This window comes from Dendropsophus ebraccatus, chromosome 6, assembly GCF_027789765.1.
Source record: "Dendropsophus ebraccatus isolate aDenEbr1 chromosome 6, aDenEbr1.pat, whole genome shotgun sequence".
NCBI lineage: Eukaryota > Metazoa > Chordata > Amphibia > Anura > Hylidae > Dendropsophus > Dendropsophus ebraccatus.
This window is the reverse complement of record NC_091459.1, coordinates 108764502-108836590: the sequence shown is the minus strand read 5'-3', so window position 1 is coordinate 108836590 and position 72089 is coordinate 108764502. Positions and strand designations below refer to the sequence as shown.

The window sequence follows — 72089 nt, the reverse complement described above, 5'->3', positions numbered from 1 at the left end:
TCTGGGTCTCTAGGTGGAAAAATGCATGTGATATGGCCTTATACATGAGGAGGAAAAAAACGAAAGCGCAAAAATGAAAATTGGCCCGGTCTTCTAAGGGTTAATTAATTTCTAATAAAAGCTTTAAAAGTTTTCCGCAAGATATCAGTAGATATATGAGACACCCAGCGACCAAGATTTTGGGGCTGTTTTGCTGGGGTAAGGAGTCATTTTTATTGTTTAAGTAAGTTATTTACAAGTATTTTCGGAATCACATGGAGGTAGGTTTGAAAGAACAGTGTCCATTGAACAATCACAATCCAATTGGCCACTCTTTTCAGTAACCTACATTATGTATAGAAAATGCGAGAACCCAATTATTCATTGCATTCTGGGGTAACATGTTGTAGTGTCCATTTTACCGGCCTAGGAAAGCCTATGTTTTCTATGGTCAGTGTAATTTTCCTCTGGGGCCTGATTCTCTTTGCACGGTAGAATTACAGAATTTTTAGAACATATGCACCCTCTGGATATTTTCTGTCAAAAAAAAGGTCTTTTCTCATGTCCAGCCCAGTGCAGTCACTTCAAAAAAAATATAAAGTAATATTTGAATAACCATTTGGTTTATTATTCTAGATTTATTGTCTTTCATTCCTTACCCAGCAATACAGTGTGTATTTTATTGATCGAGCCTGGAAGAACATTCCATTCTTCACCCGTGTCTGGCCCCGTTATACAGGGGATAAGCTGTGGACACCAGATAATAGTAATGGCAGTAGATACAGAGCAGATACATGGGACAAGACAGTGAACATACAGACCAGTCAGGCACACATTGGGGCAAGGACCTCTTCAGGCACTCTGATGTTGCACTATATGTTTTACTTTAAAGGGAAACTATCAGCAGGTTTGTTTGCACATCTCCCTGCAGACACATACCTGATCTTTCCTTTTTTTTTTTTAAATAATGTTAATTAAACATAAATATGTAAATGAGCTTGTTAGGAGCACTCGGGCGTACTTTGGCCTCTCAGTGCACTGTTCAGCCCACCTGCCGCATCCTTCAGTCATGCCTACCAATGCATATTCAATTATGCAAAAGAAGGGCGATCTTTAGGTAGGTGTAACCAAAGGGGGTGGTGGGCAGGCTGAATGGTGCACTGGGAGGGCTGAGTAACGCCCAGTGCTCCTAAGGAGCTCATTTACATATTTCTGTTATCCAAAACGGCAGCACTGAGAAAGAAAAGACTGGCGCTGGAAAGATCAGTTACGTGGCTGCAGGGAGATACCAGCAGGTTCATGAAAATATACCTGCTAATATCTCCCTTTAAAGTTATGTTCCCACTATGGGAATTCATCAGGAAAAGGCGTCTGTCAATTGATAATTAAACTGTCACTGTCGTTTAAATTAATTTTTTTTCAGAAATCAATAGTACAGGCAATTTTAAGAAACTTTGTAATTGGGTTTATTAGCCTAAAAATGCATTTTTATCACGAAAAAACAGTTTGAAGCTCTTCCCCTTGTCTTCATCATTGTGTATGGAGAGGGAAGGGGTGGAGGGAGATGAGGCACCAAAACAGGACAACAAAGAGTTAATTTACAGTTACATCACTGGCTATCTCCTCTGACAGTCAGCACTGACCTTTCTTACCTCTGAATACGGCTTTCATGGAGCTCCCGGTTGTGTAATCCTTTGTTCCCTGCTGCCGACTCACCTCCCTCCTCCCCCTCTCCTCTCTATAGAACAGACTGGGTTGTGTCTGATGCAACAAGTCACAATTTCCTGATCTTTTGCAGTGAATAGAAAAGAGGAGGGAGGGGGGACCTGGGAAAAGGCTTTTTGAATGCAGATAATGGCATATTTGCCTAATAAACCCAATTACAAAGTTTCTTAAAATCGTCTGGACTATTGATTTCTGAAAAAAACAAAACAAAACACAACAGTGACTCTTTAAGGCCGCAAATAATGATCCATTTTTCTATCTATTTTATTTTATAAAGTAATCCTGAAATCTTGCAGTTTTCATTCTCACCACTAGGGCTACAACTAAGCTGAGATTTCCTGTTGTATATGTGGTGTAAAGAGGAGGCTGCTGTAAAGTGATCTGTAGAGGATTACAGTGACATGTGACACCAGTAGATGACCTCTTCAAAGGTCACAGAGTACACTCAGTAATGTTCCACATTCATCTCAAGAGGACAGTGTCTGTCTATTGTGGTGAAGTCCATGAGTCTCGCAGTAAAGCATGTCACTAAATGCTGTTAAAAACAGCTCAGCAAGATGGCAGCCCCCATAACAATGTACAAAAAGTAAAATAAAAAAAATTACTGTCAGAAAATAGAAATTGATTAGAATTAAACAAACAACATCTAGTATCTGACTGTAATCAGTAAGAGAAAAAATCTAGGTGACATATTAGGGGGGATTTAAGAAGCGTATGCCACAGACGTATGCCAGGGAGAAGGTGCAGATTTGCCCCTTCTCCCTGGCGTACGCCTCCCGTATGCCCCGCTTTCCCATAACTCCCCATCATTTAGATCACTTCTGCCAGTTATCCAGGTCAGGTGTAAATATAATAACTTTAGATACACTTAAAAACTTAAAGAGGTGGTATCATGAAGAAAATTAGGTCTATAGTGATGCATTATGCTAAATGAAACATGCTGAAGCACAATTTGTGACAACACATTAGAAAATTAGGCTGGGTTCACACTATGTTTTTTCCATCAGTTTTTGCAAAAAAAAATGGATGGAAAAACTTGTAATGTATCTTGTAATGTTCTTGTTTGTTACCCCTGTCGCCTGTATAGCGCTCTGGAATTAAGGGTGCTTTATAAATAAATAATAATAATAATAATAATAATAATAATAATAATAATAAAAACTGATGCGTGTGTGCATCTGTTTTGATCTGTTTTGCCATTGATTTCTATCATGAAAAACATGCATCAGTTTTTTTTAACCTACACAAAAACATGGTCAACCACATTTTTTGTGTACACTTTTGATTCGTCTTTTATAATGGAAATCCATAGAAAACACATCAAGACGGATGTACACAAATGCATCCATTTTTCTATCCTTTTTTTTATAATTTTTTTGGATGGATGAATAAAATGAATGAAAAAAAGTAGTGGGAACCCAGCCTTAAATAAACTACCTTTTTTTCATCATTCCTGTCTTCGCTTTTGTATTTTTGGCCATACTTACAGTCTTTTTTGGCTACAGGAAAGCTGTATCCCATAAAATGTTTTTTTTTTCAGTTGGGACAAATACATCTCAAAATATGTAGCCAATTACATGCCAAAAAGTAAAAATAGGCCCTGTCACTTAAAAGGACGCGATACTCGAGAAAATCTCATCATCTGTTTCCTGTAAGTTTCAGCGCTTTTTCTCAGCCAGTAAACATGCAGGACACTCTTTGGTACTTCCTGCGATCATGTGGGACCCATACATGTCAATAGCAGCGATTGGTTGGCCAGATCAGATGACCCTGCCATATAAAAATCTCGGCCGCCGAGGCTCCGCTCACATGCATGCTAGAAGAGATTAGTGACAGAGCTGCTGCTGGTCAGGGAGAGCTTTAGTGAGGGAATTAGCGTTCCAGTAGGCAGGGAATAAGAGCGAAACAACCAAATAGCCCCCCCAAAAATATACTCAGCTCAACATTGCTCCCCAGCAAAGTCTTCTTCCTTCAGGAGTTCCAGTACCCAGCAGCTGCGGTGGCTCCTGGATCCTCAGCGGCACGTCCAGGAAGTGACGTCAGTCGCCGAAAGGGATGTCAGGAAAGCAGACGTGCCTGTGCGCGGCACGTCTGCTAGGAATTTAAAAGTCAGTGGTCTATAAGTGTTCTTGGGGAGAGGGGGGGGTGCACAGCGTGGCTCATCAGCTTCCCTGAACATGGCATGTCTGCAGAGTAGCAGTAAAAGCCACGGCCCATAAGTGTGTGTTTGGGGGGGTCTTTCCCTTTCTGCAGGGTAGGCGACTGCCACTGGGGCCCACCATGAGTCATAGGACCCCAGGCAGCCACCTACCCTGCCCAATGGGAAAGACGGCCCTGATTTCTTAGGCAAGGCATATCTAAGTTCACTACTGCTTGTTCAGTGTAAAGAGGGTGTCACAGAGTGTGTAGGTGCAGCCACCAACAGATTGGATCCCACAGCCACCCAAAAACTAGTGGGACCACTAGTATATTTTCATATTTCTGTATTTCTTTTGCAAGGCATATCTAAGCTCCATATGGCTTCCGCACTCACTTTTAATGGTTCTCTGTGTCCTAGGTGCAGCCACCAACAGATTGTATCCCACAGCCCCCTAAAAACTAGTGGGCCCTCTACTATATTTTCTGATTTCTGTATTTCTTACGCAAGACACATCTAAGTTCACTACTGCTTGCACAGTGTAAAGGGTGTGTCACAGAGTGTATAGGTGCAGCCACCAACAGATTGGATCCCACAGCCACCCAAAAACTAGTGGGACCACTAGTATATTTTCAGATTTCTGTATTTCTTTTGCAAGGCATATCTAAGCTCCATATGGCTTCCGCACTCACTTTTAATGGTTCTCTGTGTCCTCACTGCCATGCTGTGTCTGGCCTAATTTTTGGGAGGCTCACTTGCTACCTCATTCACTTTTAATGGTTCTCTGTGTGCTCACTGCCATGCTGTGTCTGGCCTAATTTTTGCGAGGCTCACTTGCTACCTCACTCACTTTTAATGGTTCTCTGTGTCCTCACTGCCATTCTCTGATGTCACTACGTCTGCAGAGGAGCGGTACTGGTTGCCGGGGGCCCGCCGATTGCGTCCCCTGCAACCAGCCAGCTGTGTTATCTTTTTTTTTGTATAGCCGCGGCCAGGGCCTCACCACCCTGGTCGATCGGCATCATGTGCCAGTTAGCTGTCAGCACCTAGGTTCGTGTCCACTATAAATCCCAGCCCCTGGCCTCACTCCAATTTTTTGGGAGGCTCACTTGCTTCCTCACTCACTTTTAATGGTTATCTGTGTGCTCACTGCCATGCTGTGTCTGGCTTAATTTTTGGGAAGGCTCACTGGCTACCGCTTCTACCTTGGTCACTCTGTCCTTACCGCCATGCTGTGTCAGGCTAAATTTTGGGGTGGTTCATATGCTACCTCTGTTTTTAATGGTTCTCTGTGTCCTCATCGCCATGCTGTGTCAGCCTAAATTTTGGGGTGTTTCATATGCTACCTTTGTTTTTAATGGTTCCCTGTGTTCTCACTGCCATGCTGTGTCAGGCTGAGTTTTTCGGTGGTTCATATGCTACCTCTGTTTTAACCAGGCTGTTGAATTTGGCATAATGGTGCGATTAGGCAGCCTCAGAGGCATCCATACATGCTGTCCCTGCTGTCTCCTGTCCATTTCCGTGGTGTTTTAATCATTGTCTGAGGTTGACAGGTTTTCAAACGACCTTCCCTCTACCGAACTTGCGTCCCCTGCAAAAATGCTCACGTTTCCCATTGACTTCAATGGGGTTCGTTACTCGAAACGAGCACTCAAGTATCGGGAGGTTTTCATCTCAAGTAACCAGCACCCGAGCATTTTAGTACTCGCTCATCACTAGTGGTGTCACAAAGCAAATAAGGTATAATCACATACCTAGATAGATAGATAGATAGATAGATAGATAGATAGATAGATAGATAGACACAAACAGCGAGTCCTGCAGCACTCCTCTTGGCAATACGGGTAGGTGCAAAAAGCAGTCCGCACTTAAAGGATAACAAGTGCAACAATATACACGGCAAGAAACCGCAGCACTCCTTGGATAACTTCAAAAATGTGTACTGTTTATTTCACCCAATCTCTGCAAATCTCTGCAGAGATTGGGTGAAATAAACACTACACGTTTTTGAAGTTATCCCAGGAGTGCTGCGGTTTCTTGTTGTGTCAGATAGATAGATAATAGATAGATAAATGAAAGCGACTGCGGCACTTCAGACTTTGTGAAAAAATTCTTAGATGGTGTTTATTCCGTACAAAAACACACGGTGAACAAACAGTGACGTTTCGACGTCTCAATGACATCTTTCTCAAGCCACTGGCTTGAGAAAGACGTCATTGAGACGTCGAAACGTCGCTGTTTGTTCACCATGTGTTTTTGTATGGAATAAACACCATCTAAGAATTTTTTCACGAAGTCTGAAGTGCTGCAGTCGCTTTCATTTATCTACATAGACACCTGAGAATCGAGGTGGGACTGCTGGCACACGGCAAGCCCTGACTCCCTGAGTGCTGCGTGTTTTTCGATTTTTTTAGATAGATAGATAGATAGATAGATATGTTTAAAAGAGAAAAATGTGCTCTTTCAGTAAAGAAGCTTATATCTCTGTACCATTTTTTTTTTTTTATATATATATATATATATACATTTATTCAATTATTATTATTATTTATTTTATATATAAATTTATTCAATTTTCCAAACAGAAGTATATTAATAACAATAAAGTCACATACAGTATGTACATTTCCGGTCGCACAGTAATACAAAAGCACATTATTCACCTTCTGAGTTGGACAGAATGAAAATAAGAGCGAGAATCCCTTATAACAAGTCACGTATCTGGCAGTCGCAAGGGGCCTAGCGACCCTGCGATATCCGCTTTACAGTACCATTCCGTATATCTAAACGGTTTAACCAAATCAACAATGGCGGAGTGGTCATAGTGTGTAATAATGAATGTTTTCCATTTCTGGAAGAACTTTTTAACAGCCTTCTCTTTGTGCCTTTCTGTGTCGATTCTGTCAATAGTCAAAAAAGTCTTCATCTGCTCTATCACCATAGGTATATCAGGGGGAGAGGGAGATAACCAGTTAAAAAGGAGACAGCGTAAGGCCACCACTAGCACTACATGAACCAGTTGGGGGGTAGAGCACCGATCATCACCGTCGTCAGGGGGCGGGGTTGATGGAACAGGAGCACCTGCGGGGTGAGGGGGAGTCTGATCTTCCAGTGCGTATATACATATTCAGTTACCTGTTGCCAATAATGCTTTGTGGACGGGCAATTCCATACGCCTCTGTACCATTTTTCTCCCCTTTCTGATTTCTTCCTGGTTTCCTCTCTGAACTGTGACCCTGCCGTTGCCATCCAACATGATCAGACAGATCATGTGACTGGGATTAAACTGAGCATGAGTGACCCAAGTGGATGTCTGGCGGGCCATTACCAAGGGCTACAAGTTATGAAACTAAACAGCACATGGGGGATTAGAGAGTCTATATCTCTCAAATTTTATGAAATGCCTGTAAATATAAAATGTTTCATTTAACATCACTATAGACCTAATTTTCTTCATGATTCTACCCCTTTAAGTTTGCAAGTGTATCCAAAGTTATTATGTAAGTCAGGCATGTCTCCCTGACTTAAGAAAGGGGTCCCCTGTACCCTGAAAGTGTTGCCCCTTGAGACAAATAAATGTGTTTTTAGTAGTACCTGCTTTGGACTTAGTCCTATATCTACTATCAGCCAGCGCCTGTCAAGGTTTTATCTACATCCGCCGCTGCCAACTGCGGGGACTCGACACCCCAACACCCAGTGTTATTTATGAGTCTTGTTGTTCCATGCACAACTGAAAGAAGGAAATGCGTTAATGTTATTGTTGTACCATGTGTTCTGTGCTAACCTATGGGAGGTGCTTTTTTTCTCTACCTATTCTTGCTGTCTACACACTCACCCCCTGAAGGAGGAGTTAGTTAGCTCCATATGGGAGGAAGTGAGAAGTTCAGTCTAGTCTAGACACTCAGGTGTGTAGATGCAGCTAGACATAACCAGTTCTTTATCTACTACCACTATTCAGTATGCAGTGCTAAGCACTTTAAAGGGAGAGGAGTCCGGGAACACCCTAACCCATGCTGAGAACACATCTAAAAAGTGCAGGGCAGTATCCTGACCACAAGAGGAACTAGCCTGGATAGGACAAAGCTACCGTAAAGAAGGTCTACGTATCCTATCTCGCAGTGCAGTTAACTGGGACACCCCTGGACACTTAGCTAAGCCCCAATAACCATGGCTGTGGCTTGTAGTAACCTTACAGGACAGGACAGGTTACTCAACACTGTAGGGCACAAGGTGGGGGAGACACAGTCTAAACACAACTACCAGTAAAGTATCTCACTATACAGTATAACTTTCCAAGTTCCGGCAGAGTACACAGCTACACTGGGTTGGGGCTCTGCCAACAAACTCCTCTACTCTATTCTCCAAGAAACGCTACAACTACCTCTCTTCTACTCTACTTCTCCAGCATCTCTGTAAGCACAACGAGTTTAAGCACTAAGGGGAGATTGATCAAATGGTGTAGAATTTAGACTGGTGCAAATTGCCCACAATAACCAATCACAGCTCCTCTTTCCTTTCAGCATAGCTGAAAGCTGAGCTGTAATTGGTTGCTGTGGGCAGTTTGCGTCAGTCTAAATTTTACACCCTTTGATAAATCTTCCCCTAAGAGTCTGTGTCAAAAATGTAATTTATTTTTTAAAAGTACTGGTGAAGAACTTGACAGTAAAGCTGGTCTAATTTTTTTTTTTTACATTACTGGGACTCTGTCATCCTTCATACGCGCCAGCACCTATACACACACACCGCACACATTGGGTTATTCTTCCCCTTTCTGTGGGTGGCGGTACTGATACTGTAAGTTATATACTGGCCAGTACAGAGGAAACTTCTTCAGTAAAGTTATTGTTCATGGTTTAAGTTTACAACTTTGTCAGGTACATATATTTGCACTGAACACTAGGGGCATATTTCCACAGAGACACCTCTACTATAGACTGTTTTGTGCAGACCCCCATGGACAAAAAGTGATATGGCCACTAACAAGGTGCCCAGGGTTCAGCTATGGCCCTTAAGCTAAGGAGTACTACAACTCCCAGCTAACCATACACAACATCTGCATCTCCTCCTGGCCTATGCCACATCAGTACAGTGTTTCCAAGATATAAGCTGGTCGCACAGGGCCAAAAGATTTATTTGTGTAAGTAAAACGTCTACAATGTAGAAACGCCCAGTGGCAGTATCCTGAGAAAAGAAATATACGTAACATACAGCCAAGAAACTCATAAAGTACAGAAAGAATAGCATACCATACCCTTAGAAACAGAGCAAGCAATGTTTGGTGAAGAGCACGTGGAACACCCTGACGTACGTTTCACACTGAGGGACTCATCCGAGAAACTTTTGTTTTACTGAAAACCAATTAACTCTTTTGGGACTGGCACAATTTGACCAGCTGTATACTTGGAAAAGCTAGATTAAAACCAAGTATGACCATTAGTATTTTATACAGTATATCTGAGATTTTTTTTTTTTACAAAGATAGAAAACACTTTTTAAAATCTATTGTCTATTTTGGATGCTTAAAGGGGTAGTTCAGCAAAAAAAAAAAATACTTTCAGCTCAACTGGTGCAAAAAAAAATCTCAAGTCTTCCAGTACTTATCAGCTGCTGTATGTCCTACAGGAATTGGTATATTCTTTCCAGTCTGACACAGTGCTCTCTGCTGCCACCTCTGTCCATGAAAGGAACTGTCCAGGGCAGTAGCAAATCCCCATAGAAAACCTCTCCTGCTCTCTGGACTGGAAAGACCACCACTTTCTGCAAGACACACGGCAGCTGATAAGTATTGGAAGACTTGAGATTTTTTTTTTTTAATAGAAGTAAATTACAAATCTCTGATACTTTCTGAAACCAGATGATTTGAAAGAATTTTTATTTTTTACTGAACTACCCCTTTATGCTTGTATTTGCTAGCAATAGTCTGTATGCCCCTTTAAATGTCCTTTGTGCCACCGAGTATCTAAGTACTTCTGAAATATTTTACAAGGGTATTCCCATCTGAACTTGTTATCTCCTATCCATAGACGGCTGAACATTAAAGCGACTCTGTTCCCACCATTTGCCCCCTCCTAACCACTTGTACCTTCTTTCGATAGCTGCTTTTAATCCAAGATCTGTCCTGGGGTCCATTCGGCAGGTGGTACAGTTGTTGTCCTAAAAAAACAACTTTTAAACTTGCAGCCCTGTGTCAAATTGGCGTGGCCTAGAGTACCTATGTCCTAGGCTTGCACCGCCTCTTCATCCCTCCTCCCTGCCCTCTTCACCATTAGGAATGCCCCTTGGCAGGTTTTTTTTCTATTCATCACTATTCAGAACACTGCACAGGTGCCTTAATGATCTAACACATGTGCATTGTTTAGACAGTGAAGAGGGCAGGGAGGAAGGACAGGGAGGCAGTTCAAGTCTAATGCACAGATACTCTAGGCCACGGCCATTTGGCACGGGGCTGCAAGTTTGAAAGTTGCTTTTTAGGACAATAATTGCATCACCTGCCGAGCGGACTGCAGGACAGATCTTTGGTTACGGGTATATTCACACGAATCTCGCTGCGAGCCCGGCAGGTCCTGGCAGTTCCCATACACTACATACTTGCTGCGGTCTAAACGACCGCAGCGAGTATGTAATTCTGCCGCCCTTAACCCCTTCTGCTCCCGCCCGGCTCCCCCGCTGTAAGCATACATTACCTGTCCTTGCTGCACGGGTCCGGCGTTCTGCTCTCCCGCCCGGCCAATCAGTGGCTGCGGCTGGGCAACACACTGATTGGCCGGACAGGAGAGCAGGATGCCGGGACCCCGTGCAGCAAGGACAGGTAAAGTATGCTTACAGCGGGGGAGCCGACGGGAGCAGAAGGGGTTAAGGGCGGCAGAATTACATACTCGCTGTGGTCGTTTAGACCGCAGAAAGTATGTAGTGTATGGGAACTGCCAGGACCTGCCGGGCTCGCAGCGAGAATCTCGCTGCGAGCCCGTTCGTGTGAATATACCCTAAAAGCGGCTATCCGAAGGTACAAGTGGTTTGTGGGGGGCAGATTATGGGTACAGAGTTGCTTTAAATCTACCTAGATAAATCCCCCTTTCTCCAGGTAGATTAGCCTTTTAGGAACCCAGGAAAGCTAGGTAATTTGCACACGACTAACACTATCTATGTAGAAAGTGTGTATAGAACCACAAAACTTTAAATCCATCATGTATTTTCCATTTGCCTAGACTGTCAGTAAAAAATCCCTCCTGCCTAAATGGGCAATATTTACATACAGGCACCTGGGAAAGCAGTTACACTTTCTGTAGTCCTGCAATTGGATGATTTCAAGTTTACAAGTGTAAACTAACAGTTGCACCAAGACTATATAGCATGTAAAGGTGTGATGTGTCCTAAACTGCCAAGGCACTGGTATAGAAGTGAATGGGCTCTATCCCCCAATCCTTTTCCTACATTTCCAGATTTGATGGTGAGTTTTTAGAGAGCTATTAGCTGGCCCACAGTCGATGAAGGAGGTATTTCTTTGGGGGATGATGGACCCCCAACTCCCAAGCAAAATGAATAAAACCAAAGAACACAAAATAAAGACACAAAATAAACACATTGTAATCAGTGGTCAAATGGTCACAATTTTATTTAAAATCACACGACACTGAAAATGGCAGACCTCTCTGACTCACAAAGAGTCACCCTCCAGCACTCAGGTGAGGAAAAACCCCTTGTGCAGGAAAACTCGAGGGAGGCATGGCTGGAGAGTTTCCCCTCCCCTGGGCTTAGTGGGTAATACCAATTTAACATGGTTTAAGAATCTGTACATTTAAAGGACAACTCCCGCGGGACCCCCCCCCCCCAAAAAAAAAACCACAGACACCATACTCACCATCCTTCTGGTGACGATCGCCACTCGATTCGCCCACCGTCCGCCTCGCCGGCGTCCGCCGTCCAGCGATGTCTCTGACTTCCGGGTCCTGGGCATGGAAAAGGCTGCCAGTGCGCTTGCGCACCGGCAGCCTTTTCATTGGCTGGAGCGCATCACATGGCTTCCAGCAACATCAGCCAATCAGGGCTGAGCAAGCTGGAAGCCAGGTAATGCGCTCCAGCCAATGAAAAGGCTGCCCATGCGCACCAGCAGCCTTTTCCGTCCCATTCACTCTCTATGAAGACGCCGAGGAGGAAGAAGACCCGGACCGCCCCCCCCGGCTCTGACGTCGTCACCAGGTGCCGCCCGGAAGAATAGGTAATCGTAATAGGTAATGTATACATTCTTTAACTTCCGGGGGGGGGGGGGGGGTCGGGGGTCCGAAAGTGGGGGAAGGGGGCCAGACCGGTTATTTAATCACATTACAAAGTTATATAACTTTGTAATGTGTGTTAAATAAGCTAAAAAAAAAATTTGTGGGAGTTGTCCTTTAATCTGATTTACAGACAAAAACAGCAAACAAAAAAAATATAGTATAGTAAATATACCACACTGGATGAGAGATATCTGCCACCTTATTAGTGAAGTAGTCAAACGCAAGGTTTTCTGGCACATCCATCATGGCACTGATCCAGGCAGTGTGCCTTACTTTTATGGAACCTTCTCTATGACATAAGTGAATGCCACACACTGGCCCTGTAACCAGTACATACCTCTCAACTTAAACTAGCACGGCCAGGGCTGCATGAACATCACTAGTGATGTTCGCACAGCCCTTTGCTTAAATCAGTCATCAGCCGTGTATCTCTTACATGGAGCTATGTGCCGCTGAGTGAGCGTTTACTGTACCCTAGTACTGAGTTATTTAAAAAAAAAAAAAAAAAGGAGAAAAATGTTTTAAATCCAATTGTTGCAGAATCCATGTTTTAAACAGGACCTGAGCGGACAAAAAAAATGCTGCAAGCTGTATTTTCTTGTTCACTTGACAAAAACAGATACCAGACAGGAACCCCATGGCCCACATTAAAGTCAACGAGATCTGTCGGGAACTCTGTGTTAATTGTTCAACAGACCATCTAACTGAGTTTATGTCCACTGAACAACCTATGTGAAAAAGGCCCCGAACTGACAAACTGAGCCTCCAATGCAGATGTGAACTCAGCCTTAGACCTGATATCACACATACCTGCAGCTACGGACAGGACTATGGATATGCACCTGCAACCATCCGCAGCCTGTACACATAATGGTTTTTAGTATGGATCCCAGCCCCAACTCGGACCTGTAACACATACACAGAATATGCAGATGTGTGAAAGGAAACTTATGCTTCATTCAAACACAAATTGTGCTACCAAAAACGCCTAAAAAACTACCTGTCATATCAGTGTGTATTACTATTGGCTTTTTTTTAAATCACCAAAGATTTTTTTTGTCACATTGCATTCTACTAAATGTTTCATAGAAAGTAATCAAAATGTCCCATCTACCCCAGGAAGGTACTGATAAAAACTACACATCACCAAAACAATTCACACAGCTCCATAGATCTTAACCCCTTAAAGAGAACCAATCATGGACGAAAGTTAAAAAAATTTTTTTCCCTAATTAGATGTAAATCATCATTTTATTAACATTTGTAAATATAATTCATTATTTTTATTGTCACGTTTTTTAATTATTCACTTTTTATTTTCCTGTCTCGAGCCGGCTCTTTTCAAAAGAGCCGGCGCGAGACAGGAAACTCCCGTCATGCAGAGCGGCAGGAAAGGTTCCCATGATCCTTTGCCCGCCGCTCCGTTAATACACAGTGATCTCGCGCTATACAGCGCAAGATCGCTGTGTATTTTCTAGTCCCTTTCCTCTAATCTATTTATGAAGATACAGACTGCCTCTGCAGTCTGTATCTTTATACTTTACCTATCCTCTTCTTCGGTGCAGCAAGGCCGGCGCCGCCATCTTGATTACGTCACTTGCGTTCCAGCGGTGGAACGCAAGGCCCGTAATCAAGATGGCGGCGCCCGGCCGTGCGGCACTGAAGCAGAGGATAGGTAAAGTATAAAGATACAGACTGCAAATACAGTCTGTATCTTCATGAAGTCTATCTATGAAGATACAGACTGCCTTTGCAGTCTGTATCTTTATACTTTACCCGATTCTCTGTTCCCTGGCTGTTCCGGCGGCGGCGCCATCTTGATGACGTCACGCTGGAACGCACCGCTGGAACGCAAGTGACGTCATCAAGATGGCGGCGCCCACCGGAACAGCCAGGGAACAGAGGATCAGGTAAAGTATAAAGATACAGACTGCAAATGCAGTCTGTATCTTCATGAATAGAGTTAGGGAGAGATGTACTGTCATAATAGGGATAGTTATATTTAGGTGATTGGTCCTCTTTAAGGTCAAAGACAATTTTTGTTTTTTCGCTTTTGCTTTTTCCATTTTATGTTTAAAAGTCCATAGCGCTTGCATTTTTTCACCTAGAGACTTATTTGAGCCCTTATTTTTTGCGAAACCAATTGTACTTTGCAATGACAGGCATTATTTTTCCATAAAATATGCTGCGAAACCGGAAAAAAATCATTTGCGCTGTTAAATTGAAAAAAAAAAAACGAATTTGTTTTGATTTCGGGGAGTTTTGCATTTATGCCGTTCGCCCTATGGTAAAACTGACTTGTTATGCATGTTCCTCAAGTTGTTACGATTACTATGATATATAACATGTATAACTTTTATATTATCTGATGGCTTTTAAAAAATTCAAACCATTGTTAACAAATATATGTTCCTTAAAATCGCTCCATTCCCAGGCTTATAGCGCTTTTATCCTTTGGTCTATGGGGCTGTGTCAGGTGTCATTTTTTGCGCCATGATGTGTTCTTTCTATCGGTACCTTGATTGCGCATATACGACTTTTTGATCACTTTTTATTAAATTTTTTCTGGATTTGATGCGACCAAAAATGCGCAATTTTGCACTTTGGAATTTTTTTGCGCTGACGCCGTTTACCGTGCGAGATCAGGAATGTGATTAATTATTAGTTCGGGCGATTACGTGCGCGCCGATACCCAATATGTTTATTTATTTGTTTATTTAATAATTTATATTTATAAAATGGGAAAAGGGGGGTGATTTGGACTTTTATTAGGGGAGGGGATTTTTTATTAATAAAAACACTTTTTTTTACTTTTTTTTTTACATAAACTAGAAGTCCCCCTGGGGGACTTGTATATAGACAGCACTGATCTCTCATAGAGATCAATGCTGTGTATATACACAGCAATGATCCATCATATCGGTGATAGATTGCTATGGCCTGCTGCAGGTTACAGCAATCTATTGCCAAACCGGGATCAGCGTCATTGCGACGCTGAGGCCCGGGCCGGCCAGAATAACGGATCTCCCCCCTGCGATCGCATCGCGGAGGGGAGATCTGTGCCACTAGACACCAGGGCATAAAGCACTTCAATGCAGCTGTCAGGTTTGACAGCTGCATTGAAGTGCTTAATTAGCCAGCGCGGCAACGGGACCCGCGCCGGCTAATAGAGGCACTGCGGGACCCTGCTCTGAACACCCCCCGCGGCGCTATGACGTACCAGGTACGTCATGGGTCGCTAAGGGGTTAAAGAGTCACTGTCGTTTTTATTTTATTTGCAGAAATCAATAGTCCAGGCAATTTTAAGAAACTTTGTAATTGGGTTTATTAGGCAAATATGCCATTATCTGCATTCAAAAAGCCTTTTCCCAGGTCCCCCCTCCCCCTCCTCTCTCTTATTCACTGCTCATTATCAGGAAATCTCGACTCTTTTACATCAGTGGAGCCCTGTCTGTTCTATGGAGAGGGGAGGAGGGATATTAGTTGCCAGCACAGAGCAGTGAACAAAGGGTTACACAGCAGGACCTGTGTGAAAGCTAGTATTCAGAGGTCAGAGAGGTCAGTGCTGACTGTTAAAGGAGATAGCTGGTGATGTAGATGTAAATTAACTGTTGTCCTGTTTTGGTGTCTCATCTCCCTCCACCCCTCTCCATAGAAAATCATGAAGACAGGGGAGAGCTTTAGGCTACGTTCACACAGAGCAAAAGGAGCGGATTACGCAAGGAAATATTTCCGCCTGAAATCAACTGACGCTGAATTCCGAGCAGAATATAAGCAGAATGTAAGCAGAATCCCTGCGTATTCTGCTAGGAGAGTGTTCAGCTTGTAATCAGCTCTTGACAAATTCAGCGCGGAATACTCGAGGAATCCGCGCTGAATCCGCATGCATTCAGCGCTGAAATTCAGCGAGTATTTGGTGAGTAAACTAGACTATACCAGAATATATACTAGAATCCTCCTCCCCCCCTTTTCCCCATTTCCGCGCTGATTCAGCGAGTAATTTCCGCTTGTATTCCGCGCTGAAACAGAAAATCAGAGCCCCATTGACTTGTATAGGCTTCCGCTAGCGGAAGAATGAACATGTTCATTCTTCTGGCGGAAAGCGGATTAGTTCAGTGCAGAAATTCCACTGTGTGAACTGCAGAGCAGAATTTCCATTCAACACAATGAAAATTAGCTCTGCACCTATTTTAACGGCTGAAATTTCAGCGCTGATTCAGCGCAGAAATTCAGCTGCTTTTGCTCAGTGGGAACGAGCCCTTAAACTGCTTTTTCATGATAAAAATACATTTTTTGGCTAATTAACTCAATTACAAAGTTTCTTAAAATTGCCTGATTGAATTGATTGAAATTGATTTCTGCAAAAAAAAAAAAAAATTAAACGATGGTGACACTTTAAGGGTAGTTTTAAAGGGGTGTGTGTGTGTGGGTGTGTGGTGGTAAATACATTACATAGCAAAATAAATAGTACCAAAATGAGGGATAAAATCTAAGCAGAATATGAAAAATTGTCAAGATGGTCATCTATCTCCTCAATCATTTCTGTCTGTCTATCTCCTATCTATCTATCTATCTATCTGTCTGTCTGTCTGTCTGTCTGTCTATCTGTCTATCTGTCTATCTATCTATCTATCTATCTATCTATCTATCTATCTATCTGTCTATCAAGCTATCTATCTCCTCAATCATTTCTGTCTGTCTGTCTATCTATCTATCTATCTATCTATCTATCTATCTATCTATCTATCTATAATCTATCTATCTCCTATCTATCTATCTATCTATCTATCTATCTATCTATCTATCTATCTATCTATCTATCTACCTATCTATCTATCTATCTATCTATCTATCTATCTATCTATCTATCTATCTATCTATCTATCTATCTATCTCCTCAATCATTTCTGTCTGTCTGTCTATCTAATCAATCATCATTTAAATAATCCACCAGTTATCAGGATGTCAGTACCCCGTGTGACCAGCAGAGGGCGCTTGTGAGGCGTTTGCAGGATCCATCATCTATTTTTCTCTCTCCCCCAGTAAACCAGAATTAGCCGGTATATGAGAGCCCAGTGATCCCGGAGCGGAGCGATAATACCCCGGGAGCCGGTAATGAGGCCGGAGGACGAGGATGACCTGAGGCTGGCGCTCCCTCCGCAGGGCGGCCGGGGCAGCACCGGGGATCATGGTGCCTGCAACTTGTATATGGAGAAGGAGATCGTGAGGGTCCAGAGGGGCATCTGTGCAGCCGGGACCAGGTACAGCCCCATGTACTGCTGCTGCTGGCACTGCCAGTGTGTGTGCCAGGGCATTGTGTCTGTGTGTATACTGGCTGCCATTATATACATAGGATCACAGCTGGAATGTGCATGTATCAGTAATATTTACACATGTGCAGATACAGATTTAGAAACAAGTGCTATATATATATATATATATATATATATATATATATATATATATATATATATATATATATATATATAGCAGCACACGCATAAAATACATATACACAATGCAGGAATGTATACAATATAACACACACATAACATACATATATACAATGCAGGAATGTATACAATATAACACACACAACATACATATATACAATGCAGCACATAGATATATACAATGCAGTACACACATAAATGTATACAATATAACACACACATAACATTCATATATACAATGCAACACACACAGTGTCTTAATGTATACAATAGAACACACATGCCAATATACACTTCATACTATAACCTACAGTATATGGACACATAGCATCTCTGTATATGAATGAATAGCATCTATAATGTAACGTAGTCTATGTATCTCTATTGTAACCTAAAGTATATGAGTGTACAGTGTGTATAGTGTAACAGCCAGTATCCCTAGGTGTGATATTGCAGAGGGGGGAGGGGGGCGCTCACACCTCCTGCCAGTGGGCAGCACAGTGAGGTTACTGTAGGATAAGAGGAGCAGCCAGGAGATGCTTCCTATTGTGTTGTATTGGATGGGTATATCCCTATGGCCCCAGACACTATACTAGCTGACCCCATTCTGCCCTTACACTATCTATATCTATCATCTCTGTTATGTAGAAGTTACAGAAACAACAACAAAGCATGATGGGTGCCTGCTCCCTCTTCCTCCTTCTAGTCAGTTCTTGGCTGTTTTGACCCATCCCTATAAATGTCTATGACTGGGATCTCCCTCTAAAGAAGTGGTTATAGAATAGAATCCAATAACTGCGTTAATGAAAAACCGCATTGCAGAAATTGGATTCTTACGTACAATCTGGTATATCGCGGTTTTTCCTTATTGAAGTCAATGAGGCAAAACAACTGCAAGGCATAGGGCATGGATCCGTTTCCAGAGCCATTGTGCAAATGGAGGTTTTTTGTTTTTTTTAATGAAATCCTAATGACTACAATAGGACACGTATACACAGCACAGTAGAACCAGCACATAGACACGTGCTCATTTATTCCAATATTGTCAGTATTGGGCCATTTTAAGCTCCCTGTCAGTTGTCTGTTGTATTTCTCCTATATTTTATGGATAGATAATAAATGCAGTGTTATTTTTAGGCTATGTTCACACAAGGTATCTTTTCTATTAATCACGGCCGTTGTTGCAAATTGCAACAACGGCCGTGATTAATAGAGAAGATACATTGAATTAAAGTCAGAGGGAATCCTGGCCGGAGTGTATACACATAATATACAGTCCAGCTGGGATTCCTAGCGGTCGCACAAAAAACTGAAATGTCAGTTTTCTGTGGCCTCTATTCGTTGAATAGCAGCCGCACAGAACTGTCAGTTCACATAATGGAGAGTGCGGCTCCGGTTGCACGCTCTATTGTGTGCTAGGCTATGTTCACACAACCTTTTTTTCAGCTCTTTTTAAAATGACGTCCTTTATTTTGAGTCTAAAATAACGGACGTCATTTAGCAGTCTGGCCTCCCCTTAGTGCAATGACGGCTGTTGGTACAATATTCTAGTTTGGGGTTACTAATTGGCCTTTGGATGCGGCTTAATAGAAAACTCTATTGAATTTAATAGTAAAAACGGAGAAAGAACGGTGACAAAAGAAAAACTGTGTGTGAACAACTAATAAAAAACGTCTGCTGTTTGCAAAAGACGTCTGAAAATAATTGTCATGATCATTATTTTGATGTCTGGGTAAAAACGTCCGTTAGATTGTGTGCATTGAACGTCCGTTTTCCCATTGATCGCAATGCATTGCAGTGCAGTAAGTTAAATAGCGGCAAAAACGGACGTTATTTTAAATAGCAAAATCATCTACCTGTTTTCTATTTTTGACGTTGTGTGAACATAGCCCTATTGTGAATTGGGATGCGGGCGCACACGAATGCAAATAATTGCAAAGCATAAGTTTATTGGGGAAAACTGTGCAACTGGAAGGAGGCTCTAGTACCCTAATGGGCGCCTCTAGCCCGGATACAAGATAGCATTGTACAGGGAGGATACAAGTTCCATATGCTGCACATTTGCCCACAGATGTTACAGCTGGGCCTGTTGATCCTGCATACTCATATGCTAACGGCCTAGCTGATCCTTTAAATACTTTATATGATCCTTTAAATAATAAATGATTGGCAATAAATCTGGTGACCAGAAAGCTATGGGAGTGTTGCAACCTGGAGGAGACCTTCCAGGTAAACCCTTTCTGTGTGTGTTATCCTGCTGAAACCTGCCATACTGACGCCACTTCCGTTGAAAGAAAAAAAAAATCACCAGAGTTCCCCTTTAAACGCTAGGGGGAAAGCACTTTTACACCCCCCTTGTGACAAGACCCACAGTCTAACCAGACCTGTCTGTAATTATTTACATCTGCCTGGGATATGCTAAGTCTTGCAGCAAGCTGACTTTTCTATCTGAGTTTGATCATTTTCTTTCTAGTGAGTCTAGTGACTGCAACCAGTCTTTTTTTATAATTACAAGGACACAGTTTTTCTCTGTCTCCCCTCCTCCCACTCCCTTCTTTCTCAGAAGGGAGGGGAGGAGGGGGAGGCAGAGAGAAAAGCTCACACACAGATTTTTGTGTTTACAGCAGAAAGCAGCAGCTCAGAACTGGGGGAAGGCGACTGAATAGATAATAACAAGTATGGAAGGAATTGTTAGTCTCATCATGGGCAGCAACATATCAAAAGATATGTTTGAGTGGAATACCCCTTTAAGTAGTGCCTACATTGCCCACTTGTCAGTGCCAATAATTTCCCAATCACACAGTATATCTGTTGGCAGCAGCTAGTAATGTCTCATTGACATCAATAATTGTAGAAGCTGTTACAAATACACCCAGCTAGCCATCTATTACAGCAGAGAAGCGTTCTCTAGGCCAGTGATTTTCAACCAGTGTGCAGCGGCACACTAGTGTGCCGCGACACATGGTCGGGTGTGCCGCGAGGAAAGTTCCCCAAATTATGGTGCCCCTGCAGATCGCCCCGCTGCTGCTGTCCGCCTCGCCTACTGGCCGCCTGTAGCGCCCGGACGTGCTCCTCCTATCCAAGCAGCGGAGACCGGGAGCGTGGTGCGCTGAGGCGGGCCGTGATGCACGCATCCAATCAACGTGTGCGCTACGGCCCGCCGCAGTGCACCGCACTCCCGGTCTCCGCTGATTGGAGGAGCACGTCCGGGCCCTACTGGCGGCTAGTAGGTGAGGCGGACAGCAGCGGCGACCATCTCGGAGGAGGAAGGGGGGGAAGGGAAACCTGGGGATGGGGAAGAGAAACATGGGGATGGGGGAGAGAAGCATGGGGGAGAAACAGGGGGGGAGAGACAGGGAGAGAAACCTGGGGATGGGGGAGAGAAACATGGGGATGGGGGACAAACAGGGGAGAGAAGCAGGGGGGAGAGAAGTTTGGTGGAGAGAAGCAGGGGGGAGAGAAGTATGTTGGAGAGAAGCACAGGAGAGAAGCAGGGGGGAGAAGTATGGTGGAGAGAAGCACAGGAGAGAAGTAGGGGGGAGAAGTATGGTGGAGAGAAGCACAGGAGAGAAGTAGGGGGGAGAAGTATGGTGGAGAGAAGCACAGGAGAGAAGCATGGGGGAGAGAAGCACAGGAGAGAAGCAGGGGGGAGAAGTATGGTGGAGAGAAGCACGGGGGAGAAGTATGGTGGCGAGAAGCACAGGAGAGAAGTAGGGGGGAGAAGTATGGTGGAGAGAAGCACAGGAGAGAAGTAGGGGGGAGAAGTATGGTGGAGAGAAGCACAGGAGAGAAGCATGGGGGAGAGAAGCACAGGAGAGAAGCAGGGGGGAGAAGTATGGTGGAGAGAAGCACGGGGGAGAAGTATGGTGGCGAGAAGCACAGGAGAGAAGTAGGGGGGAGAAGTATGGTGGAGAGAAGCACAGGAGAGAAGTAGGGGGGAGAAGTATGGTGGAGAGAAGCACAGGAGAGAAGCATGGGGGAGAGAAGCACAGGAGAGAAGCAGGGGGGAGAAGTATGGTGGAGAGAAGCACAGGAGAGAAGCATGGGGGAGAGAAGCACAGGAGAGAAGCAGGGGGGAGAAGCATGGTGGAGAGTTGCACGGGGGAGAAGTATGGTGGAGAGAAGCACAGGAGAGAAGCGTTCTCTAGGCCAGTGATTTTCAACCAGTGTGCAGCGGCACACTAGTGTGCCGCGACACATGGTCGGGTGTGCCGCGAGGAAAGTTCCCCAAATTATGGTGCCCCTGCAGATCGCCCCGCTGCTGCTGTCCGCCTCGCCTACTGGCCGCCTGTAGCGCCCGGACGTGCTCCTCCTATCCAAGCAGCGGAGACCGGGAGCGTGGTGCGCTGAGGCGGGCCGTGATGCACGCATCCAATCAACGTGTGCGCTACGGCCCGCCGCAGTGCACCGCGCTCCCGGTCTCCGCTGATTGGAGGAGCACGTCCGGGCCCTACTGGCGGCTAGTAGGTGAGGCGGACAGCAGCGGCGACCATCTCGGAGGAGGAAGGGGGGGAAGGGAAACCTGGGGATGGGGAAGAGAAACATGGGGATGGGGGAGAGAAGCATGGGGGAGAAACAGGGGGGGAGAGACAGGGAGAGAAACCTGGGGATGGGGGAGAGAAACATGGGGATGGGGGACAAACAGGGGAGAGAAGCAGGGGGGAGAGAAGTTTGGTGGAGAGAAGCAGGGGGGAGAGAAGTATGTTGGAGAGAAGCACAGGAGAGAAGCAGGGGGGAGAAGTATGGTGGAGAGAAGCACAGGAGAGAAGTAGGGGGGAGAAGTATGGTGGAGAGAAGCACAGGAGAGAAGTAGGGGGGAGAAGTATGGTGGAGAGAAGCACAGGAGAGAAGCATGGGGGAGAGAAGCACAGGAGAGAAGCAGGGGGGAGAAGTATGGTGGAGAGAAGCACGGGGGAGAAGTATGGTGGCGAGAAGCACAGGAGAGAAGTAGGGGGGAGAAGTATGGTGGAGAGAAGCACAGGAGAGAAGTAGGGGGGAGAAGTATGGTGGAGAGAAGCACAGGAGAGAAGCATGGGGGAGAGAAGCACAGGAGAGAAGCAGGGGGGAGAAGTATGGTGGAGAGAAGCACGGGGGAGAAGTATGGTGGCGAGAAGCACAGGAGAGAAGTAGGGGGGAGAAGTATGGTGGAGAGAAGCACAGGAGAGAAGTAGGGGGGAGAAGTATGGTGGAGAGAAGCACAGGAGAGAAGCATGGGGGAGAGAAGCACAGGAGAGAAGCAGGGGGGAGAAGTATGGTGGAGAGAAGCACAGGAGAGAAGCATGGGGGAGAGAAGCACAGGAGAGAAGCAGGGGGGAGAAGCATGGTGGAGAGTTGCACGGGGGAGAAGTATGGTGGAGAGAAGCACAGGAGAGAAGCACAGGGGGGAGAAGAAAACAGGCCCAGGTTTCACACTGAGTGAGTATAAGTACATTTAGAATCTATATTATTAACTATATGTATAATATGTACTGTTTTAGTGTCATTTTGTGCCATTTTGGTTGGTGGTGTGCCCTGGGATTTTTTAAGTATAAAAAGTGTGCCGCGGCTCAAAAAAGGTTGAAAATCACTGCTCTAGGCAGCCAAAAGATTCTGCAACATATGGTATGAATCCGAGCTGTCTCTTATTCTAGCCCCAAACTGTGCGCTTCTTCTGGGCCCTATTGCTACTTTTGGGGAACATTCTATGTCATTTAGTGCAATGTAGTTCTGCTTTTTATAGTATTTTAGCAGAAAGAAAAGCAGGAAACGCTCCATCCTCTGTAAGTAGATTGTCCTAATCTGATTTTTGGCATTATTGGTTACATTCTTACATTTACTGGCAAGGCATGATCCGAAATTTAGCTCCGCTCCGTACATGACCCATGACGATGTATCCGGAGTATGTGCACCTTCATGTATTTGGGTGGGGGGTCAGCTTGGTGTGAGAGAAGATGAGAGGGGACATGGGAAGCCTTTGGATGAGCAGGAGAGGAGACTTTAGTCCCTAACATTTAGCTGACTCCAAGTGTCAGTGTTACAGGCCGCCCTGTCTGTCACTGTTTCAGCATAGGGCATGTCATAGGGAAGTGGGTGAAAGGTCAGCCCTGTTTTTCTGCTTTACATTATGCTATAAAAATTAATAAATGACGCCTGCATGGATGAGTGAAGCGCTGAACATTGTACCCTGTGTGCCCAGTGGGTTTTGTAAGACAATTGTATACGTATTCAGCCTCTAGGCAGACTAGACATGAAGGATATGCTGTATGATATTAATAAGGATGGCTGTACCTAATCCAAACACCAGAGACAATGGGAAGGCTGAGGGTAAACCAGGTAGGGCCGGTTCCAGGATACAATGGAGTTGTGCCCTTTGTTTTTATGATACTCTATGTACATAGCTTGCAGGGTTTCATCACGTTCATTTCCTTTGTGTTTTATAATAAAGGGGTTCTTTAGTAGTGTATGAATTACATAGAACATCTCTAACCTGACTCATGTGTGACTCATCTGGTGCGGACAGGCAAGCAGATGTGACTAGTATCACATACCTCTGGCTGCTCGCTCCATTTACTAGTGATGACTATTATACAAGTGCTCTTGCAATTTAGAGGGCTGCTTTAGGGTGAAAACACATGATCAGGTTACACTGCAGTTGCATAGCAGCTTTTGTCTCTTCAGTTTCCAATAGTAAGTAATGTGAAGTTCCTACAGACATTGCAGATGTGAAACCCTTATCACTATTAAAAATGTTGTCCTGGTGCAATGGACAAATAGGTCATGTCATATGAAACTTAGAAGGACTTACTTTTGCACCAACTATTTTGACAATCATAGGGCATCTTACATATCTTAAAGGGGTTATCCAGTGAAAATCTTTTTTTTTTTTTTTTTCAAATAAAGTTATATAGATTTGTAATTTACTTCTATTTAAAAATCTCAAGTCTTACCACACTTATCAGCTGCTGTATGTCCTGCAGGAAATGTTGTTTTCTTTTCAGTCTGACACAGGACAGGAACTGTTCAAAGCAGTAGCAAATCCCCATAGAAAACCTGTACTACTCTGGACAGTTCCTGTCTTGGACAGAGGTGGCAGCAGAGAGCACTGTGTCAGACTGAAAAGAAAACAATGTTTCCTGCAGGATGTACAGCAGCTGATAAGTATGGGAAGACCTGAGATTTTTAAATAGAAGTAAATTACAAATCTAAATAACTTACTAAAACCATTTGATTTAAAAGAAAAAGATTTTCGCTGAATAACCCCTTTAAGATTGCCCTACTATCTGCTACTATAAGGAGGTATAAACCACAATAACAGAACTCCATGACTTGTATTTGTTTTTGAATGACACATATGACATCACTTGTCCCTTTTCCCTTTGGAATACAAGTTCCCAGAGAAATTCCTTATCACCGCAGATTAGAAGAAGTCTATAAAATCTTAGAAAATCATTATACATACCTTATGTCTGTCTTATATTTTAACATTTTACTTTGCCATTGGATTGACCATTAAAATAGACAAGCATGGACTTTGTATTGTGCTGATGACGTTGTGTTGTCAGTGCTCATCCCTACACCCCAGCATCCCTTACACATGGTCTGTGTCCATCCCAATTCTGGGAGGATACAGTCTGCTACACTGCTGCTCCCTTATAAAACCATTAGATGCAGGGGGATCTTTCCATTCATTGGCCTCCATTGTTATACTGGTATCAGGTAAGAAGTTACTATTATACTTTTTTATTATATTTCAAATAGAAATCTAGATTTTCTTCAAAACCTGGGAAAGAAAGTGTCGGATCATTTGGAATCACATGTTTTTTATTACTTTCTTCGGATGTTTTCATATCAGACAAAAAAGAACTTTTCTTGAATGTTCTCATATGCTATGTTTTCTGTTTTATAGCTTTATATAGCATGTACATATCCATTTGCATCGCTTATATATTTGCATATTTAACCCAGAGTATTTGTGGAATATGATACATTTATTATGATATAATGTAGTAGTATTATGTAATATTCTCTGCATCATTGTTTATTATACCTATTATATTCAGTGTATCATTATCACTGTCATCTATGAATGAATCCAGGATTGTATGACTTTCTGTAACCCTCACATGATTTGGTTGCTTTTTAAAGGGTTTTCTGCTCTGTCTAAGCACATGACTTCATGATGCTTGTATTATGCAGTTACATGTGCGGTAAATAGTGAGGAGCACCCATGATGTACGGTGGAGAGCACCCATCTGGGCACACCAGGGTATAAAGAACTATGGATGGAGGGTAAAGAATGTTTAGCAAGCAGTAACTAATATGTGACACATTGCAGCCCCTCATGAACTTTAATCTGTGCCCTTTGTTTCTTGGTATAATCTTCACACAACTCTATTACCCATGGGTGTATAGGTAAGCGTGTTTTATATATGTTTGTACATTACATATTACATGGCAATGACTGTCTGCTGCAGATTTTCAGGGTCATTTATTATGGTGATGCAATGTCTTAGTGTACAGCACCAGTTAACTCTAAAAGGGTATTCCGCTCAAGCATAACTTTAGATATGTGGCTGTCCATGGTGAGACTAACAATTCCTCCCATATTTGTTATGATCTATTCAGTCTCCTTCCACCAGTTCTGAGCTGCTGCTTTCTGCTGAAAACACAAAAATCTGTGTGTGAGCCTTTCCTCTCCATCTCCCCCTCCCCCCCCCCTTCTGAGACAGCTGATGTAAACAATTCCCTGGCTGGCTGTAACCGCAACGTTATAGATTCTTTGCAATGCTGGAAGGGTTAATCTGAGGTAAAGTTGCTAATAAGCTCACTGTGATTATCCCTCCCAGTCAGGGCCGGCTCCAGCTTTTTGTGGGCCCTTGGGCGACAGAGTCTCGGCGGGCCCCTTTGAGGAGCAAATCATGGAGAGACAGGTGAGGAAAGATTTGCAGCAAAAGAAACATGCGGCTGCTGCATATCTTTCTCCTCCTGTATCTCCTGATCTCTCCTGCATGCAGCTCCTGCTGTGTGTGTGTGTGTATGTGTATATATATATATACATGCGCACACACACAGAGCAGGAGCTGTATACAGGAGAACTAGCAGCACCAGCATGATTATATATATATATATATATAAACATGGTGAGACCCCTAGTTCTCCTATATACAGGTCCTGCAGTGATATACAGTGTATATATATATATATATATATACATACACACTGAACATCACTGCAGGACCTGTATATAGGAGAACTAGGGGTCTCACCATGTTTATATGATAGAGACAGAGAGACAGAGAGAGATAGAAGATAGATAGATAAGAGATAGATAGATAGATAGATAGATAGATAGATAGATAGGAGATAGATAGATAGATAGATAGATAGATAGATAGATAGATAGATAGGAGATAGATAGGAGATAGATAGATAGATAGATAGATAGATAGATAGATAGATAGATAGATAAGAGATAGATAGATAGATAGGAGATAGATAGATAGGAGATAGATAGATAGATAGATAGATAGATAGATAGATAGATAGGAAATAGATAGATAGGAGATAGATAGATAGATAGGAGATAGATAGATAGATAGATAGATAGATAGATAGATAGATAGATAGGAGATAGATAAGAGATAGATAGATAGATAGGAGATAGATAAGAGATAGATAGATAAGAGATAGATAGATAGATAGATAGATAGATAGATAGATAGATAGATAGATAGGAGATAGATAGATAGATAGATAGATAGATAGATAGATAGAAGATAGATAGATAGAAGATAGATAGGAGATAGATAGATAGATAGATAGATAGATAGATAGGAGATAGATAGATAGATAGATAGATAGATAGATAGATAGGAGATAGATAAGAGATAGATAGATAGATAGGAGATAGATAAGAGATAGATAGATAAGAGATAGATAGATAGATAGATAGGAGATAGATAGATAGATACAGATATCTAGTTGTTTTGTGTATAGAGGTCCTGCTGTAACATATATATATCCTGCTGTAATAGATATATATATATTACAGCAGGACCTCTATACACAAAACAACTAGAAACCAGCACATACAGAACACTTAGTTTGCAGAGCCTACCGTGCTGCCCTCTATCAGGTCAGGTGTCCGATCACATGACCCGTGACATCATCAAAGGTCCTACACACTCAAAGGTCCTTTCCTACTCGGCTGTAGGGAAGATTTGTGAAGGAAGACAGGTGCCCGGGGGCCCTAGTATGTATCGGCGTGGCCCCTAACTGTCACATGCGGCCTCTAGGGGCCCAGTCCCCTTTGTTACTACACTTTTTTTTCTTTTTTACTAACAAAAAAATGTAGTAACAAACGGGAGTGGGCCCCTAGAGGAGCTGTGGGCCCTGGCATTTGCCCTAGTTAGCTGGGTGCTGATGCCGGCCCTGCTCCCAGTATTACAAAGAAGCTACAATGTTGCAGATACAGCCTGCCAGGGAAAGAATGGGGGAGACAGAGAGAAAGGCTCACAAACAGCAACTCAGAACTGGGGGAAGGAGACTGAATAGATAATAACAAGTACAGAATGAATTGTTAGTCTCACCATAGGCAGTAACATATCAAAACTTATGTTGAGTGGAATGCCCCTTTAACTTTTAACTTTTTATGTGCAGCAGACCCCTTTAAACTAAAAGTAAGACATTATGGGAAAACTATGGGAATGTCCAATATCTAGTAAAACAATTGGATTCCACAACTGAACTTAGGGTTCCAGAATTATTGGAAATAGGAGCTGCAGCTTATGGAGTACACACTGTATATGTATATATATATATATATATATATGCTATATATATATATATATATATATATATATATATATTCCTCCCGCCATAACGTGTCAAAAGATTACCCTTCTTTACTATTTAGGGTACACTCTTCACAGGATTTTAGAGGTTTTTTGTACAGTACGTTTTCAAATCTTGCCTCGTTCACTATTGAAAGATGAGTCATTTCAGGAATTGTTCCTATTCTTAATCCTCATACAATTGAATGAATAAAGCACATGAACCTAGGATTTCTGCATTGATTACCAAATGTGGTCACTCAACCTTAGTCTGTTATATGGGCTCTGTATTTGCATCTAAATTGTCTGGAATTTGTCATGTGATCAGCATTACCAGGCTTAATCAGATCAGTTATGACAAGAAAAGAACCTGTGATGAAGCCTGGTTATGCTGATCACATGATAAAGCCCAGACAGTCAATGTGGTCAAAATGTCAGAATGAACTTCAATCTCAGCCTGCACAACCGTGATGGACTTCTATAGAAAGTCTATGCGACCATGTCCTGTGGCAAGCAGAAAGCAGGGAAAATCAGCGCTCGGCTGTGCTCTTTACCCCTCATTCTAGTGATTGTTGGCGGTCTAAATATTCTGCAGTTGTTTCAGATTATCAATATTTCTGTGACGCCTTCCGCCCTCTGCAGATGCTGCAGCATCTCTATGCTCTGTAACCTGCCTTGGCCATGAACTTCTGAGAAGTCTATGCATTTCTACATTTGAACGCCAATCAGTGTTTTTTCCAAGTGTAATAAAAGTGTGTCCAATCTTTCACCTTTCCTTTAGATTCCCTGCTTGTACAATGATCCCTAAATCAGCTCGGGTGTTTTAACCTGTGGACGTGCCAGTCACATGAATGATACAGAGGCAAAAGGTAAGACAATGTTATACTTTATCACTGGATATAAGGCCCTATGTATACATCCATATCAGTTTTTATGGTCAGGAAATACTGATCCGAAAGCCTTTTAGGAGGCTTCAGAAAACTATCAGTATTTCCTGACCGTAAAAACTAAAGATATTAAAATAAAAAAGCCATACTCTCCTCAGGCTTCTTTCGCTCTCTTCCTGTTCTTTGACTGCACAAATGACTTCAATTATATGCTGCAGCACTGGGGGGGAATAAAATGGCCTCCTTTGACCAGAGGTATAATGCTCTTTCCAGCCACAAGAGTGATTGACAGGGCAGGGAGCCAATGGCTCCTTGCCCTGTAAAACTCTGCCGTATTTAACTGAATACACTCTTGATCAAGAGTGCATACAGATAAAAGACCAGGCACAGCACTTGGCGGTACTTGCCAAAGTGATGACACTGAGATGGGCTGGCTAGCAGCTGGAATTCAGGATGTGCATCTGGAGCTTTCCAGAATTCTGGATGAGAGGACTTGGGAAACACCCCAGCAAGCTATCCATCGTGAAACAGCTGTCTGTGGATGGATACCTTGCTGGGGTATATTGCAAATCCTGTCATTTTTTGATTGTGGCTTGTTGGAAGGTGGTTTGCTTGACTGGAGACCCCCCTTGGCTTGGTTGTTCCTTCCCAGTAGAAGGTCTGGCTAGCTCACTGACACTGAGAAACACATGATGGTGTCTCCGCAGTATTTTTTCATATTTGATTTCCCAGGGGGCAATGTTCCTAGATTCACTGATGTTGAGAAACGTGATGGTGACTCCACAGTGTTTTGGTTGATCTCCAATAGGTCAATCATTATTCTCATTATAATCATTATAGTTTCTGGAATGGACAACCTTCAGAAAAAATCTTGAAGGGTGTCCATGCCCAATACAAGCCTATGGGTCAGGAAATGTACATTTTTCTGACGTGTGCATGAAGCCTTTGCGAATATACAAGCAGACCTCCAGCTTTGCAGTTTTGAGTTTATTCAGAGTTAAAAGAACATATCTCCTATCGAGATCCTATTTGTGTTCAGTAGAGTTACAGGAACAGCTGGTTGTGTACATCAGCAGGGGCAGGTATCTTTGAAATGATGGCATATTTTTTCACCACTTAAAGAGGATGTACCACCAGGTACATCCCCTTTAATCTGAACCCACTGATTGAACGGCACCGGCACGGGGAATGAACGGAGCAGCGTCATACAGGGAAGGGAATTCCCTCCCACTGGGGGCGGGCCGGCCTACCTCCAGTGCTTGAACAGCTCCGTGTGCGGGAACCGGGCCGCGGTCTGTCTTTCTGTCTTCCGAAAGACAGACCGCGGCACCGAATTCCCCGTGCCGGCGCCGTTCGATCAGTGGGTTCAGATAAAAGTGGATGTACCTGGTGGTACATGCTCTTTAAATTAGAAAGTGTAGTTGTTGAGATGTGGTGGACCTAATGAGGGGAGATGTTAGGGCAATATGACTATAGAATTAGACTACCAAGGTTTTGTAGTCTGTTACCATAGAGACACATTAGCCCCCATAGGAGCTGTAGACATAAAGAGGTAAAGAGAGGCATTCTTGCATGGTTTCGATTTTATGGAATAGGATTTATATATAAGAATATATTACACCGTGAAGCATCAAGATTTTTCAGTTTTAGTTTGGATTTGCTGATACTCTGATATTGTTTCTGTAGGGATTATACCCTATAATATATTGTGGTGTGTGCTCACCTTGTTGTTATTTTTTTATTTTCTATATTGTAGATTCAGATAGCTTTTTTCCATTTGGTGCCATATATATAATGTGGTTGTTGTGGTGTAGAATTGATTCCCCTGCACTTATTCTGTATCAGGCATCTTGCCAGATAACAGGCTGTTTGTTTGATGGTTACTGCTGAGATTTATATAGTCACCTCAGTTGTTAGGCCATAGACATGCTGCTTCTATTATTTCTGGCATCCCAGCCATCATGTATCCTGGAGCAGTTCGTGCACCATTTATTCCTTCATTTTATTACATTTTTTTTTCTTATGCCCCATATCAGCGAGTGTTTTATGCATCATCATTTAGATTTTTAATATTTAGTTTCTTGTTATGCATCAAACATTCTCATATAATGCCTTATCTTCAGCTATAGCATCAATAGACTAGTGATGCACAATGCACCGAAATAGCAATACTAATACTGAGACTGCTGGTGAAAAAACGGTTTAGTACCAGGATTTCCTGGTATATTTTTAAGTTGTGTAATAGTGCAGCTCAACATAAAGCACAGTGCAGAGAACACAGCGGACGGCTAGCTGAGCGCCTGCCATGTTCTCTGTGTGCCACCCCCAGCCCCCTAGCGTCACCTCCTCTGCCCGGCCCACTCTCCACTCCCATCAGTGCCAACATCTAATAGCCAGCACTTAGCGATCGCTTGTGCTATTTTACTGTGTACATGCCGCATTTAACCCCTCCCAAGCTGCTTCATATGCAGCAGGGGTCTGCTACTTTATGTAGCAGGCCCCCACTGCTAATGACTGTGGTGACTTAACCATTGCAGGGAATGCCCATCCGTCACCCGCCCCCCCCTTCCAGGACACAAGGAGGTATGCTGGGTGTTGTTGTGCACAAGAAGGTATGCTGGGAGTTGTAGTGCACAAGGAGGTATGCTGGGAGTTGTAGTGCACAAGGAGGTATGCTGGGAGTTGTGTCGGGAGGCTGCTGCTGCACAACTGCAACTCCCAGCATACCTCCTTGTGCACTACAACTTCCAGCATACCTCCTTTTGCCAGAGTACCCTTTTAATACGTGGTGAGCGTATCATCTGAAGTGCCCATTGTCTTATCTCACCTCATTTGGAGCAGCAGAAGGCCCTCCAGAGCTGGAATAGTTTATTTTGCTTACCCTGGTATATTCACAGACATATTTTTCCATTTTTGTACTGTTAGGGCCGGTTCACACTGAGCAAACACGGCGCAATTCCTCAGTGTGCTCCTTTGAGTGAATGGGAGAGTGTGTCCGCTCCCTCTCCTCTCTGCTCAAAGAATGAACATGTTCATTCTTTGAGCGGAGAGCGGTGGCAGCGGACAGGCGCGCGCTCTCCCATTCACTCAAAGCAGCAGGGATTCTCCGCCACGGAATTGCGTCGTGTTTGCTCAGTGTGAACCGGCCCTTATACAGAGGTTTTTGTAAATCATTGTCATCATTTGCTTCTGTGTAGCAGTTTCTTCTTACTGCCGCCTGAGTTTCTCTCTGATTAAGATGTCTCCACATCAGTCATGTCTGTACATTAATCCTGGTTTCTGAATATGTGTTGTGGAGATTTCCCTGGTTGTTTTTTATGTTTTCAAACTGTCGCTGTTGTTACAAAAAACTTTTGACATGTCATATGCATTTGATCGGTCCGGGTCTGATCACACAGGGAGAGGACTGTGCTGCAGTGTGTCTACTCTCCGCTCTTTGTTAGAAAAAAAGAGTTGGCTTATAAAGGTGCCCTAAGGAGACCGACTCTTTTTTCTAACTCAGAGCAGAGAGTGGATGCGCTGCACCATGGTCCTCTCCCTGCCCGTTCTTGTTCAGACACAGACCAATAAAAACTTTTGACATGTCTCTGTGACATATCAAAAAAATTTTGTAACGCCAGTGACACTTTAACTGAATATTTACCTAAGAACTGCACCTAAAAGCCACAAGGGCTTGAAACGCGTTAGTGATGAGGGAGCTAAAAGACTCTCTACATGTGATTGTAAATTACTTGAATAAAGATTTGTACATTGTTTTTACTGCCTGGTGCTGGATCCCCACACCTTACATTTGGATTACACCCCTGTCTGCTCTCTGCCAGACTTCCAAGGACCCTTTAGTTAGATCTTTATGCACACAGACCACTGGATACCCCACTAACCCTTTCTATGTTTATTGAACTATGTATACAGCATATATATATATATATATATATATATATATATATATATGTATCAGATCGCTTATCTCAGGGAGACCAGCCAAGAATAACACTGCCGGCTGCTGGTTAAAGTGTTCAATGCAGTGAAATCCTTGGAGCACTGCTCCCTGGGAAACATGAATATGCAAAAGAAGAGCCTGTGGAGCCTCATTTAAGAGTCTTGAAAAACAAGACTAGTCAGATATCCCTCTGGGAAGGACCCAGCCAAGGGATGACTCCTGTAAGGGAACACCATAACCACCATATTAAGTGGCCCTATAAGTCAGTGTAATGACAAGGGTAAAACCAAGGTCGGGTATGCATCCACTGTTGTAAACAGCTGTTTTGGGGTGTTGCCTCTCATCAGTGTAGAGCAGAATTCTGGCTTGGTGGGAGCAATGGTATCCCTCTTTCCAGAGAAGGAAGCCCGTTGCCAAGGGGTGACTCCTAGTGGGGAGAGCACCAAACCACCCTGATACGTAGTCCCTCAGGTCCTCACTCTGTTGCGAGCTTTGGGACCTAAATAGGGAAACATCAGGGTGGCCCCTGTAAGTCAAAGTCTAACTCTGTGGCGAGTATAACGACATAAGACAAGGGTTACCAAGGCTGGGTATCCATCCACAGACTGCAGTTTCAGGGTATTTGCCCCTCGTCAGTGTGGAGTAGGATTCTGGCTAACAGGGGCAATGAAAAATAGACCAACAAAACACAACAATCACTAAACAGCGAAAAAAATCCAATGACGTACTCAACGGACCCCTTCTTTGCACATTTAAATTTTTTAGGGGACAGTCAGTGGAGACTCGTAAATGAGTACTTCATTGGATTTTTTTCGCTGTTCTCCCCGAGTTCAGTGATTGTTGTGTTTTGTTGGTCTATTTTTCATTGCCCAGTTTACAAGTGTTAGGGCTTGTGGCCATGATATAATCCTGTTAAATGAGGACATGGTAAATAACACTCTGATCTGGTTATTCCAAACAGTGGCTTGGCTTTCTGTTGTTCTGGCAATATCCCTTATTCCTCCTTAGCTTTAAAGTGCTGTGAGTGGACCAGTGTCTACAAGATGGGATCCTGAGACCAAGCACACCCACACTACACAATAAGACTATCTTCACAATGACATCTGAGCCTTCGATTAGACATACACAGTAGGTCAGGAACATTCCCCAACATATACTTGTGATGGAAGGCATACAGAAGTCAGTGCCAACAGGATCCAGTTGTACAGACATCCTGTGGCACCCTGTTGTATCCTGTTTGAGCAGTATGATTCTTATGCAGTGTGCAGTAAAAAATGTCTATCTCATCTGGCGTGAACCTAGCCTAAGGCAGCTTCATTGTGACTTATGTTCTCGTCACTGGCTTTGTAAGAAAAACAAGAATACATTTTGAATTTCCCCCTGTGCAAACCCCTGCCTGTTGTTTATTGTAAAAATATATTTTTTTTTAGTTATGACTGCATATAGATGTATTTACATCACTAGTGACATTCTCTTGTTTGTTCTAATATGATGACCTGCTCATGTTGTGTACTCCGACATAGGTCAAGATGTGCAGTGAAGGAGCTAAAATGGAGAAAAAACTGGACAAAAAGATGAAAGGCAGAGCAGACAAGCCAAAGGTGAACCCCAACATTGATGGCGGATGGGCATGGATGGTTGTACTGTCCTCATTCCTTGTCCACCTATTGGTTATGGGATCCCAGATGGCACTTGGGATTCTTAACATGGAGTGGCTTGAAGAGTTCAATCAAAGCAGAGGTCTGACGGCGTGGGTCAGCTCCCTGACTATGGGCATTACTCTGATTGTAGGTATGGAACTGCACAATTGGCTGGGAATGTAAATGCTAAACCTATATGATGTATACTTTTATAAAGCATTGCAGCAGATTTACTAATATTGTTAAACAGTGGAAACTTAGGCTGCATTCGCACGTTCAGTGTTTTTCCTGGTTCGTGATTGTGGTCTGCTAGCTACCTCTGTGATCCATGCAAAACCGTCCGTGTTGTCATCCATTTTGCTTCCGTTTTGTCAGTGTTTTTCACAGATCCCTGTAAAGCATTTTAAATTACATTGATTACATCACATCCGTGATTTTCACAGATGTACACGTATGTGACATCAGTGAAAAACATGAATCTCGTTGATTTCTATGGGGAATTCATTCCGTGCTTCCATTCCGAGTAATGACGTCCTAATTTTTAACGGCACGGATCATGGATCCATGCAATCATAAAACATCTGAGAACTTCATGGGACGGGTGAAGCTGTCGGTGCACACGGATCCATGTATTGGGATAAATTTATAGCCCTTTGCTTTGTATTGGGCTATTCACATGTTCAGTGTTTTTATGGCTCTCCAATATTAAAAATAGGACAAGTCATAACTCAGAACGGAACGCATTCCCCATAGAAATCAATGAGATCCGTGTTTTTCACGAATGTACACGGATGTAATGTAATCAATGTAATTTAATATGCTTTAACTAGGTCAGTGAAAATCACGGACACAGGTGCAAAACAGACAGCAACACGGACGGTTTTTCATGGATCACGGAGGTAGCTAGCAGACCACAATCACAGACCAGGAAAAACACTGAACATGTGAATGCAGCCTTAGGCTATGTTCACACTACGTAAAAAACATGGCCGTATTTCATAACAATGGCCGTGTTTGCGCAAACAATGGCCGTTATTTTGCAAAAACGGCCATTGTTTGCACATATACGGCTGTTATGAAATACGCCCGTGTTTTTGACGTAGTGTGAACCCGGCCTTATGCTGCGTTTACATGTAATTATTATCGTGCGAATTTGCACGATAACGATCGAATTCGAACGATAATCGTACGTGTAAACGAACAATCGACGATCGGGAAATCGTTCATTTTGATCTTTGAACATGTTCTCAAATAGTCGTTGATAGTTCACAAAAAATTCGCAGATCGTTCCGTGTGAACAGTCGTTCACCGATTTAACCAATGTGTGAGATAGGCTTAAGCGATCGCAAAACGAATTTTTCCGTACGATATATCGTACCGTCTAAACGCTGATCGTTATGAAAAAAAAATCGTTACTCCGACATCGTTAATCGTACGATCGGGCAAATTATTGTTTCGTGTAAACGTAGCATTAGTCTAAAAATGCACAAATATTTGCAAAAGTACAAGTAGAAGGAAGTTCCAGCAGCTCAGTTTGATTAAGTTGAGAGTGGGCGATTTTTTTTCTATACCTATACATGAAAAATTAGTGGGGTCTTTGTCATAACATGTGAGGAAATGTTTTGAAGCAGCCGAGATGTTTACAGAGCTAAGGGCCCTATTACACCGGACGATTATCGTTTGCATAATCGTTAACGATTAACGATCACAAACGGCCGCTATTGCGAAAGACCTGAAATCGTTCACTCATTTCCATGGCACGATAATCGTTACTTATGATCGAATTTGCGATCGTTTTTCCTTCGCTATTGCGTTGGTATCTACTGCGAACGACCGAACGACTTCTTATTCAATGTGAACGATTTGCAAACGTTTTTTTCGAACGAGCAACGATAAAAATAGGTCCAGGTCCAGGTCGTTCGGTCGTTAATCGTTAACTGCATTTCAACCGAACGATTATCGTTTAGATTCGAACGATAATCGTCTGGTGGAATAGGGCCCTAATATTGGTGCTGTCTGAGAGGTGTCTCCTCATTCGTACATCCTACATATTGAATGTTACAGGATCTGCATGGGATGGCAGAAATGACAAAAGTAGTATTACAATTTATGTAACATTTTATGGGATAAGTTACACCTCGTGTATCTGAAAATTTACATGTTTTGCAAATCCTGTGACCACAGCTAAAACAGCCCATAGTGCTCAGCGAAGTGCCAGATGGATTAACCCTTTAAGGGCAGAGCCAATTTTCGCTTTTTCGTTTTATTTTTTTTCCTCCTCGTGTTTAAAAGGCCATCGGGCTTGCATTTTTTCACCTACAGACCCACATGAGCCCTTATTTTTTGCGCTACTAACTGTACTTTGCAATGGCAGACCAAATTTTTTAATTAAATATGCAGCAAAACTGGGGGAAAAAATTTAAATTGAAAATAAAACGCAATTTTTTTAATTTGGGGATTAGGGCTTCTCTTTATGACCTTCGCAATAGGAATGTCATAATTTAATAGTTTGAGCGAATACGTCTACTTTTTTGGGGAGTGATTCAAATTTTTATTAGGGAAGTGGTTTTTTTTTTTTAAATTAATAAACCCTTTTTTTTTTTTTTTTACTCTTACATTAATTAGAACTCCACCTGGAAGATTTCTAATACAACTACACTGATGAATCATATAGATCAGTGTAATATACATAATACAGCACTGATTTATTAGATCAGTGCTGTATTGCTCTGGTCTGCTGCAGACCAGATCTATCGATTGCCGAGCCAGGATCAGCATCAATCCGACGCAGAGAATGCATCTCTCCTCCTTTTTGTTAAAAAGAGGCTAGGAGACAGCTGTTGACCCAGAGTTTTGCCTTTTTGGGGATACAGATTATACCATTAGGCTATGTTCACAAAATGTATATTTTCGTAAAAGTATGGTCGTTGTTGAAATAATCAACAACGGACATACTTTTTACGGGAATATACGTTGCTTTATCTTCTATGGGATCCCAGCTGGAGCGTATACACATAGTATACGCTCTGACCGGGATCCCTCGCGGTGCCGCAAAGAATTCTCCTATAGGAACTGCTTTTATGACATGATTTGGATGACAAGAGCTGGCATGTAGCAAAGTGTTGCCAGCTATAGGTTTACTATGCGTTTTGGTTTTCACGTCTGTGTTGTTGTCACTTAAAGATGACCTGTCACCCCGGCAACGGGGGTGACAGGTTCCCTTTAAATATAATTCCAAATTAATTATAATTCCAATCAAGCATAATTCCAAAAAAGCTATATAATATTTTTTGTATTCAAACTGAACTATTACGATCGAAACGCATCAGAAGCTTGATTTATATGAAGATTTTAAGTGAAGCTTGAATGAAATATGAAACTCATCTTGTGCAAATATCGGAATAAAGTGCTAAAGATAGATGGGGGTCTGAAAAATTACACCCTGACTTAACAAAACATTTGACATGTCTCTGCAGCATATAGGATACATGTCCTGCAGGAGGTGGTATTCCTTCCAGTCTGGAGAGCAGGAGAGGTTTTCTATGGGAATTTGCTGCTGCTCTGCGCAGTTCCTGTCACTGACAGAGGTGGCAGCATAGAGCACTGTGTCAGACTGGAAAGAATACACAACTGCCTGCAAGACATAGAGCAGCTGATAAGTACTAAAAGGCTTGAGATTTTTTTTAATAGAAATCAATTACAAATCTCTGGTACTTGTTGATTTCAAAGAGTTTTTTTGCTGAACAAGTTCTACAAGTCTCAGCCAAGAAGGTTATGTACCCAGTTCTGAATGGACTGCAGTGTGCACAGACATAAAGGCCATGTCACCATACCATATTTAACGTTTTTATAGGAGTGGTTGAAGTATTTAGACCCAGACTGATCAGGGGAAGGAGCCAGGAGGGCAAGAACGCTGCATAATGTAAGCTTATGGGACCATCTTGCTTACATAGACACAGAACTGTCGAGTGACCCTCCCTGCTCACTCAAACCCTGACCAATAACATGTCAAAAGTTTTTATTCATGAAAGATAACCCTTAAAGGGGTTGTCCAGCAAATCTTTTTCTTTCAAAATCAACTGGTGTCAGAAAGTTATATAGATTTGTAATTTACTTCTATTAAAAAAATCTCAAGTCTTCCCATACTTCTTAGCTGCTGTAGGTCATGCAGGAAATGTTGTTGTATTTTCACTCTGACACAGTGCTCTCTGCTGACATCTCTGGCCGAGACAGGAACTGTCCAGAGCAGGAGAGGTTTTCTATGGGGATTCATAGAAAACTGAGACAAAGTTCCTGTCTCGGCCAGAGGTGTCAGCAGAGAGCAGTGTGTCAGACTGAAAATAAAACAGCATTTCCTGCATGACATACAGCAGCTAATAAATATGGGAAGACTTGAGATTTTTTAATAGAAGTAAATTACAAATCTATATAACTTTCTGACACCAGTTGATTTGAAAGAAAAAGATTTTCGCTGGACAACCCCTTTAAGCTGGCCTTACACTTGCTTGTTTGGTCAGCAGCTGTTCATTTTCAACATCACTGGCTGAGTGTACACATTTATTTTCAATTTTTTTTCCAGGTCCATTTATTGGTTTGTTCATAAACACATGTGGATGTCGGAAAACTGCAATGATTGGCGGGTTCCTCACTTCTCTCGGCTGGGTGCTGAGTGCATTTGCCACCAATGTGCATTTTCTATTCTTTACATTCGGCGTGACAGCTGGTAAGTGATTGCCATTGCAGTGCAATATATTCCCCTGCAAGGCGCCTTTACCATGTAACATTGTTATTTTTAAAGAATCACTGTTACATCACACAGACATGTCAAAAGTTTTGAATGGTTGTGGTCTCAGTGCTGAGACCCTCCCTGATCACTAGAAAAAGGTGAGAGAAGTGGACCACTGAGCCTGTCACTCCCCTTTGAGGCCCGTCTCCTGTGTGAAGTCAGATCGAGCAGTAAGTCGGGGTGTGAAGCACTTCTCTGTCTAGTGAACAGTGGGATTCTGAATAAAGTTCAGTAAACCTCAAGCATGCTCGGGTTCCTCGAAATCCAGGTGTGCCGCATTAGATTACCAGTGGCCAAAGAAGTTGGATTTAGCCCTAAGGCTGCCTGGAAAACATGTTTACAGCCATAGGTCATAGGTTGTTTTCATGTTTTCCAGGACTCCCTAGAGCAGCATCCTTCTAACAAACTTCTTCAGCCACCGGTAATCAAACGCTGCATGCTCAGGTTCGAGGTTCACTCATCTCTAGTTCTGAACACTCAGACCCTGACTGATCAACACTTTAAAATGTCTACGAGGCTGTGACAGTGAGGATTAAAGCCTTACTGTTATATGGAGTATCTGTTGACATGTCTTTAGATATATCAAAAGATACTGATCGCACCGGGTCTCACTCCTGAGACCCACTGTGATCCCGAGATAGAGCTGGTGTGTTTGAGCAGCAGTCTTTGGCTGTCTAAACATCTGACTCTTTTGTTTCATAGAGTGTATTGAAGCGAAGAAGTTGCATTTGACACACAGCTGGGTAGAGAGGCACACAGAGACCCAGTAACGTTTGAAATGTCTGATGACAGTAAAGCGGGCCAGGCAACTACTAAATGACTTGTAAATAACAAGAATAGAATAGCTCATCCCCCCCATGGCACCACCCATGTCCAAGAGCTGTGTATTCTGTTGCAGCTTGGCCCATTTAAATGAGGCCAGGCTGCAATACCAGACACAACCCATGGATGAGGGGGGCACCGTTTCTACACATAAAGCATACGTTTTTGAGCTGCCAGAGGTAATATATAATTGAGTTAAAAATAATAAAGTACTGGGGCAGTTATAGTTTAGATATCACACCCAGCTACCTATACAGATCTTGACATATATTTTGTGCCCCCTTTTTAGGTATTGGAAGTGGAATGGTATATCTGCCTGCAGTGGTGACGGTGGGTCAGTACTTCCAGAAGCGCCGTGCTCTAGCACAAGGACTTAGCACCACAGGGACTGGCTTTGGGACGTTCCTTGTCACCGTGCTCTTGAAGTACTTGTGTGCAGAGTATGGCTGGAGAAACGCTATGATAATTCAGGGAGCAGTCACCCTAAACCTGTGTGTATGCGGAGCACTCATGAGGCCTTTAGAGTCCAGAGATCAATGCACAACTGCGAGTGATCACCAAGAAAAGAAGGACGCCTCGCTGCTAGATGCCGGTGCTTTGAAACCCAATAATGTGCTGCACCATGAGGAGGATGGAGAGGTCAGAACGGACACTGAAGCTTCATGGAACAAGGAGGACACAAGTAATGAGATTGTCATAAAGGATGTAAGCAAACTGGGAATCGTGAAGACCTTGACTCGGATGACTGTGTCAGTGAGGACTGGCTTCTGGACCTGGTATTCCAGTTACTTTGGGGCAGCCTCTCTTTTCACCAACAAGGTGTTTGTAGCATTCGTCCTATGGGCTCTCCTGGCCTACTGCAGCTTTGTCATTCCATTTATACACCTCCCAGAGATTGTGGAGCTGTATGGTATGTCAGCACAGAACAACATCTTTCCTCTGACCTCAATTATTGCTATTGTGCATATTTTTGGAAAGATTATCTTAGGTTTTCTTGGAGACCTGTCCTGTGTCAGTGCCTGGAATGTCTTCATTGCTTCCAATTTTACCTTCGGTATCTGCATCCTTATTCTCCCTCTTATGCAAGTATATGCCGCCCTGGCTGTGGTCTGTGCACTTATAGGCTTCTCAAGTGGCTACTTCTCTCTCATGCCTGTTGTGACTGAAGATTTGGTGGGCATCAAGCAATTGGCAAATGCTTATGGGATTATTATATGTGCCAATGGCATATCAGCACTTTTGGGACCTCCATTTGCAGGTAATAACACAATTTGTATAGCACACCATAAGGCAGGTTTAAAGGGCTGTTCCTGGAAAAATTCACTTTGCGTATCTCCCATCTCCGTATCTTGCTTTCCTGCCTCTTTTATGAATACAGACGCAGGTGACCCACGGCCTTTTCATTCGTATGGAGTCAATGGAAAGTGCCGCGTGCAGTGCCCTTCCAGCGTACTTGGCTCTTTTTGTCACTTCGTAGGAATGGATAGAGCCGCGGGTCGCTTTCCGTACCCTTGGCTCTATTCATAACAGAGCCAGGGGGGCCCAATACAGAGATCGAGGTGGGGTACAGAGGTCGGACCCCCTGCAATCTCCTTCTTTTCCCCTATCCTGTGGATATAGGAAAAGTGAATTTTTCCTGGAATACACCTTTAACTTTTGCAGATGCATCAAATATACGACGTATGGCCTCACATTTAGGCTATGTTCACACTACGTATCTTTCCGGCCATAGTGCGAACCGCGAATATACGCACGTAGTTTTGAGGTTGATGCGTTCGCTTGAAAGTATACAATATACGCCCGCACAGTGCACACTACGTATGAGCTTACGGCCAGATTGTATACGGCGCCGTGAAGAATTAACAAGACCATTGTTTGAGGACGGAAATGTTCCAACTCACGGCCGTGGATTTCCATGCGGTCCCATACGGAGTACTTATTTCAGCCAAATTGAACGTGATTTTTAGATCCAAAAGGTTCTGTGTGGTTTATTGGGCTGGGCGAAGATTTCCAAGTAAATGACCTGTTTTAGAGCGCTTCGAAACAAGCTAGGGAAGCATAACTGTACTGCGGGCGTATGTTCGCAATCCGGCCGCATGTCTATTTTTCCCACGCCGTACTTTCAGCCGCACATGTACGGCTGCATACGAACTACGGCCGGACTTATACGTAGTGTGAACATAGCCATAGTATGTACTCTGGATACCTTTGCACTTAAGGCCCTATGATGATTATCGGTCGTTATGAACGATAATCGTCTTGTGTAATAGAAGGCAACAATCAGCCAACATGAATGATGTCGGTTGATCATTGCAGTCGTTTTTCTTTCAACATGTTATAAGACAAACGACTTATATAGCAACAATCTGCTTGTTTGCTCCTCTCAGTTGCCCCATGTAATAGGGGCTTTAGTCTGTGGCTTTGCCGGAAAAGGTTAAAGGACAAGTGCCATGAAAAACTTTTTCCCAGTAATTGAAGCACATTACAAAGTTATATAACTGTGTAATATGCTTCAATCACCTATCTGCCTCCCTTCCCTGTCTTTTCCCCCCTCCACCCCCCACCAGGAAGTGTCCTGACTCATACAGACCTAATTACTGTTGTCACCGTCACCAAGCTCTTCTCTCAGCTCCTTCTCCTGTTACACTAGCCTCCCCCCTCCCCTGCCTTGTCAGGTGACAGGCTTGCTCAGCTCCCATTGGCTGAACAACTGCAAGCCATCACTTGTCACATCTCACTTGCTTATCTTCCCTCAGACTGACTCGGGCACATAGGCAGCTCCCCCCTCCCCTCATACCCTCTCTCCTGCTGCCGTGGACTCAGTGAAGGAGTCATGTCACTAGAGAAGATAAGCTGAGCAAGCAGAGTCACCTGACAAGGAGGGGGAGGGGGAGGCTGGTGTAACAGGAGCTAGAGCAGCCCTCCTGCTGATGACTCATCCTCACAAGAAGGAGCTGCCTGGTGACGGTGACGGCAGTCATTAGGTCTGTGTGAGTTAGGACACTTCCGGGTGGGGGTAGAGGGAGGAAAAGACAGGGAAGGGAGGCAGATAGGTGATTGAAGCATATTACAGAGTTATATAACTTTGTAATGTGCTTCATTTACTGGGAAAAAGTTTTTCATGGCACTTGTCCTTTAAGGCTAAAGTCTAAAGATGCACTAAATTTATCACACAGCATGAGTTGTGATAAATCTCATGTGTTTAAACTCAGGGCCTTATGAGACTGTGCTGTAAACAAGCACTGATCCCATAGATAACAAGGCTGGACCATGCTGCACGGAGGAACACATGAATGATCGCTAGATCATTTGCGTGGCCTTTACTGCAGTCAATTGTCGGCCGCATATCCCCTTATGACACAGAGAGATCAGCAGCCAACAAGCAGTGATTTTCTGACAACCCGATTAGCTGACAGACAAGCATTTTCTCCTTTGTCGGCTCTACACTGGCCCTATTACACAGGATATTGGTCTATTCCAACAGTAATCACCCCATGTAAGGCCACAAGTTTACACTGTTTAAAGGGATTTTCCAGGATTAGAAAAAAACATGGCCACTTTCTTCCAAAAACAGCTCCAAACCTGTCCTTAAGGTCCTATTCCACGGGCTGACTGAGAGGAGCTATTATCGCTCGTTTGCTCATCGTTCCCCACTCGCTGCCGGCGCTATTACACACGGCAGCAGCGAGCGTGTGAGTGCGGGAGGGGCCTGGGTGATCGCTAGATCGTCCGGGCAGGGCTGTAGCTAATGTCTCTTGGGCCATGGTGCAAGAGGTCAACTTGGACCCCCCCTTCCTCGACCAAGCGATGCTATTGGTATATCTCAAGACCGATATTACCAATAATACCAGTATATAGGAAATATTATCACCATACATATTACCGCCATACTGTTACTAACCAAATCCTGTATAGCGAGACCAATATTACCAATAATACCAGTACACAAGGGACAATATTACCACCACTACCATCACCACCATAGTGTTATCCAGTATACTTAATCCAATAAAACACTGTACCAGATTACAAGTAACAAATATTACCACCACATACTGACTAACCCCACCACATACTGACTAACACCACTGTTGCTACTAAATAATCCACTGTACACAGCTCACTATCACCTTATCCAGTCATATAGAGGTGGCCCCAGCTCTACACAGGCTCTGTACACCATATACATTACAGTGCAGTTATATCCAGTGACTCACAGAGGACGTCTTATTTGATCGGAGTTCTTTCCTTTTCATCTTCTTCCTTTGTCCTGGGCCGTTATGAGAACTTCTCTAAACCACAAATCCATAGAATCTGCCAGAAAAATATATTAGGCTCCTTACTCCAGCACCATCCTCATCTCTCTACAAACTGCACATCTGTATTGGCATTTTTACACCCTCATTTAGTGGGTAGCCCTGACACTTCGTGATCCCACTATAGTACATGCATTCCTCTGTGCATGCCCTATTGTATACGCCCCGCCCTCCGTTTAGTCCCCCTTATAGATGCCCCCCCTATGTTGTCCCCCTTACAGATGACCCCCTGTGTTATCCCCCTTATAGATGCCCCCATGTTAGCTCCCTTATGTTGCCCCCCATGTTAGCCTCCTTATGTTGTCCCCCATGATAGCCCCCTTATGTTGCCCCCTCATGTTATCCCCCCATTTTATCCCCGTTATGTTGTCTTCCATGTCAGCCCCCTATGTTAGCCCCCTTATGTTGTCCCCCATGTTAGCCTCCTTATGTTGCCCCCTCATGTTATCCCCCCATATTATCCCCCTTATGTTGTCCCCCATGTTAGCCCCGTGTTGTCCCCCATGTTAGCCCCCTTCTGCTGCCCCCAATGTTAGCCCCCTTTTGCTGCCTCTTCCCCATGTTAGTCCCCTTTTGGTGCCCCCTCCCCTATGTTAGCCCCCTTTTGCTGCCCCCTCCCCCATGTTAGCCCCCTTTTGCTGCCCCTCTCCCTTGTTAGCCCCCTTATGTTGTCCCCCATGTTATCTCCTTATGTTGCAAAGCAGATAAGAAAAAAAAAAAAAAAAAAAAAACAGCACACAACTCACCTGACAACTCGCTCCCCCACCCTGGATCTTCTCTTCTGCAGTCCAGTCCCCGGCTGACGTGCGGCTCCCCGGCTCTGTCCCGTCCCCGGCAGCACAGATTGAGCTCCAGCCTCTTGTGGCCGCAAGCAAAACACTGCTTGCTATCTCAAGAGGGAGTCGGAGGGAGGTAGTGCGGTGGCAAGGGGGGGCCTCGCGGGCCCCCCCTTGGTAGCGGCCCAGTCACGGCGACCATGGTTGCTACGCCACTGCGTCCAGGCAGCCCATAGCATATAGCAGCGGTCTGCTGCCGCCGCTCCTATTCCTCGGGACGACGGCAGGAGATCATTGCTGTATGAGTCATCAATGATGTCGGCTGATCGCAGCCTTCTATTCCACGGGACGATTATAGGCCGATAATCGTTCCGTGTAATAGGGCCTTTAGTTTCGGTGTGGTTTTACAAATCAGCTGTTTTCAAGTAAATTAAGCTGAATTGTAACACCACACAATGACAGGGGTTGTGCCTTTGTTGCAAGTGAGTAGCTACGCTTTTTCTAATCCTGGATAACCCCTTTAAGTATTGGACAGTATTAGTTAATCGCCCCTAATATGTACTTATGCCTCTTATTTTATACATCTGAAAAGTCTCTTCACCTACATTTACGTCACAAACTGCAATACGCTTGCTTTGCTTTCTCCTGGAGTATCACTTGAGGGCGTCACTTGAGAAATCCTGATATTTATACAGTAAGGAATAAATCAGTGTAGTTGAGCACAGCATTTCCTAAGGGTATGCATGGAGCAATATGTGGTAGTGTTTGCTGAAGGGCAGGGGAAGTAGTTAAGGAGAGATGAATGACAATATAAACAGACTTAGAGGGAATGAATTTAGGGAAAAATAAACTTTTTGTAAGAGAAAACTATGGGTTACATTTATTAAGTCTGACGTTTTTTAGCACCGGGCTTAAAAATGTCCCAGCAGTGCCAAGGCTCCCTGGAGTTGTGTAGAGGTGCCATGCCTCAGAGCTAGTGTAGGTTCCTTTAATTTTTCCACTAGAAAAATATTAAATTTGTTGGATGCAGAGCCCCCCCCCCCCCCAATTCCTCCCCTCCCTGCCCTCTCCCCACCTCTCTGGCACGACTGACATAGAGGGGTCCGATGCAAAAATTTATTATGTTTACACATTCATAGGAAATACAGAAGCCATGGGGGCATCACTATAATTCTTACATCTGTAACTGCGCAGGGCACAACCAGAGGGGTCTGTAGGCATAGAAGCACAGATATCAGATGTGTTTAGACCCCCACGATCATTAGATGTTGGGTAAGCTCTTTACCCCAGCTCACTCACTGCAGTCTCCACATCGCTGCTAGAAATGGCCCCATAGGCAAACAATGGAGACCCTTTGCAGTCAAATGGGAAATGTCAGCAAGCTAAGTGCTTCTCCTGGCTCTAACAATTGCTGAAGGTCTTAACACCCAAACCCCGACTGGTCAAAATATGTCTATGTGACATGGCAAAAAGTTTATTGACAACCACGTTATAGTTAGTAGTGTTTCTAGTTCACACAACAAATTTATTCAATAAATAGCGCCCATTATTGCAGATTGCAACACCGGACGTTATTAATTGAATATGCATTGACTTCTATGGAATCCCTTTCAGAGTGTAAACACATAGGGGGAGATTTATCAAACATGGTATAAAGTTAAACTGGCTCAGTTGCCCCTAGCAACCAATCAGATTCCACTTTTCATTTTCCAAAGCGTTTGTGAGGAATGTAAGGTGGAATCTGATTGGTTATTAGGGGCAACTGAGCCAGTTTCACTTTACACCATGTTTGATAAATCTCCCTCATAGTATACACTCCCGCCAGTATTCCTTGTGGCCGCACCGAAAACTGACAGTGCAGACAATGTAAAGTACGGCTCCGGACGCACTTTACATTGTCTTCTATGGGTAATTGGAATGCGGGCACACCCGAATGTGCCCGCATCGCAATTAAAAAGAAAAGAAGCTCATCACTGCAGTACCGGCCGTGATGAACTTCACTGTCACATACATAGTGTGAACCCGGCCTTATACTGTAGAAATGAAGATGTTGCCATACTATGGTAAGGGCAGGTCATATGCTTTGTTTGATGTTGTTGCCCTGTTTCAGCAAACATCCCTTGATGCCCATACACATTCAATAGCTGAATATTTGCCAAACAGCTATCTCACCAGTATCTCCCATACATATGAATATGAACGGTTATCTTGGCCAAACATTCATGTGTTGTGAATAGATATTGGAGGGGTAAGCCGCTGCAGACAGCTCTGGTGATGGTTTTCATATAAAATTGTATGCTAGCTTGAAGACAGGCTTTTTTCAATCAAGCACTTTCCTCGTTTTCCCCTTTAACACCACCTATGGGTTTTAGCAAAATAAAATGCCATCCATAGCTGTGAAATCTCCCGATGTATGTGAGAGGTCAGCTGGTTTGTGTTATATGATGAAAGACATTTTGCAAGGGATTGAGCTACTAACCCTATTAAGATATTATGTAGTAGCACTATGAACTAGTCCCAGCATGGCCTTTAATTACAGGCTTTACTAATAAAAATCTGAATAAAAGAATGTGCTATAGTTAATCAAGGTCAGTACATTGGGTATATACATGATGCCTCAGCACACTATACCTTGGTTTCAGGGGTACCTTCAGATACGGAACTACTATTCAAGCCAATGAACATTGGGAGAGAATTAATGGCTTGCTTTATGTTTAAATGTGGCTAGGCAATGTACTCACCTGCCACAGTACCCTACCACAAGCATCCCTACGGCTTCCAGTCTCTGCTGTTCAGTACTGTCTGTCCTCTGTCCTGATACAAGGATGTGCTCACTAAACCAATACCTAGCTAAGATGGGTCACCACTGTGGTCAGTGATCCCATGCGTCAAATTGTTATCAGGAAGAAGGGAGCTGAATCACAGCAGATCAGTAATAATTTTCTTATTTTAATACTTAAAGGGGTATTACGGCGCTGATAATAAAAAACAATCAATCAATCATAAACATATTTTTCACATTTACCACCCCTCCGGAGTCTGTCTCCGTTTGAATTTCCTGCTGTGTGTAGGTCCTTGAAGCTCCAGTTGGTGTCTTCATTTTTTCTTTACTTCCTTGTTTGGGCTTTCCCATGATGCAGGTTGTCTCCTGTGATGTCTAACTGACTCTGTAAAACTCTGTTAGATGGCTTACATCTTGCTCAGCCAATCAGAGCTGAGCAACCTGAGTCATCTGACAAAGGGAGGCTGGCCTAACAGGGCTTAGACCCACCTCCCTCTTGATTATGTAATTGTCACAAAATTGTCACTTCCTGGTGGGGGATTGAGGGAGGAAAAGATAGGGAAAGGGGGCAGATAAACGAATGAAGGATATTACAAAGTTATATAACTTTGTAATGTGTTTCAGTCACTGGGAAAAAGCTTTTCGCTGGAGTACAACCTTAAAGCCTGGCCACATATAAGCATAAAAAGAAGTCCTCAGACAATCCCTTTAATACTGGTACACCATATAAATGGTTTGCGTTAGGGCAATATTAACCAAACGATTATCGGCCATTCTTGGCCGATTACTGCCCATTCCAGCCGATTATCGTTTGGTGTAATAGCGTCTGTTAAGAGACTGCGATCAGCCAACGCGCACGATGTTGGCTGGTCGTGGTCTTTCAACCAGTTGAAAAATCCTGATTATGACAGTCTGCTGCTTGTTGCTCCGCGTAACAGGAGTGGAGGCACCAAACCGCCACACGCTTCAACGGGCCACTTGGACCATCTAAGGATCGTCCAGGCAGATCTCTGTGACCCCCCATGGCTTCTTCTGCTCGCTAACTGTTCATTTAATAGCACAGACATCGAGCAGGTGGAATAGGAGAAAGCAAGCGCTGAGCTGGCAGATCAGCGCTCGCTTCCTTCTCAAAATCGTGCCATGTAATACAGTCTTTGGCTATGTTCACACACAGTATTTTTGCTCAGTATTTTGCAACCAAAACCAGGAGTGGATTGAAAAAACAGAAAGGCTATGTTCACACACTGTTGAAATTTAGTGGATGGCCGTCATTTTACGACAAATAACAGCCGTTATTTCATAACAATGGCCGATGTTTTAAAATAACGCCAATTAATTGCTATAAAATGACAGCCATCCACTAACTTTCAACAGTGTGTGTGAACATAGCCTTTCTGTGTTTTTTCAATCCACTCCTGATTTTGATTGCAATATGAGGACAAAAATACTGAGCAAAAATACTGTGTGTGAACATAGCCTTTAGTGTCATTCCTGGTGCCGGAAGTAATAAAAAAAAAAAAGTGCCCACATTGGTAATCAATATGCAAGAAGCTTAAAGGGGTTATCCAGCGCTACAAAAACATGGCCACTTTCTTTCAGAGACAACACGACTCTTGTCTCTAGTTCAGGTGCGGTTTGCAATTAAGCTCCATTCACTTCAATGGAACTGAGCAGCAAAACCCCGCCCAAGGGAGACAAGAGCGGGGCTGTCTCTGAAAGAAAGTGGCCATGTTTTTGTGTCACTGGATAACCCCTTTAAAGAGTTATCCAACATTTTGTTTTATTTTGTTAAAGGGTCAGGTAGGTTTTAAAAAAAATGGCATGCTGGCGTGAACAGCGGCTTATATGTAACATATCTTTCTAGATTGGATATGATTCAGTATCCCGATTTTCAAGAATACACAGATACTTTTTCAAAGATTTCTATTGTGAACAATTTCCATTGGGATGCAATATGAAACTCATCTAATGTACATTCAGGCTGACTTTGCCGTTTGTTTTTTTTTAGGCTGGATTTTCGACATCACGCAGAAATATGACTACTCTTTCTATGTATGTGGCTTGCTCTACATGTTGGGAATTATCTGTTTACTGCTGGAGCCTTGTCTACAACCAAAGGAGAAAAACCATGAAAAACCCGTCGACAAGCATGAAGTTTGAATCTCAAGGTGTCCAGCATCACCTACGAGACCAAGGCCTCCCATGTCTGTAGTTGTAGTAGAGCTGTAAACCTACAAGCTGCCATATTATGTCTTTCTTGGTTTTACATGGGACAATGTGGACATTGCGTATCTTCTGAAAAGGAGGACATTACAGATATACAATATTCAGTGCACTTATAAACTGCGTCTACTTGGACATTCAGAAACCACTTACTATATGCAGATATTTGCAGTCTAAGCCAAATCTTCTAGAAATGTACAAGTGCCCATACACCTTATACTAAAGTTGGCTGGCAGTGGGTTCAGCCAACAGTATACAGTGTGCGGCGGCCTTGGGACTCTTCCCGTACAGATGATTTTGGTGTAAAGAAGGGTCAGGCGTGCTTGATTTCTGCCTTCCGATCCTTTTGCTTTTAAAATGATAAGACGGCAGTTATGAAAAATGTATGGGCACCTTAAAGTGTCACTGTCGTTATAACTTTCAAAATCTAAACCAAATTTAGATGTGATATAAAGCAAGTTTGCAATTTAAATTCTTTTTTTTTTTTTAGTTATCATGGAGAACACGGCACTTTCTGTTTTCTGACTATTTTTTTCTCAAAGAGTCAGGAAGTCCTGTGTATCCCAGCCCATCTGAGCGCTCACAGGGAAGGCTGTCATGTGACTGATGGACACACTGAGCCGTGACTCTCTGTACTGGCCGAAATTCCTGTGTTTATTCTGTTTTTTTTCCAACCACACAAGTCAGAAAATCTGCCTTTAGGAGACTGAACCTGGATTTCTGGTAAGTTCAGCTTTGTTTTACAGCTTGATAACAACAACAAAAATAATGAATGTAAATTGCAAACTTGCTTTATATCACATCTACTGTTGATTCAGATTTTGAAAGTTGTAACGACAGGTACACTTTAAGATCCTCCCAGAACCTAGAGGGAGCAGATCATGGGGTTAAAGCGTGGGTATTTATGATAAGTATAAGTGATACAAGTGGGGTACAGTGAATTACTGTTTGCAAAGCATATTTTTATATGATAATGGACACATTTTTTTTTATTTCTAAGGTACCGCCTGGCTGTAATCTTTGGTGGTTATTATAAAACTCATTGCACAATTATAACTGGATGCCATTGCTGACTGATTTCCTATAAAGCTGCTTGCAAGTTCTGCTGGGCATGAATCAGTGAGAAAAGCTCAAAGTGAATATCACTTGAAATATAATTCCGCTCTTTTATTTTCAACCTAATGACAAATAGTTTACCTTATTTATTTTGTATTGGCTTTGCGTTACATCATGTCTTTTTCTTTATTTGGATTTATTTATGGCGTCTTTCTAAATTGTGTTATTTAGTAGAGATGAGCGAACCTGGAGCACACTTCGCCTGAACCCAAGCATTCTGCGTTTGATTACTAGTGGATGCAGCCATAGGCTGGGTTCACACTACGTATCACACCGGCCGTTCTGTGACCCGGCCGTTTTTCAGAACGACTGGTGTCAGTGAAGTTTATCCCTGCCAGTACTATAGTACAGGCCGGGATAAACCTAATTTCTATTGAATTGGGATGACAGGTCCATTGTGTGACCTGTCAGGCTTGTGCGGCCGCTATTCAAGGAATAGCGACCGCACTAAACTGACATGTCAGTTTTTGCAGCGGCCACTGGGGATCCTGGCTGGAGCATATACTATGTGTATACACTTCGGCCGAGATTCCATTAATTTTTCATTTAACATATTTTTTGAATTAATCACGGCAGTTGTTGCAAATTGCGACAACAGCCGTGATTAATTTAAAAAATATGTTGTGTGAACATAGCCAGACTGTACCCATATTTTCCAGGACCCCTTGGGGCTGCATCGATTTTCTTCAGCCACCGGTAATCAAATGCAGGTTGGCTCATTTCCTCCTCCTGTTTCGTCTTAAGGTCCCCCGCTGAACGCTCCAGTTACTACTTTCAAGATGGAGTTACTCAGCCAATCACTGAAAGCAGAGTGAATGGCAGAGTGGGCTGTCTCTACCAAGATGAGGTAATATCAGAAGTAGCAGCCAGGTAAATGCCCAGAGTGCCCCTTTATTGGCAACATTTTGGAGTTCATATAACTTACTGATTAAAGCGACTCTGTACCCACAATCTGTCCCTCTTAAACCACTTGTACCGTCAGATAGCTGCTTTTAATCCAAGATCTGTCCTGGGGTCCTTTCGGCAGGTGATGCAGTTATTGTCCTAAAAAACTTTTAAACTTGCAGCCCTGTGCCAAACTGTCGTGGCTTACAGCATCTGTGCCCTAACTTTGCACCACCCCTCAGTCCCTCCTCCCCACCCTCTTCATCATTAGGAATGCCACTGGAACATTTTCTTTCTGAACATTGCACAGCTGATGCATAGGAGACAATCTGCCTGGAGCATTCCTAATGATAAAGAAGGCGGGGAGGAGGGACAGAGAGGTTGTGCCAGCCTAATGCATACACAATCTAAGCCCCGGCCGTTTGGCACAGGGCTGCCAGTTTAAAAGTTGTTTTTTAGGACAATAACTGCATCACCTGCCGAATGGATCCCAGGACAGATCTTGGATTAAAAGCAGCTATCTGATGGTACAAGTGGTTTGGGGGGGTCAGATTGTGGGTACAGAGTCACTTTAAAGATTATACATTTTTGAGGATGGATAATGGAAATAATTTTTGTCTATTTTGTCTATTTCTTTTGCATTTTAAAAATATAAACTATTCACTGTGCTGTAAAAATATGTTATACCAAATTTATATAGTTTTCTTTTTTTTAAAGTTTGACACAATTACAGTTTTTATTAGAAATAAAAAGAATTTGTGTCGCCACATTCTAAGACCTTGTAGTTTTTAAAGTTATGTACATAAAAACATTTTTTATCGCTCTCTTTTTTATTTTTTTAGAGGTGGATCGTTCTCACTTTTTTAAAATTTGTTTTTACAGTGTTTACCGTGCAGGAAAAATAATGGTATCCATAAAGGGAACCAATCAAGTTACAAATGCCTATTAAGCTAGGGAAATGTGCTGATAAATCATTCAGCACACTTTCCATACATGTCCCTATATCCTCCGTCCCTGTAAAGGAAAACTTGTAAACTCACTATTACGGATTGGCACACCGTATGGTAATGACCCCCAAGTAGTCATCTGGGTGGTGAGCTGTTTAAAGGTAGTCACGGTCCCCTGGGCGCTTCGGTGATGTAATCACGCCCCTCTGGACATAAGGGGCATTATTTAAACTCCAGTTAAGCTGTGACGCCATCCAGAGTCATATCGTAGCGCACAGTGGCACACCAACATTCTCATCACGCACAGCACAGGGCTCGCTGTACTGCACATGTACGGTGTGATGAGAACGTCGGCACGCCTCTGGATGGCGTCACGGCTTCACTTAAGTTTGAATAATACCCTTCACGTCCAGAGAGGCGTGATTACAGCACCGAACCACCCAGGGGACCGTGACTACCTTCCAACAGCCCACCGCCCAGATAACTACTTACCATACAGCGCACCAATCTGTATAAGTAAGTTTACAAGTTTTACTTTGCAGGGATGGAGGATATAGGGACATGTATGGGAAGTGTGCTAAGTAATTTATCAGCACATTTCCCTAGCTTAATAGGCATTTGTAATGCTGCGTTTACACGAAACGATAATTGGCCCGATCGTACGATTAACGATGTCGGAGTAACAATGTTTTTTTCATAACGATCAGCGTTTAGACGGTACGATATATCGTACGGAAAAATTATGCGATCGCGCGCCCGCAGCATGGCCCCCCGCTCGCCGCCCCCACGGTCAACCGCAGCCCCCTGCGTCGCCCCGATCGCCACCCCCGCCGCCGCTCCGATCGCCCCCACCGCGAGCATACATTACCTGCTCCGCGTAGCAGGTCTTCGACATCCCCGGCTCCAGTCTTCAGTGTACTGATTGGCTGAAGAGGGGAGCCGGGAATTTCAAACGGCTCCTCTTCAGCCAATCAGTGCTGCCTTGCATTGATTGGCTGAAGAGGGGAGCCGGGAAGAGGAGCACTGATTGGCTGAAGAGGAGCCGTTTGAAATTCCCGGCTCCCCTCTTCAGCCAATCAGTGCACTGAAGAGCGGAGCCGGGGATGTCAAAGACCTGCTACGCGGAGCAGGTAACGTATGGTCGCGGTGGGGTGGCTATCGAGCCAGCGCAGGGGCTGCGGATGAGCGGGGGGCCGGGCTGCGAGCGGGGGGCCGGGCGGCGGGCGGGGCTGCAGGCGGACGGACTATCGCGCGACGACTGTTTACACGGAACGATTGGCGAATTTTTTGCGAGCGACGATTTCATAACATGTTGATAGATCAAAATGAACGATTTCTCGTTCGTCGTTTGATCCTTCGCTGCGTTTACACATACGATTATCGTTCGAATTCGATCGTTATCGCGCAAATTCACACAATAATCATTACGTGTAAACGCAGCATAACGTGATAACGTGTTTTCTTTAATGCTTACTGTAGTGTAGCATGTTGACAGGCAATATATATAGCAGTGCCGTCAGCACATACATGGCCAACCTGGGGGCCGCTTAGAAGTTTGCAGATTCCTCAACTCTCCACCAAGTTCCACTTTAATTAATTTTTTAGTCATATCATTTTCATTAAAGTTTTTCATTTTACAAACAGCAAAGCACTGCAATTTCGATAACCTATGTGCACTCCCTTGTCTCTTCACTCACTCCTCCCCTCCAGGGCTTCAAAATGTCGCAGATCAGGGTTACGCCACAACGGCGTGTATTCAGTGTACTCTTGACATTTCAAGAAAGTCATATACCTTTTTCAGCATAGGAAAAAGAACCGGAATATCTGGTGGCCTAACTTGGGTGCAATCTACAAAATATGTATTGGGAGCATCCCTCCAGACACACATTTTAACCAAAGACCCAAAAGGCCTAAACCGTCCGGTCCATTCAACCTCCATAACTGTGGTGCCAAATAATAAAAGAAGGGGTTCTGGACTGCCAGACCCCCATCCTCCTCTTATTACCTTAGGATAGATATGTTTTTCTCAAGCAGGTTTACATTCAGTTATTGTAAATTTACTAACCACAGCTGCTACAAGTTTGTTCCTAGCATGTACTACTCTTTCAGTAAAGTAATATTTTCTCACGTTGCTTCTGATCTTTCCCCCAACTAACCTCTTACGGTGTCCTCTTGTTCTTGAGTTAATATTCTCCCTCTTCCTACTGCCTATACCTCTAGCTATACAGTTGCCCTATTGGCTCATTTTTGTCAGAAATAACTAACCCTAAATCCTTCTTTTCTGAAGTCTTTAGCAACACAGAACTGCTGATATGATACTGGGATAGAGGATTCCTCCTCCCCAAGTGCATTATTTTACATTTGGAAACATAAAAATGCAGTTTCCATTGTTTTGACCACTTATCTAGTAAAGCTAAATCATTTTACATATTACTGACACCTCCAGGAATATCAACCCTATTGCACACCTTTGTGTTATCAGCAAACAGACAAACCTTACCTACCAAACCTTCTCCTATGTCACTTACCAACATAATAAAAAGAAGAGGACTCAGAACAGACCCTAGTGGCCCCACTTGTAACCAGTCTCTGCTCGGAATATACACCATTAACAACAACCCTCTGATGTCTCTCCTTCAGCCAACCACAAATCCACTGAACTATCCAGGGATTAAGTCCAATTTTCTCTAACTTCTAGATAGGTGATATCCACAGCACCATCTTCATCCAGCACTTTTGTGACATAATCGAAGAAATCAATGAGATTAGTCTGACATGATCGGCCCGCAGTAAAGCCATGCTGGTTTGAATCCATCAAACTGTTGACACTTAGATGATCTATTATCTACTTTTTTAAGTTTCCATGATTTTGATTAATACAACTGTTAAGCTAACTGGCCTGTAGTTACTGGGCTCTTCTCTACTACCCTTCTTGTGGATGGGTATAACATTGGCTGTTATTGTTATAGTTTGGCATTTTTCAGGCCTCCAAAAAACGCCATAAAAAACTGCCAATGCAATTTTTTTTAATGTATGTGTTTTTTTTCCTGGCGTTTTTGACTTTATGTGTGAATGATCTTTGTAGTTTAGGCGTCATTGTGTGCTTAGCTTTTTTTCCTCTGACATTACACAACCCAGCTAGGCCACAAAAGATGGCAAAAACTCCAGAAAAAAAACACCCTACGCACAGCAATATCATTTTTGAGAAAAACAGAACAACCCAATTAAAGTGTATAGTTGCAAAATAAAAAAAAAAACAGTTTGCCAAAAAAAAACTAAAAAACTAACATGCCACATCCTCAGCATGCTGCATTTTGGAAAAACTGAACCTCAAAAATGGCAAAGAAAACCGAAAAAGTGTAAGGCATGACCTCCAGCTAAAATGGCCGATGTTTTTGTAAAAAAAAAAAAAAAAAAGCCATGGTGTTTTATCGCCATTTTACCAAGATTTTAAGACAGTGTGAAGCCAGCCTAAAATAGTTTTCTGTGCTGAGATAATTTATTGCTCATACACACAATAGGCCATCAATGACTGGTGGGGTGCTGACACCCAGCTCAACGCTGATCATCTGTCCAGGAAAGCTATGGTTTCCCACACTGCACAGAAGCCTTGTGCTATTCATTGTGTAGTGATGGTGCTTCATTACTGCAGCTCAGCTCCTATTAACTTCTATAGACCTGAGCTGTAATACCAGACATACCCAACATGGATGACATGTTCAACAACTTAGGACAGTAATACAGAGACTGCGAGGGATCACTAAACACTTACTGTGGCAGGGGAATATTGCTTTATTTTTTATTTTATAATACTTGCTGCAGGTTTTTTCATGTTTTAGACTCTCAGACAAAACTACAGTGCAAAAGCATAGCCTTTAGAAAATCTCATATAATTCACATCTTAAAGGGATTATCCAGTAGAAGAAACAGTGCCACTCTAGTCCTCAGTTGTTAGTGGTGTTGCACCCCAGTTCCACTGAAGTGAATGAAGCCAAGTTGTAATACCACACATAACCTGAGAACAAGAGAGGCACTGTTGTTTTCTAGTGTTATCAAAGCTCTATAGTGTACAATATTTACTCCAAAAATATGTGTGTACACTTAAAGCGCTACAGTACGTGCTTAAATGATGGAAAATAAGTTTCCTGAGAGATACTGTCCTATAAAAATGTAAACATAATATATTTTCTGTAAAGTACGTGAATAAATAGTGACAATGGTTCGTTCAAGCAGTTTAAGTATCCTTAGTGATATATAGCTATACTGCTGAATACCTGGTAGTTTTGTGATGTGGTATAGTATCCTCGATTCTTCTGTATCTTTTCAGTAGTTGTAGGTGTTGAGGTGTCGAGTTGGGAGCGGGCCCCAGCCGGTGGCTCCACTACTACCAACTCTCGGCATGCGGCGAGTAATCCAAAGGTTTTCCACGGAGTAGCAGTGACGTCACTGTAGTAGTTGCCGTAGTTCATGCAGGTCAAACATCTAACATGTTTCAGCGATCAGCGGTCGCCCACCTCAGAGATAATTTTGATGCACTTGTGTGTATCACTTACATACATTGGATCAGTAATATCATAGCAGGGATCAGTGTAATCTGCAATCTTCTGATGCCTGCCTGTGGCCTGTGACAGACTCTACCAGAAGATCGGACTGCACGGAGGTAAGCAGCAGACACGCTGCGTGGGTCCCATCGCTAAGTGAACGGAGATGACCGTTTATATTTAAGGGGTTAAGGGGTTTAAGGGGTTGAGGGTGAGGGCCAGGCTGCAGATAGCAGCCAGTCCTCATCGACTATGGAGCGAGCTCAGCTTGTGAGTAAATGTACGCCCGTAAATGTACGCTCGTGGTCATTAAGGGGTTAAAGGAGTGTGCCTCTTAGTAAAGGTGGAATAACAAAAAGGGTGGCAGGGCTTTTTACAAGAGTGGCATACAAGGATTCGAGCCTTGATAAAAGTCCCCTTTTGTGTTTCAGGTTTCAATTATTGCTGTCAGGACGGGGAGGTAGGAATGAGACGAGACAGTGGGCCCTAAGTCTGAACCAAACCACTATCCCTACCTACTTGCCTCAAATGGCCCTAGGCAGCTGCGGACAACCACAAAGACGTGCCCTATACTGTCTAGCTGGGTTCACACTATGTATATTTGAGGCTGTATGTTTGAGGCTGTATAGCAACCAAAACCAGGAGTGGATTGAAAACACAGAAAGGCTATGTTCACATAATGTTGTAATTGAGTGGATGGCCGTCATTTAATGGCAAATTTTTGCTGTTATTTTAAAACAACGGCTGTTATATTGAAATAATGGCCGTTATTTACTGTTATATGGCGGCCATCCACTCAATTTCAACATTGTGTGAACAGAGCCTTTCTGTGTTTTCAATCCACTCCTGGTTTTGGTTGCTATGAGGACCTGACTTGAGGACCAAATACTGCCTGAAGTATACAGTGTGTGAACCCAGCCTATAACTGTAACAAAGAACGAGACAGACAAACAAACACAATAAAGTAGAGTCAACAAGCCAAAGTCAGAAACAAACGGGCAACGCAGTACAAAATCAGGGAACAATTGTATAGTCAAAGGTCAGGCAGGAGGTCAGGTCACAGGTCGAGCAAGCAGAAGAATTAGGAACGGCGATCGCAGCAATAGATCAGGGTATGAACCTTAATACCAGCAGTGAGAGACTGGCCACTGCTTTCATTTATGAGGACCAAGAGCACAGTCCGGATCTCCATTGGTCCGTCACTCTGATCCTCAAGGTTCTGAACAGTCAAAGGCATGTGTCCATCAACCACACTGCTCAGCTGCAGCAATCAAGGCTAGCAGTGAGCAGTGTAACTCCTGCATTGCCAGAGGCTAAAGGCAAGCGGGTGTGTCAGACAAAAGGTAAAAAAGGTAAAGACTACTTTATATATTTTTTTCAATCCACAAGGAAACAAAACAAAACAAAAAAATCAGTCAAAACTATTTTAAACTGAAGGCTCCCAATGTTAATAAAGACTGACATGGCCTGGCTAGTAGTGCACTATTAACAATATCATCATGTTAACAGAAACTAGTGACAAAATGTAAAAAACTAATGAAAATGCACAGGGGACCTAAAGAGGATGTGGCTATAGAAGGCATACACCCAACTCCTCACACCTGGCTCAACCTAGTTTCCTGCTCGCATAGTTTCCACCGCAAAGTACTGTACATGGACCCTAGATAACTGCAGTAAGAGAGGTAAACAAAGCTGATGTTTCCCATGAAGTTAAGGTTTTGAATGTAAAGAACAAGTTTAAAGGAGAAGTCTGGGGTCACTTTTTTTTCCCGAAACAGCTGGGGAGAAGGGGGCTGAACATAACATGCACCCACTTCCCTTTCTCCAGCGCTGGGAGACCAGGGAGGTGGCTGGAGGACAGGGAAGCGGAGCGGAGGACAGCGGACACCAGCGCTGGAGCTGGGGAGGTAGGTAAATGTTATGTTTGGCCACCTCCTTCCCATCTCTTTTGAAAAAAAAGTCAAACCTGGGACTTCTCCTTTAAGCATTAAAGACAATAAAAAGGTAAAAAAAAGTTCTAATTAATAGTATCATGCCATGGATCGAATCCTAATAGCAGCTGATGCACCTCACTGATTATAATGGGATCCATTAAGGTTTCCTTTACTGAGCTATTTTGATTCCAGTGTGAATGTAGTCCTAATTTGTGGATGTATTTTGTACATTCTAATTTTAAAATCAGACACATTATATGAAAAGAAGAAATAAGAATTCTTTATGTAACATTGAGGACCACACCTCTCCTGCCCACACAGAAACTTTAGCAACATTGCAATTTGTCAATACAGACTGCGCCTCCCTGGCATCTCTCCCAGCATGTGAAACCCTGACCTGTTATCTTGGCTCTCAGATCACTCTGAGAGGCGCATTGCAGACTTTTAGATGCTCAGACTTCTAGATTATTGACCTTGGGTGCTGCAAAACTTTAACCAATTAAAGAAACTACAAATTTCATGTGAAATGTGATGAAAGTAGAATTCTGCATTATAGGTTTAAGGTGCCTATACACTTTTAATAACTGTGGTGCAAACTTTCTTTCGGCCAACAACTATCTGTTCACCATATAAACATGAACAATTGCTTTTTGGTGTAAAGCACTACAGCATTGGCAGACCTCTCAGGTGGGACTTATCTCTCCAAGAATAGGATTGGGAGGTTAAAATCTAACATGCCAAATCCTTCTCTCCCCAGACACCATTTATCAGGAGAGTTGCAAGAGCCCCCCCATACATATCAGTCAGATAGTTCCAACTGTTGGAAGGTGTGGCGACTAGAGATGAGTGAACCTCGAGCATGCTCGAATTCATCGGAACCCGAGCATTCAGCATTTGATTAGCGGAGGCTGCTGAAGTTGGATAAAGTTCTAAGACTATGTGGAAAACATGGACATAGTCATTGGCTGTATCCATGTTTTCAAGACAACCTTAGAGCTTTATCCAACTTCAGCAGCCCCCGCTAATCAAATACCGAATGTTCGGGTTAGGATGGACTCGAGCATGCTCGAGGTTTGCTCATCTCTAGTGACGCATTAGGTAAATTAAGTACCTACTAAAATTAAAGGGGTTATCTGGTTAGGTAATATTTATGTTGAATAGAGATGAGCGAACCGGGTTCGGGTTCAAGTCCATCCGAACCCGAACGATCGGCATTTGATTAACGGGGGCTGCTGAACTTGGATAAAGCTCTAACGTTGCCTGGAAAACATGGATACAGCCAATGACTATATCCATGTTTTCCACATAGCCTTATGGCTTTATCTAACTTCAGCAGCCACCGCTAATCAAATGCCGAAAGTTCGGGTTCGGATGGACTCGAGCATGCTCGAAGTTCACTCATCTCTAATGTTGAATCATCCCCCCTCCTGGAGACAAAAAAACTCCTTCCATACATGTCATTACCTTATCTGTCTCCTTCCCTCATTTCTGAGTCAGCTGCTTTCTGCTGAAGACACAGAAAACTGTGTCTTAGCTGTTCAGGGATGTTGTTTACATGATCTGTCTCAGAAGGAAGGGGGAGGAGGGGGTTGAGAGCAGAGAAAAAGAGAACAGCTCAGAAACAGTTTTGTGTGTCTTAAGAAGGAAGCAGCAGTCTCAGAACTGTGGGAAGGAGACAGAAAAGGTAGTGACAAGTATGGAATAAATTATTAGCCTCCAGGAGAGAGACATATATTTTACCTACTGACTAACCTTTAAGGCCACAGTATCTGATGCTACAAAGTTATGCTGGCTATACACCCAAAACCGCTTACTATCTAATAGCCTGCCAACTCTCCATTCATGGCACATGTCAAGAGAAAGTAGATCAAGCCCAATCCTTTTATTCTTGGGGTGATAACCTGCTGCATAGCAGCAGCTTTCTTCTATCTCCCTATTAAGAAAATGTGTATGCCCAGCCATGCATACACCACTGTAGGAGCACAAGCGGGTGTATCCACCAAACAAAGCTAGAGTACCAGCACTACTGACACCACAGCTGGTTTGACGGCCTAGATCACTTCCACCTTAGCTTTCCTGTATAAGTTAACATTCTGTATGTTAATGTGTTTTCCCTAAGTCCCATCAGCGGCACAATAATGCGGTATTTTGCCCCTGTGTACTGGGCAGGACAAAGGAATATTTAATAGAACTAGCCAATAAAAAGAAAGGCTCCTCCCCTCCAGGAGTATAAAGGCAGTCTACACCCAGTGAATAGTTGAGTTTATTATAAAGACCAAACAATACAATATAATACCATATCAGGGCGGGAAGCTTGTCCCGCTGATGGGACTCAGGGAAAACACATTAACATACAGAATGTTAACTTCCCTCACGTCCCACAGCGGCACAATAATGGGGATTAGCACGTACAACACCCATTAAGGGAGGGCCACTTGCATGGCAGATTGTATAACAGAAGAGGAAAAGACAGGAGTGGATAAAGAACTGATCCTGTAGTACTTGAAGAAGGTCTTAGGCGAAGACCATGAAGCCGACAGGCAAATTTGATCCAGAGGAATCAAAGCCTTTTCAGCCCAAGACGAAGCCACTGAACGAGTGGAATGTGCCTTGGTAAACTCTGGAGGATCCAGTCCACTGTGTAAGTAAGACATGTTAATACATTCTGTAATCCATCTAGAAATCGTTGGTTTGGAAGCCTTCATCCCTCTATTCTTCCCCATAAAGGAAATGAATAAATTTTCGGATCTTCTGAATTCTTTAGTGCGCTGTAAGTATGTTTTAGACATTCTACAATATCCAACTTCTCCAACGTCTGGTCCTCGGCAATAGCTTCCTGAGATAAGGTAGGTATGGAGATTAGCTGATTCAAGTTGGAAAAAGATGGTACCTTTGGAGCAAATGTAGGTAAGTATCGCAGTAAGACTTTATCCGGCAAGAAGGTAGTACAAGGCTCAGACGAAGATAGAGCCTGAAGTTCTCCTATTCTCTTGGCTGAAGTAATAGCCAAGAGAAAAACTGTTTTTAAAGTAAGTAATTTAATGGAAATTTCAGATATGGGTTCGAAAGGCTGAGCCGCCAGAACTTTTAGAACTAATGACAGATCCCAGGGGCATACTGGTCTGGATATTCTTGGACGGAGACGAGATATAGCTTTAATAAAATTCTTTACCTCTGTAACTTGCAGAAGTCTCTTCTGTAAGGATACCGAAATGGCGGCAAGCTGAACCCTAAGGGTACTTGGTGAAAGGCCTTTATCGAATCCGTCCTGCAAAAATTCTAGTATGTCAGGAATAGAGGGATCAGTAGGGTCCTTTTGTCTAGAAGAGCACCAAGTCTGGAAGACTCTTCTGACTCTATCATAAGACTTATTGGTGGCTTCACTTCTCGTATGAGACAGTGTATCCAACACTCTATTGGAAAAACCTTTGTTCTTTAATAAGGCCCATTCAATCTCCAAGCTGTCAGGTGGAGAGATTCTAGGTCCTGACACAAGTGAGTGCCCTGAGACACCAGGTTGTGCACCATCGGTAATTTCCAATAGTCTCCCTTGCTCATCGATATGAGCTGGGCAAACCAAAACCTCTTCGGCCAGAATGGTATGACCGCTATCACAGAGGCCTGGTCCTGCCTGATCTTTTTCAATACTCTGGCGATCATGGCAGTTGGCGGAAATATGTAAGCCAGGTTGAAATCCCACCGTATCGACATTGCATCTGTGGTTTCTGGACGATCTGCTTGATAAAGGGAACAAAATATTGGAATTTTCGCGTTTATTCGTGTCGCCATTAGGTCTATCTCTGGATGACCCCATCTTTTGGAGATCTGGTTGAAGACGGACCTGTTCAGGGACCACTCTCCCGGAATCGTCATTTGTCTGCTCAAGCGATCCGCCAGTACATTCTGGGTTACCTTGATATGTACCGCCATGATGCGAGGTATGTTGTTTTCCGCCCAATTCAAGATCTTTCCTACTTCTAAAAGAAGAGGTTTTGATCGGGTGCCTCCCTGCTTGTTGATATAAAAAACAGACACCATATTGTCTGTCTTTACCTTCACTGCCAATCCCTGAAGTTGTGGGGAGAAGTGCAGCAGGGCTTTGTGAATCGCTCTCAGTTCCCTTTCGTTGGAAGAGAGGGTTCTTTCTAAGGATGACCAACTTCTTTGAACGGTTAGGTCTCGAAGATGTGCTCCCCAACCTGAGCCTGAGGCATCTGTTGTTACAATCTCCTAAGTGGGTTCTTCTAGATTGGTACCGTCCTTTACTTCTGACCACCACAGGAGCGACGACCTTGTTTTTGGAGATAAACTGATTTTTCTTTCCAAATTCCAAGCCTGGAGAACTTCAGACTGAAGAGCTCTCATGTGCCACAAAGCCCAGGGAACTGCCTCCGCTGCTGAGGAATGAAGACCCAGAAATCGCATCAGTGTTCTGAGGGACACTTGGCGGGGGACTCTCAGATATCGGCACCCTTCATGAATTCTGTCCTTCCTCTCTGGAGTAAGAAAGATCTGCATTGTTTCGGAATTTATTATAAATCCCAGAAATTTCTTTGTCAATGAGGGTGTTAGATCGGACTTTTCCCAATTAACAACCCATCCTAGAGAGGAGAGAAGGTCTAGCGTTCTTGTCAAATTCTGGTTTAGACACTTGCTTGAACCTGCAAGGAGAAGCCAATCGTCTAGGTAGGGAATGACATTTATTCCTTGTACTCTGAGTACTGCAACGACAGAGGCTACAACCTTCGTAAAAACAAAGGGGGCAGATGTAATCCCGAAAGGGAGGACGCTGAATTGGAGGTGATGTAACTGACCTTGAATATAAACGGCCACTCTCAGGAATCTTCTGTGGTTCTTGAAGATGGGGATGTGAAAATATGCATCCTTGAGATCCATGTAATTTCCTTTGTTCAGGAGCGATTTCACCGATCTTATAGTTTCCATCCGGAACCTGTTCTTTGTCATAAATTTGTTCAGAAATCTTAGATCTATTATTAGTCTCCATTTCCCAGAAGGTTTTGGAACTAGAAATACGGGAGAATAGACTCCCGTACCCCTTTCCGAAAATGGAACTGACTCCAAGGCCTTGATCTTTATTAGGTTCAGGATGGATTCGTTCAGGATGGATTCTTCCAGGATGACCTGTTTTTGAGGAGAAAGACGGGAGGATACAAGAAAACGATCTGGAGGCAGGGGGTGAAGAGGTAAAACATAGCCTCTCTTTATTATGTTTAGGACCCACACATCTGATACGGTCCTTTCCAAGGCCGGAAAAAATTGCGCTAGGCGACCCCCACCTCTAAGATGGCGTCAGAACTCCTTCTTTCTGTTAGGGGACTTTGCTCCCCTGGACTGGCCTCCTTTCCCGTAATTGCCGTACCCTCTTCCTCTGCCTCTGTAGCGGTACTGCCTATACCTTTGGGGAGAGCGAGTTTGTCTCCTCCGAAAGGAGCTACGATTGCTTGGTAAAGATTTACCTTTTTTGTCAGACAATTCCTCCATAAGGGTGTCTAACTCAGCACCAAAGAGTTTGCCAGGAGAATATTCCAGACTGCATACGTTGTACTTAGACTGATTATCTCCGGACCAGGGCCTCAACCATAAGGCTCTGCGAGACGCAGATGAGAGAGCCATGGCTCTGGCTCCGAGTCTAGCTTGATGAGAGGCTGAGTCATAAAGATAATCCACTGCTAAGGATATATTTTTGAAAGACGCTAATATAGTATCCCTATTTATGCCCGAATCTATGTCATCTTGGATTTTTGATAACCATCTATTTAGTGTTTTGGTAACCTCATGATTGGCCACCGCAATAGCGGTCTGGCCAGAACCAGTGGTATAGGATCTCTTTAAAGGGGTATTCCCCCCAAGAGCTAAAAAAATGAAATGCTCCCAAACCTAGCTGGTCTTACTCACCAAGTCCCCCTGAGTATTTTGAGACATCTCCCATCTTTCTAGCTGCTGCGGTTCCTGAGTTACAACTTTTTCTAAAACATGGTCTATATCCAAGATAGGAAACTACATTTCCGTTCATGCAATGCTTATGCCTGATGATGGTAAAGTAGCAGAGCTGAGACAATGAAGGAGATGATGACAGTGTAGCAGAGCTGAGATGGCTGTGTTGGTGTAGCAAAGCTGAGTTGGAAGTGCCGGTGTAGCAGAGCTGAGTTGGCGGGGACGCCGGTGTAGCAGAGCTGAGTTGGCGGGGACGCCGGTGTAGCAGAGCTGAGTTGGCGGGGACGCCGGTGTAGCAGAGCTGAGTTGGCGGGGACGCCGGTGCAGCAGAGCTGAGTTGGCGGGGACGCCGCTGCAGCAGAGCTGAGTTGGCGGGGACGTCGGTGCAGCAGAGCTAAGTTGGGGACGCCGGTGTAACAGAGCTGAGTTGGCGATGATGTGTGCGATTGCGAGGGGCGGAGCTTGTCGCGTGGGAGGGCAGAGCTTGCCACGGGTGACCGCGGGGGGGGGGGGGGGTCGGGCGGAGCTAGTAGCGGGCGATTGCGGGGGGCGGTGCTAGTCGCGGGCGATTGCGGGGGCGGAGCTTGCCGTGGGCGATTGCGGGTGGGCGGAGCTTGCCGCAGGGGGGGCCGCGGGTGAGTGCGGAGGCTATGCTGCGGGTGACTGAGGGATGCCAGGGGTGATGGGGGGAGGCGGTTGGTTGTGGGGCGGGGGGGCTGTGTGCTCCGGGTGAGTGCTGCCGGGAGGCTCTGGACACAGGGGGTGAGCTCTGGGCTGGGGGTGACCCGGTGGCTGCTGTCAGAGGGATGCAGTCACAGCTGCGATGATCACTGTCTCCCTCTGTAACAGCAGCCACCGCATCAGTGTTCTCAGTCACTTCACTGTGCTGGGACTGAGGACACGTGATGCCGACACGGAGGGTGGGGGCCAGGAGCAGGGAGCGTGTCGGTGTGGACAGAGGTCTGATGATTCTATGCAATCCATGGAGGTGAATGCAGCTGGATAACAGCAAAACTGTGCAGAATCCGTAATAACTTTATATTGGAAAGATGGAAAGCTACGGGTGGGCAGCGTATTAATGCAAAAATAATTTTGGGGGGAATACCCCTTTAAGCTTCAATTCTACGGTCCATAGGGTCCTTTAAACTGGACCCGTCCTCAGATGGAACTAATATATTTTTTGACAACTTGGAAATGGCTCTATCCACCTTAGGAGGAGAAATCCAAGATTTAGACTGCTCCTCATTTAGTGGAAACAGAGACCAAAACTTTTTACTTATAGGTGGAGCTCTGTCCAGCTTTTCCCATTCATAGTTAATGATGTCAGACAAAAATTTATCAATACAGAACCCCTTAGAGGACCCCAGGCCCTCGGCATAATCATCAGGGTTATCAGTTTGAACAGCCTTTAGTAACTTAGCAGTCTTTTCAGGGTTAAACACAAATTTTTCCTCCTTCACTTCTCCCTCTTTATGAGAAGGAGAGGAATACACCTCATCAAGCACAGTATAATCGTCTCCAGAAGCAGAAGGAGAGGAGGCATGAGCTCTTCTGGGCTTCTTTTTAGGAATCATCGTAGCGATTTCTTCCTTCAAGGAATCCCGCATATCCTTTATAGAAGACCTAAGAGACACAAGTGTAAGTGTCTAATAGTATAATATAAAGATTCCAAACCTCAATCCAGCTGCTTACTGCATAAGATCCTTGACCCAGATCACAACATCCTGGATGTTGGGCTCACTCTTGTCCTGGATTCTAGGACAGCATGAGAGACAGGTGGTATAGTCACTGCCATCAGGCAGGGGAGTTTCTGAAAAGGAAAAACAAATTCAGCCTCCTGCCAAATACGGATTAAGGGGTAGTGAAGGTACCTACCGCAATCTCTGCATGTTAGATGGTGTCTTTAAGAGCTTTTTCTCCCAGAAGATTCTCTTGAAGACATACTGAGGAGGAGTACTAATAAGTATGGTCAGGGGTGATTCTAGCCTCTCTGCTGCCCGAGGCGAACTATAGAATGACGCCCCCCCCCCCCCCCCCCCCCCCCGTCAATCCGCCCACATTATAATCCACTACTGCCCCCCCCACTGCTGTCCCCAATAAACATAATGTTTGGTCCCTTGCTGCACAGAGGATGTCAGGAGAGGAGGCGGCTGACTTTATAGGAGAGGTCCCAGCAGCACAGAGGATGTCAGGAGAGGAGGGGGCTAATCCTATAGGAGAGGTCCCAGCAGCACAGAGGATGTCAGGAGATGAGGGTGCTAATCCTATAGGAGAGGTCCCAGCAGCACAGAGGATGTCAGGAGAGGAGGGTGCTAATCCTATAGGAGAAGTCCCAGCAGCACAGAGGATGTCAGGAGAGGAGGGTGCTGATCTTTTAGGAGATGGTCCCCCTCTTCCCCCCTTATAGATGGTCCCCCTCTTCCCCCCCTTATAGATGGTCCCCCTCCCCCCCTTATACATGGTCCCCCCTCCCTTATAGATGGTCCCCCTCTTCCCTCTCCCCCTCCCTTATAGATGGTCACCCTCCCCCCCTTATACATGGTCCCCCTCTTCCCCCCCCTTATAGACGGTCCCCCTCCCTTATAGATGGTCCCCCCCTTATAGATGGTCCCCCTCTTTCCCCCCTCCCTTATAGATGGCCCCCCCTTATAGATGGTCCCCCTCTTTCCCCCCTCCCTTATAGATGGTCCCCCTCTTTCCCCCCTCCCTTATAGATGGCCCCCCCCTTATAGATGGTCCCCCTCTTTCCCCCCTCCCTTATAGATGGTCCCCCTCTTCCCTCTCCCTTATAGATGGTCCCCCCCCCTTATAGATCGTCCCCCTCCCTTATAGATGGTCCCCCTCTTTCCCCCCTCCCTTATAGATGGTCCCCTTCCCCCCCCCTATAGATAGTCCCCCTCTTCCCTCTCCCCCTCCCTTATAGATCGTCCCCCCCCCTTATAGATGGTCCCCCCCCCCCTTATAGATGGTCCCCCTCTTTCCCCCCTCCCTTATAGATGGTCCCCTTCCCCCCCCTATAGATAGTCCCCCTCTTCCCTCTCCCCCTCCCTTATAGATGGCCCCCCCCTTATAGATGGCCCCCCCTTATAGATGGTCCCCCTCTTTCCCCCCTCCCTTATAGATGGCCCCCCCCTTATAGATGGTCCCCCTCTTTCCCCCCTCCCTTATAGATGGTCCCCCTCTTCCCTCTCCCTTATAGATGGTCCCCCCCCCCTTATAGATCGTCCCCCTCCCTTATAGATGGTCCCCCTCTTTCCCCCCTCCCTTATAGATGGTCCCCTTCCCCCCCCTATAGATTTTCCCCCTCTTCCCTCTCCCCCTCCCTTATAGATCGTCCCCCCCCCCTTATAGATGGTCCCCCTCTTTCCCCCCTCCCTTATAGATGGTCCCCTTCTCCCCCCTATAGATAGTCCCCCTCTTCCCTCTCCCTTATAGATGGTTTCCCCTTATAGATCGTCCCCCTCTTTCCCCCCTCCCTTATAGATGGTCCCCCTCTTTCCCCCCTCCCTTATAGATGGTCCCCCCTCTCCCCCCCCCCCCCCCTGCACAGCAGATAAAACAAAAAACAGCACACAACTCACCTGCCCTCCGTTCCCCCGTCGAGCCTCTCTGGTCTTGTCCCGGGTGATGCGCGGCTGCCGGAGGTGTCCCGTCCTGTCCCCGGCAGCGCGCGCATCACAGATCTCCCCATGCGCCTGCGGCTGTGACTTCCGGCGCACGGGGAGCTCTCTGATGCGCGCGCTGCCGGGGACAGGATGGGACACCTCCGGCAGCCGCGCATCACCCGGGGGACTAAAGGCTGCATTCCCACGTTCCGTGATCCTGACGGATCACGGACGTGGAATGCATGTACTGGAGCCCCCCCGCCCCCGGGCAGTATCTGTAATGAGATGCTGGGAGGGGGGGGACACTGTATTCATAAGCGCCGCACTGTAGTAACAGCACCGCGCGGCTGATTTAGTACAGCGCGGCGCTTATGAATACAGTCCCCCCGCTCACAGCATCTCATTACAGATACTGCCCGGGGGCGGGGGGGCTCCAGTACATGGTACAGTCAGTGGCGGATTATAATGTGGGCGGCCGCCGAACCGCTCATATTATAATCTGCCACTGAATGCCGCCCCCATGGTGACAGCTAGTGGCGCCGCCTGAGGCAGACGATTCAGGTCGCCTCATGATTGCGGCGCCCCTGAGTATGGTGCAATAGTAACTTAAACTTAGACTTTAAGACAACCCACCTAAGCTGATCACTCTCAAATCAAAGGAGCAAGAGTAAACTAGATTTGCATTTCCAGGAAAATACATAGGGAGGCATTTATTAAGTCCGGCGTTTTTTACGCCGGACGTAAAAATGCCCCCGCAGCTCCGGCGCTACGGAGATTTATGTAGAGGCGGACTGCCTCTACATAAATCCCGTGCGCACCGTTGCGCACCGCCGAAAACCTACGCCAGCTGAGGACTGGAGTAGGTTTTCGGCATACATTTTGGCGGAACGGATGATAAATCGCACGGACTCTGAGTCCGCGCCCTCCGTTCCGCCCACTCTCCGCCCCTTTTCCGCCCCCTGGCGTACTCGGCGGAAAGTGCCGATTTGCGAATATTTTATTCGCAAATCCGCCATTTTTGCTTAAAAAAAGACGCAAATCGGCACTTTCCGCCGAAAATCATCCATTCGCCGGATGATACATGTGGCCCATAGTGCTTAAACAGTGCGCCCCTTTACCAGTGAGTTCCCTTTAAGAGAAACTTGGATCCCATTCCTTTAAGAGTGACTTGGGTCCCTTTAAAAGTGACTTGGGTCCCGTCCCTTTAAGAGCTACATGGATCCCTTTAAGAGCTACATGGATCCCTTTAAGAGCTACATGGATCTCTTTAAGAGCGACTTGGATCCCTTTAAGAGCGACCTGGGTCTTAAAGGGACCCAGGTCGCTCTTTAAAGGGAATCATTTCGCTCTTAAAGGGACCCAGGTCGCTCTTAAAGGGACCCAGGTCGCTCTTAAAGGGACCCAGTTAGCTCTTAAAGGGACCCAGTTAGCTCTTAAAGGGACCCATTTTGCTCTTAAAGGGACATATTTCGCTCTTAAAGAGACATATTTCGCTCTTAAAGGGACTAAGGTCGCTCTTAAAGGGACATAGTTCGCTCTTAAAGGGACCCATTTTGCTCTTAAAGGGACCCAGGTTGCTCTTAAAGGGACATATTTCGCTCTTAAAGGGACCCATTTTGCTCTTAAAGGGACATATTTCGCTCTTAAAGGGACCCAGATCGCTCTTAAAGGGACCCAGGTTGCTCTTAAAGGGACCCATTTTGCCCTTAAAGGGACATATTTTGCTCTTAAAGGGACAAGGTCGCTCTTAAAGGGACTGATTTTGCTCTTAAAGGGACCGATTTTGCTCTTAAAGGGACCCATTTTGCTCTTAAAGGGACCCAGGTCGCTCTTAAAGGGACATATTTTGCTCTTAAAGGGACCCAGGTTGCTCTTAAAGGGACCCATTTTGCTCTTAAAGGGACATATTTCGCTCTTAAAGGGACCAAGGTCACTCTTAAAGGGACCCAGGTCGCTCTTAAAGGGACCCAGGTTGCTCTTAAAGGGACCCATTTTGCCCTTAAAGGGACATATTTCGCTCTTAAAGGGACCAAGGTCGCTCTTAAAAGGACCCATTTTGCCCTTAAAGGGACATATTTTGCTCTTAAAGGGACAAGGTCGCACTTAAAGGGACTGATTTTGCTCTTAAAGGGACCGATTTTGCTCTTAAAGGGACCCATTTTGCTCTTAAAGGGACCCAGGTCGCTCTTAAAGGGACCCAGGTCGCTCTTAAAGGGACATATTTTGCTCTTAAAGGGACCCAGGTTGCTCTTAAAGGGACCCATTTTGCTCTTAAAGGGACATATTTCGCTCTTAAAGGGACCAAGGTCACTCTTAAAGGGACCCAGGTCGCTCTTAAAGGGACCCAGGTTGCTCTTAAAGGGACCCATTTTGCCCTTAAAGGGACATATTTCGCTCTTAAAGGGACCAAGGTCGCTCTTAAAGGGACCGATTTTGCTCTTAAGGGGACATATTTCGCTCTAAAAGGGACATATTTCGCTCTTAAAGGGACCCAGGTCACTCTTAAAGGGACCCATTTTGCTCTTAAAGGGACCCAGGTTGCTCTTAAAGGGACCT

General features: G+C 44.2%; 1 protein-coding gene across 2 annotated transcripts; it reads left to right on the top strand.

The window, feature by feature from the left end:
• The first annotated feature begins 17154 nt into the window (after positions 1-17154).
• On the top strand, positions 17155-52581 carry SLC16A14 (solute carrier family 16 member 14). Of its 2 annotated transcripts, XR_011363548.1 has the most exons (7): positions 17155-17375; positions 29160-29247; positions 34729-34996; positions 39425-39568; positions 40743-41711; positions 50336-51273; positions 51551-52581. XR_011363548.1 is itself a non-coding variant. In XM_069973933.1 (6 exons), the coding sequence occupies exons 2-6, from the start codon at positions 29230-29232 to the stop codon at positions 50485-50487; spliced, it is 1551 nt and encodes a 516-aa protein (XP_069830034.1). In that variant the 5' UTR covers positions 17155-17375; positions 29160-29229; the 3' UTR covers positions 50488-52581. The 2 variants fall into 2 exon arrangements, 1 of the variants encoding a protein (XP_069830034.1); XM_069973933.1 differs by having other exon boundaries at positions 50336-52581.
• The last annotated feature ends 19508 nt before the right edge of the window (positions 52582-72089 follow it).

What these genes read in the sequence shown, in the direction of transcription:
- SLC16A14 (XM_069973933.1), top strand. An exon ending in GGGCATTACTCTGATTGTAG is followed by an intron (nt 34,997 to 39,424) that starts GTATGGAACTGC and finishes TTTTTTTTCCAG; the next exon opens with GTCCATTTATTGGTTTGTTC. An exon ending in TACATTCGGCGTGACAGCTG is followed by an intron (nt 39,569 to 40,742) that starts GTAAGTGATTGC and finishes CCCCCTTTTTAG; the next exon opens with GTATTGGAAGTGGAATGGTA.